General features: G+C 37.6%; 1 long non-coding RNA gene across 1 annotated transcript; it reads right to left on the reverse strand.

Moving 5' to 3' along the window:
* Window positions 1–6,164: 6,164 nt before the first annotated feature.
* On the reverse strand, window positions 6,165–15,995 carry LOC123392190. Its single transcript, XR_006606903.1, has 3 exons — window positions 15,863–15,995; window positions 6,487–6,499; window positions 6,165–6,450 (listed from the first exon to the last, which is right to left on the reverse strand). It is a non-coding gene; the product is annotated as an uncharacterized LOC123392190 (long non-coding RNA).
* Between the last annotated feature and the right edge of the window lie 56,094 nt (window positions 15,996–72,089).

The following is a 72,089-nucleotide window of genomic DNA, read 5'->3' on the forward strand; positions in this document are numbered from 1 at the left end:
AATACATGCAGAGTACTACAAAAAAAAAAAAAAAATATATATATATATATATATATATATATATATATATATATATATTTAGCCATGCTAAATCCAAAGTGTCTTCTAGATATGAAAGTGGAGACATATGATTTGGTTGGACAATTTGGTATATGATTTCAAAATGTTCAAAAGAAAAGTGCAGACTAGGAATATAAATTTGGTAGTCATCAGATTGAGTATCTAAAGCCAGAGAATGAAGGTAGATAAAGATGATGACCAAGGATTGAGCCCTGGAGTACTTCAATACTAATAGATCAAGTATAAGAGAAGAAGTGAGCAAAGGAGACTAAGAGGGAACAGTAGGGAGGTAAGAAAAAAAAACAATGAAAAAGTGGTTCTTAGAATATATGTAAAGAAATTCTATTGAGGAGGAAGAGCAATTATACAAATTCTGTGAATAGGTCAGGTAAGATGAACACTGAGTCCTGATCATTAGATTCAGCAATATGGTGGTCATTTATGACCTCCAACAAGAGCAGTTTTCATAGTGTAATGGGGATGGAATCCTGATATGAATTTAAGAAATAATTAGAAGAAAGGAATTGAAGACAGTAAGTGTAGACAAATATTTCTTAAAATTTGATCATTAATCATAAACCTGCAATAACCCTGGAAGGTTAAGTATATGTGTATGCCTTTTATAGATAAGAAAACTGAGGCTGAAAGAGAATAAAGATTTAACCCAAAGTGAAAAAGCTAGCAAAAAGAACTGGGACCTAAATACAGATGTCTAACTTAAAAGATAGAGTTCTTACTTGTTCCATTCATTCTTCAAACATATGGTGAGTGCTTACTATGTGTATACACTACATGATACATAGTACTGTTAAATGTTTATCTGAGAAATTATCTACACAGTGTTTCTCAGAATAGTGCAAAGATGACCTGCATCAAAATTAACCAGCAGGATCTTAAAAATTTAAATTCCTGAACTTTATCACAGATCCTCTGAATTAGAATCCCTGGAGGGTTCAGCATTCCAAGAGATTCTTAATCCCACCAAATTTTAAGAGTTGCTCATCTTGTGAGATATGTTTTTTTTTTCTCCTAAGAATAAATTTAAAATATGCATAATTTTAAAAATTTCTCCACCTTCTACCACCTTCTATATCTCATTTGCAGGAATGAAAATCCATTTGGTAATTCATCCCAAAAAATTTTTAATGATCTGTTTCACAACAATTTTTATAGCTAAGTAAATTTTGCTGGAATGATAAACACTTTCCTTCCTCAAACCTCTCAACATAGGTTTCCAGAACTTTGAATAATCTTACATATTGCATTTTTTCTTTAAGATGAGGTTTTACTTGATTGCAAGTTAATTAGGAAAAAAAAATTCTTTTTAAACCAAATTTCTGTGTTTAAGAAAGGATATGAACTTGGGTTTTCAACTCCAAAAGAGAAGATTCCATTGAGAAATATTTTTAATGAATGGAAAAATGCAACTATCCATTGTATATATCAGGTCATTCACTGCTTATGCTATTGATTGAGATAGTAGTTCCACAGCATTTTCAGAAAATCACCCTATTGTAAACCCTTGATCTCTCTTTTCTAAGAATTCAAGAACATTGGTTTGCTGCACCTATTCAGAGGATGCTTTATTTTGTGCCAGTTCTTCGCTTTCTATCCAGAAACAGCTGCTCCATCTCCTGTGACACAGGATGTAATAAAATGGAGTAAATGGAGTAGAGTATTTTGATAGATTAATCACTGTGGGGTGTGCAGCATTCACAGCACTCATGGTGAAAGTGAAGAGATTATACCAGAATGGCATCTGTTTTCTTCTATGTAAATTGCTAGACTTTGAATCTGCTGTTATTTAGCAGATGTGTAGATTTAATTATTAGGATTGCATAACCACTGGGGAAAGCACAGAATTTTATTGATAGCTCTCCACCTACGGTAATTGCAGAATAAGTAATCTGCCTTTGTCTCCTTTGTGGAATAACACTAAAAAAGTTAAACCTATAGGGAATGTGCTCTTTCTTATTCTTAAGATGTATATGAACTACTTGTGTGAATACATATGTATGAATAAAATTCCAGCAAATGGGTATAACTATTTAATAATTTGTTTACTCACAGACTGCAACTTAAGGCCCACTTTCAGTAAAATCCTTCAGAGATGCTTATTGGCCCATCATCTGCAAGGCTGAAGATCTTTTTCTGGATTCCTAGGATTTTTAGGGTTATCTACAGTTCAGGTTAAAGAAATTTTGGAGACAATTTGCTCTCATCCATTCATTTGGTACTTGAGGCAACTAAGAAGGAAAGAAATACAGTATCTACTAACAATTTTCATCCCAGTTTACAGAGCAGAGTTTGTTAGGAAAGGGACTCAAATCTGTTGGCAAGGCTCTCTACAGAATACCCTGAGGCTTAGCCTTCTCAACCTCTGTGGTTTTATCTTCCTGTTGTAATAGAAATAATTTGAAGATAAGGTTGGAGAAGGTCATCGAGAGGCTATGACCTTTGATTGATCACCATTATATATATGATCTAGGCCATCAGAAGCTCCTCATCCCATCTCCTGTCCTTACAATATACCTTTCACTCACTTTCTCACAGTGGGAGCTCTTTTCCAGGATACAGCCTTGAAAGAGCAATATGTTCTTGAAACTACCTGGATTGTACATGTCAATGAATACAGTTAAGACCTCAGTGTCAAATTTTAAGTTTCCAACAGATGGTTGCAGAGATCTACTTGTCATGTGGGCACTCTAGACTGTCTTTTAAATTCCCTTGCTTATTAAATCTGCAATTTACCAATCTGGAATGGTCTGCTTCTTTCTTCAGTCTCTCATTGCCTTTCATGTCAGGGGCCAGTTCAAATTTCACCAGGTAACAAAACAATGAGCAAATGGAAGATATTCGGCAAAGCTTTAGAGAAATTGTTGCTCTGGATATCAAAAGAACACAAAACTCAAGATTCTATAGCTACAGAATCTGGTCCCATGTTTGCCATTATGTGATTTGTGGCCTTGGCCACATCTGTTTCTCCATTTATACAATCATTGGTTAATCTGAGAAACCACCACTCTGCATCACTGGGATTAAAATCCATTCCAGGGACTCTTCTACTATATAATGCTCTTTCTTCTTTTCCCCAAATGCTCTTGAACCTAATATATCAAGCAAAGATGTTAAATAATTAACTTCACTTGTCCAGAAAGGATGGCTCTTCATGATCAACTCTTTCACAATGTCTATGTTGATCCATTTGAACAACTCTAGACTTAATCACTAGATTAAACTCTAGATTTAATCACAGCTAAGAATTAAGTTTATGTAAGATCTGCCTCTCCTCCTTTTTAAAATGGTGTTTAAGGGCGCCTGGGTGGCTCAGTGGGTTAAGCCTCTGCCTTCAGCTCAGGTCATGATCTCAGGGTTCTGGGATCGAGTCCCACATTGGGCTCTCTGCTCAGCGGGGAACCTGCTTCCTCCTCTCTCTCTCTCCGCCTGCCTCTCTACCTATTTGTGATCTCTGTCTGTCAAATAAATAAAATTAAAAAATAAAATAAAATAAAATAAAATAAAATGGTATTTAATATTTACAGAATATCAGGCATATATAATGCTAGCCAAAACAGGCAAAGGCATGTCTTTAAAAAAAAATCAAGCACATTAGATCAAAAGTAATAGTTATTCAAAAGATTTGTCCAAAATAAAGAAACCATCTGAATATTTCAAAACCATCCAGATAATTAGTTGAAATTTTCCATTTTGATTCAGATATTTTAGTATTATGTGGATGGCTAAAGCATAAATATGGAATCTTTCTGACAAATTGGTTGTGGGGTACCCACTATATGGCACTGAACAGAGTTCACAGAGAGTGGCCCACAGTCATGAATTCTACAGATGCCACAGTGCATATTCTCCCTCCCATTCCACCATTACCATAACTGGACCAGGAATCCAGGAGAACTATGCCTTGCCTAGAAACTATGATTTTCCATCTTTCCCACCTTCAGGGTGATAAGCCTTCAGGAAACCTCAAACCCAACCTTGAGTACTCCTTAGTTGATGCCCCATTACCTGAGCTCTTATTCACATGGATCTGTATATCTCCTTAATCTGACTGAAGGTTCTACCACTCACTGACCTCTCTGACCATCTACTATACTCTCTAAGTCCCTCCACCTGTCACTGACAAAACCCCCTTTTATCTTTAACTTCTACAAACATTCCCTTCAATCCTAACAAAAATCCGCTGTCCTCTAAGGATACTTCTTTGCATGTAGCCAACTCAAGTGCCATCTTTTCTCTCCCACACCACTTGTTTCACTGGGTCTAGAGGTGGTGAGGCTGTCTATTCTCCATTGCCGCTCAAGCACTGTTGTCTTGGCCACCTCTATAAAACACTTTAGTTATTGTGAATTTTAAGCTATTAAACCATGCATTCATTGTATTTCCTTGTTACATTCTACCCACATCTCTAACTCATTCCCCTTGTTTCTTAAATAATTTAGCAACTGCTCACTTGTTCTTCTAAAGAAATATTCTTGTCAAAAAATTTTAGTAACTTTTGCTCCTTTTTTTAATACCATCATGCTCAGGATGAATTTTCAAAATATTTAACAAGTATGGAACAGGGACCAATCAGGACTAAAAAAAGTGGTAGGCTACACCTGTGTATACTAACTCTCAGTCCCCCTCAGTTTTCAAATCTACTTCTTATTGCTTATTTTATGTGTCCCCTTACCAGAGAGGCCTTCTCCAATTAGTCCATATAAATTAACCACAGCTTCCCACAAATCACCATTTTTTAATTGTTTACCTTTTCCAAAGCACAGGTGCCATGTAATATATTTGTGAGTTTACTAATGTATCCTCTTTCTCTCTTTTTAAAAATTATTTATTTATTTGAGAGACAGAGCACAATGAGCAAGGGGAAGAGCAGAAAGAGAGGGACAAGCAGACTCTCCATTGAGCATGGAACAGGACACAGGGCTTGATCCCAGGACCTGGAGATCATGACCTGGCCAAAGTCAGACACTTAACAAACTGAGGTACCCAGTCACCCCAAATAATGTATCATCTTTCTCTTCTAACTAGAATATAAGCTACATGAGAACATGGACTTTTTTCCCTGCACAGTTGTTATCCCAGTGCCTAGAGGACAGCCTGACACAATTGATTTTCAATAAATCTTCATTGAAAAATAATTTTTCACATGTTGTGATGAACACTGGGTGTTATACGCAACTAATGAATTGTTGAACACTACAACAAAACTTATGATGAACTATATGCTGGCTAACTGAACATAATAAAAAAGAAAAAGAATTTTGAACCCATATAGGAGCTTTAGTGGTGAAACTACCAGACTTCTACTTTGTCCCATTTAGCCTTTGAATGTGAATTATTTCCTCATTATTTGAAATATTTTTATATGAATCAGAAAATAACACAATTCCATTTTGGAAAAGAATAAATTTAATGCAAGTATGCCAATATGCCCCCCAAATTCTTAACAACTACCAGTATCCAGGTCTATCTCTACTTAATAAAATAGAGACACATTAAATCTCATGGAATAAAGTGGCTCATGAAACATCAGAGGTGATATCTTAGGTCATCATATAGACAAACTTGTAGAAATAACATCATTTCAACCTAGGATGGTAGGAATATATAAATGAAAAATGGGATTCAGTCAGTGAAAGCAACACTAAATTTCTACCTCTGCCATGCTTAAATTTCCTGTCTTCCAGAAAATAGCTTTAGGGGAAGCACAATTCATTTATTCATTTGGGGATTTGCCATATAAAATAGAATATATGGAGTGAATTGCAGTAAGGGGGCACATTATTCTAAAATTTTCTAATAAGCGAGCCAAGTTTGCCAGGTTCCAAATTAGCATTTAGTCATTTGTCCTATGAGAAAAATGCAAAATTATTTATTTATACCTCTTACAACTTTGTTTGGTTAAAGCTGTATCTGCATAATAGGCAGTGTGCTAGAAGAGGAAGGAAATATGCTTATGGCATCTGCCATAAAAAGAAGCTATTAAAATGACATTATTACTGATTTCTTGGGTGTTGAAAATAAGTACTCCATGAAAACACCATTCCACAACAACAGACTAAACTGGAGACTTTTATTAATAGAACCCACACAGTTATTATTCCCTGAACCAGAAGACAGTTTACATCTGACAAAAGAGTTTTCATCTCTATGGCCCCAAACAGTGGCCATGCTTGATGTAAAAGCTGAGAGCACAGTCTAGCAGAGATGAGGGAGCAAGAACTTTACCATAATCTTTCAACACGTTTTCATTAAAAGGAGAAAACTAGGGCACCTAGGTAGCTCAGTGAGTTAAAGCCTCTGTCTTCGGCTCAGGTCATGATCTCAGGGTCTTGGAATCAAGCCCTGCATCAGGCTTTCTGCTCAGCAGGGAGCCTGCTTCCCTCTCTCTCTGCTTGCCTCTCTGCCTACTTGTGATCTCTGTCTGTCAAATAAGTAAATAAAATCTTTTTAAAAAAACAAATAAAAAGGAGAAAAATAAAAAACAAATTCCAAACTGATGGCAAAGTTTGGAATTATTTTTTTTGTAATAGATTCATATTCAACAAGTCAATTTTAACTTTAAAAGGGTACCAGTAACTTATTCCAATAAAAGAGATTAGATAAAAAATATGATCCATAAGAAACACCTTAAAAACATTTTTATAAATTGTCATTTATAATTTTTGCCAAATTTTGCTCTATGCACTATTTTCTTCATGATGTTTTATTATTATCTTCTGGGTCTTGGAGAGCCAAATCTCTCCTCAAGTCAGAGCCTTCATTAGGTCACCTTTTTTCAGTGCTGAACTAGTTACTAGCAAATGCAATAAGGTTTCCCCTCTAAGATCAACTAGGCAGACCTCTGGAGATGGAAGAGAGTCCACTTCTCCCAAAACACATGGCTTTGTGTATCCAGGATAAATATCTGGAAAAAAATTAAGTATCCACGGGAAATAGAAATGGACAAAAAGCTATTCTCACTATAGTAACCAATTCTAAAGAACCAAAGTCAAAATTTGAAAACTGTTTTCAAGCACATCTCTTATGATGTACACTATTGCCACATGACGACAAAATAAGGAACTTTTTTTCAAAGTATTCAAACCATCATCTAGTCAAACTTACAGAGAGACTTAAGTTTCTCCTCACCTCCTACAGTTACATCAGGAAAGTCAAGTTGGTATAGTTGGACTTGGCATCAAACAAATTATATTGAATCCCAGCTCTGACACTTACTCTCTGTATAACCTTGGTCAAGCCACTTAATTTCTGTAAGTTTATACAGTTATCAGGTACAAAATGCTCAAGATATTGTCAACTGCCAAGAGTAGTCTGAAGCTTGAAGGAGATAAAGTAAATATAGGATTATAAACTATTCTTCACTACATTATCTAGTTTTAGTTTGAGCATAATAATCGCTCAATAAATATTATTGAATATGTGATTTAAAATGTATATACATATTGAATATGTAAGTCAAGAAAAGAGAGAAGATAGTGGGAAACCCTAAACCAAGTACTAGTAGCATGATGAGCTTGGAGATTTTAATAGCATGAGGCCCCCTTTACTTTTAATATATACTGTATTAAAGCAGCTCCATAATTAATAACAATATTTATTAAACCTTCTCCATCAGCCAGATAGAGTGTTCATACAGTATCATATTTAACCCTCCCAAGAAACATATTTACAAAAGAAACAGAGTCATAGAGACATTGAATTGCTTTTGGAGGCATCAAACCAGTTAAACCACATAGGCTGGGGTCTGAGTTTAAGTCTGCTGAGGAAGCCACACTCTAAACTACTACTGCTCACTATCTTATTCTGTGTCTCTAAAATATGGGTTGTTGTATCATCACTAGGGTTTCAGAATCTGGCTGTCCTTGTGCAAACAGGTTCCAAGTTACTTCATTAACAAGAAGTACATAAGTATGCAAATAGTTGCTAGAAGCCTGTATTGATCTCTTTTCAGAAACAATTGGTGAGCAAAGGGTAGCAAAAACAAATGTTAAGGCTTACACTGCTGAGAATGTCCTATTGCTAGCTAACTAACAGGAAGGATGCTCCAAGATAGTTGAGTTCCCGGGGAGCTCAAATTTCCTCTTTGGTCCTGATAACATACATCCCAAAGAGGTGCACAAAAAGAAATTTCCCAGTGTTTCTAAAATATTTTTCTTATCACACAGGATTAAAATCTGGAAGTGCTCTTAGAGACCTCTCTCCCTTAGCCTACATGCCTTAGCAGTGATAATGTCCTGTTCTTCCTTCATAATCTATTTCCAATCCATACTTGCCTTCTGGTTTCCCCACAACATCTACAGGAACCCCTTCCTGACCTCATGCTTACTTCACAGTATCATGACAAGGGTGTCACTGAATGTCCCAGCTGATATGTCTCCAATCCACTGTGTGCAACAGTTGCCTCCCTCTCTTGTATAACAGGTGCAGGAATGTATCTCCACCATATCCTTATAAGATGAGGTGCTCTTTTTTGGGTTTGTGAGTTTCTTGGGGCATGAAACGTGAGCATTTGTTGTATGAGCCTGAGCAAAACTTCACAGCTCTAGGCAGGCTGCTGTGTGGCACCACAACCTAAGGATGGTGGTCTTCTGCAAGGAGACTAAAGAGTAGCAGACAAGCCTGAGTGCTGGTGCTCTGGGTGATATCCCTGCTAATGATTCAGAAACCTGAGCTTCCTTGGCACATGAACAATGGCCCTAGAAGAGGTCTTCAAGGTTCATTCGCCTGTCACCAAAGGAACAAAGCTTCCATGAATTTGCTTTCCCAGGTCCTACCACCTTTCTAGTTCATCATCATCTTCCCTACATCTTCTTTTATCTTCATTTACAAATAGACCTAGCCTCATCTTTTTCTTTGATCAGATCTCAGTGGCCCATGAAAATTATTTAAAAAAAAAAAATCAAAACTAGGATCATTAGAAACCAAAGACTTGGAGATTAGTTAGTAGGATAATAGGAGGACCCAAGGCATGCCTCATCCTTTGAATACAGCTAGATAACTATCAAATCATTCTGAATACCCAAGAAATCAACCTGAGGACTGACAGAACAAACTGAAGGTAAGAAGTGTAGAGACATGGTTTGAAGGAGAAACTGATCACAGATGTTATGGATGGGAGGGAGCCCTGGTCACAGAGAAGGGGAGAGAGAGAGGACTGCACAAGGAAATGCACAATGAGAGCACTTTCCCAAAGCCACTGGCTGGGAAAATGAGACTGATTTTTGTGAGATTTTGCAGTCAGCTGGGCTCAAACACTGGAGTTTTAGAAGTCTGAGACTTGGCAAGGATACAGCCCTGAAGGCACTGCCCTACTCCTGGAAAGAAGGCAGGCAAGCAACTGAGGAGCCAAAGGCACTAGCTGAGGGTCACTTAAGGTGCACAAGGAGAGACTTTTCCCTCCTCTGGGAGTGCGTATATGAGATATGACCTTCACAGAGTCACCTCTCAGGGGACAAAGGAGCCAGCAGGCACCATTTCCCTTCCCTGTCACACAGCATATATGCAGAGACACCTGCAGAGGACCCCTAAATCAGAAACTGGCTGTTTAGCCTACTTTGCTCCAAATCCCATTTCCCTGCACTCTGGGACATCTGCCTTCTCAAATCTTCGTCTGTCCCAATGTGGCAAGACCCTCCCCCAGGGAACGACTGCAGTTTCTTGCCACACTAGACCCCTAAAGTTTGGAATATTAAAAGTCAACTGTGAGATTAAAAGTCACGAGGGTTGCCGGGGGGAGGGGGTTTGGGAGAAGGGGGTGGGATTATGGACATTGGGGAGGGTATGTGATTTGGTGAGTGCTGTGAAGTGTGTAAACCTGGTGATTCACAGACCTGTACCCCTGGGGATAAAAATATATGTTTATAAAAAATAAAAAAAAAAAAAAAAAAAAAAAAAAAAAAAAAGTCAACTGGCTTCTCTGGGATAGAGCCCAAAGTGCAGTGTGCTCCTCCAGGCAGCCAAGCAACCCAGTGGCAGACAGCATGAAAACAACAATCTAAAAAATGCCCAGAATGCACAAGGGAAAATTATTTGCTCTCCTGGGAGTGTGAAGCAGCAAGCGCTGAGAGCAACAAATACTGAGTCCCCTCTCAGGGGACACAGGAGTTGGCTGGTGCCATTTCCCAGCTCCCACCCTTCAACATAAACCAATTTCAGTAAATAGCACAGCACCAACATTGGATGCCTAACTTAATTATACCAAGTCCTGCCACCCTGTGCTGTGCCGATACTGACTTTTTTTCCCCCCCAAAAAAAGTATGCCTATGGAACATTGAAGCAGGAACCTTCCCCAGAAGACCAACAGAACCTTCTGCACACACCACATCTACCAACCACAAAGCTCTACAAGGTTTCAGTTCTAGCAGAAGTAGCATCAGGTTTCATTTAATAAGCATACCAGAGTAGGACTGGTTAAAACTCACCACACACTAGCCAAAGTCCAAACACTTTAGGCAAGTAGAACCTCTGTAGATGATTAACCTAAGTGCACACCAGAGACATTTCTTGAAGTGCCAGGCCCTGGACACTATGTAACTTTTTCTTCATAAAGCCATTACTAATCTATAACAGGAGACATAACAGGCTTATCTAACACAGAGAAGACACCTAGACAAAATGCCAAGATGGAAGAATTCATCCCAAAAGAAAGAACAAGAAAGGTCATGGCCAGAGATCTAAACAAAACAGATACAAGTAATATGCCTGATGCAAAATTTAAAATAACAATTATAAGGATACTTACTGGGTTTGAAAAAAGCATGAAGGACATCAGTGAGACCCTTACCACAAAGATAAAGAGCTAAAAAACAATCAGGCAGAAACGAAAAATGTAATATCTGAGATTTGAAACTGACTATATGTAATGATGACAAGGATGGAAGGAATAAGTGTTATAGAAGATAAAATTATGGAAAATAAGGAAGCTGAGCAAAAGAGAGAAAGAAAAATTATGGATCACGAGAGTAGACTTGGGGAACTCAGTGACTGCATCAAACGTAAAAACGTTCATTCCAAAGGATTCACAGAAAAGAGAAAGAAAAAGAGGGCAGAAGGTTTATTTGAGGAAATAATAGCTGAAAACCTCCTTAATCTGGGGAAGGAAATAGACATTCAAATCCAGGAAGCATGAAGACTTCCCACCAAAATCAACAAAAATAACTTAACACCAAGACATATTATAGTTAAATTTGCAAAATATAGTGAAAAAGAAAAAATCCTGAAAACAGCAATACAAAAGAAGTCCCTAACATAAGAGGGAAGACCTATAAGGTTAGCAGCAGATATCTCCACAAAAATTTGGCAAGCCAAAGGGAGTAGCATGATATAGTCAACATACTGAATGGGAAGAATCTTCAGCCAAAAATACTTCTCTACCTAGCAAGACTATCAGTCAGAACAGAAGCAAAGATTGTTTCCTAGACAACTAGGAACTCTTAGTGGTTAGAGTTTATAACCACTAAACCAGCCCTATGAGATATATTAAAGGGGGCTCTTTGAGTGGGAAGGAAAGACCAAAAGTGACAAAGACTAGAAAGAAATGAAGAAAATCTCCAGAAATGCCAAAACAAGTAATAAAATGGCATTAAATTCATGCCTATCAATAATTACACTGAATGGACTAAATGGACTAAAAGCTCCAATAAAAAGACACAAGGTGCTAGAATGGATAAAAACAAGATCCATCTATACACTGTCTATAAGAAACTCATTTTATACTTAAAGACAACAGCAGATTGAAAGTGAGGGGATTTAGAAATATTTGTGATGCAAATAGAGGTCAAAATAAAAAGCTGAATTAGCAATATTTATACCAGACAAGCTAAATTTTAAACCAAAGAGATTTAAGAGATGAAGAAGAGCACTACATCATAATAAAGGAGACTATCCAACAAAAAAAATCTAACAATTGCAAATATTTATGCCCCCAACTTGGGAGCACCCAAATACATAAAACAGTTAATAGTAAATAAAGGAACTCATTGATAATAATAATACAATAATAGCTGAGGACTTTAACACCCCACTTCCAGCACTGGACACACCATCTAAGCAGAAAATCAACAAGGAAACAATGACTTTAAATGACACACCAGACCAGATGGACTTAACAAGTATATTCAGAATATTTCAATCTAATGCAGCAGAATATACGTTCTTTAAAGTGCAAAAGGGACCTTCTATAGATCACATACTAGGTCACAAATCAGGCTTCAACAAGTACAAAAAGATTGAGATTATACCATGCATCTTTTCTGACCACAACACTATGAAACTTGAAGTCAACCACAAGAAAAAATGTGAGAGACTACAAATACTCTAAGATGAAAGAACATGCTATTAAATAATGAATGGGATACCAGAAAATGAAAGTATGAAAAAAAAAATACATGGAAACAAATGAAAATGAAAACACAAAAGTCTAAAACCTCTGGGATGTAGCAAAAGCAGTTCTAAGAGGGACGTATAGGCCTACTCAACAGGCAAGAAAAACCTCAAATAATCTCTCCTTACACGTATGGTAGCTAGGAAAAAAAAAAAGAACAAATGAAGCCAGAAAACCAGCAGAAGAAAGGAAATAATAAAGATTACAGAAATAGATGACACAGAAACTAAAAAAACAGTAGAATAGATCAATGAAGTCAGGAGGTGGTTCTTTGAAAAAATTAATAAAACTGATAAACACCTAGCCAGACTTATCAAAAAGAGAAGAGAAAGGACACAAATAAGTAAAATCATAAATGAAAGAGGAGAAATAACAACCAGCATCACAAAGTGCATATAATTATAAGAGAATATTGTGAAAAATTATATGTCAACAAACTGTGCAATCTGGAAGAAATAAACAAATTCCTAGAAACATACTCTACCAAAATTGGAACAGGAAGAAATAGAAAATTTGAACAAATTGGTAACCAGCAGATGAAATTAATTAATAATAAAAAATCTCCCAACAAACAAAAGTCCAAGACCAGATGGTTTCCTAGGGGAATTCCACCATTTAAAGAAGAGTTCAGACTTACTGTTCTCAAACTATTCTGAAAAATAGGAATGAAAGGAAAACCTCCAAACTCATTCTATGAGGCCAATATTACCCTGATTCCAAAACTGAAAACTCCACTAAGAGAAAAGGACTATAGGATAATATCCCTGATCAACATGGATGCAAATATTCTCCACAAAATAACTAGAAATTGAATCATTCCCCACAATCAAGTGGGACTTACTCTTGGGCTGCAAGTTTGGTTCAATATTCACAAATCAATCAACATGATACACCATATTAATAAAAGAAATGATAAGAACCCTATGATCCTCTCAATAGGTGGAGAGAAAGCATTTGACAAAGTATAGCATCCATTCTTGATAAAAACACTCAACAAAGCGGGGATAGAGGGAACATACTTCAATATCATAAAGGCCATTTAGAAAAAAAGCCTACAGCTAATATCACCCTCAATGGGGAAATCAGAGATATTTTCCTTCACAGTCAGGAACAATATAGGGATGTCCACTCTCACCACTGTTACTTAGCATAGTACTGGAAGTCCTAGCCACCACAATCAGGCAACAAAAAGAAATAAAAGGCATCCAAATTGGTAAGGAAGTCAAACTTTCACTATTGCAGATGACATGTTACTATAAAGAAAATCCTAAAGACTCAAAGACTCCTCTAAAAAGACTATTAGAACTGATAAATGAATTCAATAAAATCACAGGATACAAAATCAACATGCAAAAATCTGTTGCATTTCTATATATCAATAAGGAAGCAGCAGAAAGAGAAATCAAGGAATTGATCCCATTTATGGTTGCACCAAAACCCATAAGAAATCTAGGAATAAACATAATCAAAGAGGTAAGAACTCTGTATTCTTAAAACTATAAAACATTTATAAAAGATATTAAAGATGACACAGAGAAATGGAAAAACATTCCATGATCATGAGCTGGCCAAACAGATATTGTTAAAAATGTCTATACTATCCAAAACAATCTACACATTTAATGTAATCCCTATCATAATACCAAGAGCATTTTTCACAGAGCTAAAACAATGCAATGCTAAATTTTGAATGGCACCACAAAAGACCCCAAATAGGAAAAAGAGGATCAAAGCTGTAGGCATCACCATTTTTCCAAGTCATATTCCAAAGTTGTAGTCATCAAGACAGTATAATACTGGCACAAAAACAGACACATAGACCAATAGAAAAGAAAACCCAGAGGGGCGCCTGGGTGGCTCAGTGGGTTAAGCCGCTGCCTTCAGCTCCTGGAATGGAGTCCCGCATCAGGCTCTCTGCTCAGCGGGGAGCCTGCTTCTCTCCCTCTCTCTCTCTCTCTCTCTGCCTGCCTCTGTCTCCTCGCGATCTCTCTCTGTCAAATAAATAAATAAATCTTAAAAAAATAAAACAACCCAGAAATGAACCCATAATTATATGGATTATATAGTCAATTAATCTTCAAAAAAGCAGCAAGAACTATTCAATGGAATAAAGATAGTATTTTCAGCAATTGATGTTAGGAAAACTGGACAGAAACACACAGTTGAATGAAACTGGACCACCATACACAAAAATATATTCAAAGTAGACGAAAGACCTAAATGTGAGACAGGAAACCATTAAAATGGTTTTTAGAGGACAACACAGGCAGTAATATCTTTGATACTGGCCAAAGCAACATCTTAAGAGATATGTTTCTTGAGGCAAGGGAAACAAAAGCAAAAATAAAGTAATGTGACCTCATCAAAATATAATGCTTTGGCACAATGAAAGAAACAGTCAATAAAACTAAAAAGCAATGGACAGAATGGGAGAAGATATTTGCAAATGACATATCTGATAAAGGTTTAGTATCCAAAATCTATAAAGAACTTAGAAAACATTCAAAAAAAACAATAAAACAAAACTAGTTAGGAAATGGGAAGAAGATATGAATGAACATTTTTCCAAGGAAGACATACAGATGGCTAACAGATACATGAAAAGATGCTCAACATCACTCATCTTCAGGGAAATACAAATCAAAACTACAATGAGATATTACCTCACACCTGTCAGAATGGCTAAAATCAACAACACAGGAAACAATAGGTGTTGTCAAGGCTGTGGAGGAAGGGCAACTCTCTTGCACCGTTGATGGGAATGCAAATTGGTTCAGCCACTGTGGAAAACAGTATGAAGTTTCCTCAAAAAGTTAAAAGTAGAACTACCCAGCAATTGTGCTACTAGTTATTTACCCAAATGATACAAAAATACTAATTTTGAATTAATATTTGAATTAAGGATCCATTCACCCTGATGTTTCTAACAGCATTATTAACAATAGCCAAATTATGGAAAGAGCCCAAATGTCTATCAACTGAAGAATGGATAGTTGTGAAGTATTTACATGATGAAATATTACTTGGTCATAAAAAATAATGAACTCTTGCCAATTGCAACATGGATGGAGCTAGAAAGTATTGTGCTAAGTGAAATAAGTCAAAGACAAATATCATGCGATTTCACTCATATATGGAATTTAAGAAACAAAACAAATGAATATATAAGAAAGGGGGGTAACCAAGAAACAGTATCTTAACTATAGAGAACAAACTGGGGGTTAGTGGAGAGGAGTTGGATAGGGGGTGGGTTAAGGTGGGCACTAATAGCGATGAACAGTGTGGGTCATATGTAAATGATGAATCACTAAATTTTACAACTAAAACTAATATACCATATGTTAACCAATTGGAATTTAAATAAAAGTTTGGGGAAAAAAAAGAAACCCAAACTTTTCTTACCTTTTCTTCGAGGACAGAGTGGACTTAATTTTCAAAAGTTCCTTGGAAGAGAAAAGATATTTTCATTCCATTATTTTGAAAGATTTAGTTTTCATTCTTTTCCCAATGGTTTGGAAGCCTCTGTCCTTCTAATGTAGGAGAAAAAAGGAAAATGATCCAATAGTTTAGTTTCCCTATTGAAATAGACTGATAATGATTCACTTCCCATTATACTGCATTTGTGGTGCTCTTCTATCTTATCCGCTTCATATATTCCCATTTCAATCTATTCCACTGAATAATAACTTTTATAAACAGGTTTTGGTCTTTATCTAATTAAACTTTCTCCTCCTTAAACCTCACAGTTTTTTGTTTTGTTTTGTTTTGTCTTGTTTGTTTGTTTTTTGTTTTTACTTCAGTGACGATACACCTGTCCTGGAAGTCTACTGGTATCTCTAGGCTGCTATTTTTGTCTACTGGTATCTCTAGGCTGCTATTTTTCAGTATCCTTTACAGGCAATTTTTTCCTCTATCTTTTAAATAGTATAGTCTTTCTGGATTCCATTCTACTCCCACTTCTCTTTTAACTCTACAACCTTCCCCTGGGTAATCTTATCTATTGTTTTGATAACACCCTAATGTGTACCTGCAGGCCAGTCTTTTCCTGAGCCATTGATGCACTTATCCAACTACGTGCAAGAAAAATGCACCATAAAAATCTAAAATTCAATTGTGTCCAAACCTAAAGTCAGTGTTTCTTCATTAAACTACTCTCCTATCTCCAGAAATAGCACAGTCAACTCAGTTGCTCAAGGCTCTATCCTGGACATAGTACTTATCCCTTCACCTTCTCCAAGCCTTCAAATTCCAATCAAACACCAATCAATTCTCTCCATGCCACCCTTGCCAAATTTAGGTCCCCCTTTCCTCTTCTCTGGGATATTACTGTAGTCTCCCCATCTATCTCCCTGCCTCCCATCTAAATCATCTTCCAGGAGGACAAGTAGTGATCTTTCTAAAATGCATATCTAATCTGTCATTCTCCTGCTTAAAGGAATGAATTCCCCCTTTTGCTCCCACCACTACTCTCAGGACTCAGGTCCCAAACTTACAAAACCCTTCACAATCTGGCCCCAGCCTACCACTTTATAGGGCCACAGTTAGCTCAAATGATACTTCAGTGCAGATTAGAAAAGACATCAGTTTCTCAGAGCAGATTCAGCTTCATGTCTGAGTGAAAGTCTTGGAAAGGAGTGTTGGCTATATTTTTACATTCACCCACACCTGATGTTTTTGTACAGAGCCCAGAGACCATAATCTCATGTGGTGGCCTGGTCATTCAGTCTCCTAGATCTGTTCCCCCAATTTGCTACCTTTTCCTCTGCATTTTTGTGCATGATGTCCCTGTTAATATCCCTGCCCCACATATGCCATTCCTCCTTTACCTAAATCCTCCTCTTCAATTCATAATCCACTTTCTCTAGGATGTCCTCCCTATCTTCCTCTGTGACTTTCACTGTCACAGACCATATCACAATGTGTTATTGTGAACTATAGGACTTATTCTTACTAAATTAGAAATTCTGGGAGGGCAAGGGCTATGTCTGTCTCACTAAGCCATCTATTCCCAGTTCTAAGCAGTTGCCTGGCACCTAAAAGATGATAAATATTAGATGTATCTAAATCACATGTTCTGAAACTGCTCTAAAAACTAATCCCAACTGTATTCTTTTTCACTCTGACTTTAAATTATAAACCAGAAAGACCTTAAATAGAGATTGTGGCTAAATCGAAACAACAGTAATGGAAAACCAGATCACTCAGAAGGATGAAATCACAGTAAAAGAAAAGAAAATCATAAGGGTGGTAAAGTTGACAAGAATACATGCTATTGGTTAAATGTCTAAGGTTCTTACTGCCAAGACCTATATCTCTATTTTTTCTCATTTCTTTCCTGAAAGTTAACATTTAGTTTCTTCTCACAGTTTTGCCTTGAAACCAAATGCTGCTTGTTTATATAATTTTAAATGTGATAGTTGATATGATCAAACTGGACTATATTTTGCTCTTTCTGAAGCATGTTGAGAATTGACTCAATATCTGTATGTCTTGTCTACTTAGAAAACAGATATGATGCTAAATGTCTTTAAAAAAAAAATGTGTATGTGTTCTTCCTGGGCTTTTTGGTTCCCTTAGGCCAGGCTGAGTTCATTTGTAATGGAGATTTTGTACAGATTTTGCAAGCTTTACTAATGCCCCTGCAAGAAAAATAACCTTGGGACATTCAGGTTGAGAAGTGGTTGCTACAAATTTTGTCATTGTTTCCTCAGAGTTTGTTTAAGAAAGCAGGAACAAGAGCAGTGAACTCCATAGTTAGAATTATTTTTCTAGGAAAATTCGATATAGAAGTGATAGTGGCACTATCACCATAGGATAGGTTGTGGGTGTTTTAAATTAAATATAAGACACAAAAGGCAACTGAGAGTTTTATCATGAAAAAGTTGTAGACTCACAAAAATTAACTCAAAAATGGGTTTAAAACTTCAACATATGACCTAAAACCATGAAACTCTTAGAAGGAAACATAGAGGGAGAATCCATAACTTGGATTATAGTAATAATTTTTGGTATGACATCTAACGTACAAGCATTAAAATAAAAATAAATAATTAAAAAAAAAACCAACCAAGGAGGGCTACATCACACTAAAGGTCCTATACAGAAAAAAAAAAAAATCAACAAAATGAAAAAATAACTACAGAATCAGAATATTTGTATACCATATATCTGATAAGGGGTTAATATCTTAAATACACAAAGAACTCATACACTTAATAGCAAAAAAAAAAAAATGATAATCCAATTTTAAAATGGGCAAAAGACATGAGTAGAGAGTCTTCCAAAAAAAAAAAAAAAGATACATAAATGGCCAATAGATACATGAAAAGATACTCAATAGCTCTCATTCTTATAGACATGCAAGTTAAAACCACAATGATACATCACCTCGACCTGATAGACTTGCCATCATCAAAAAGTTGAGAGATAACAGTGCTGGTGAGAATGTGGACAAAGAAGAAGTCTTGTGCATTGTTGGTGGGAAAGCAAACTGGTAAAGCCAGTGTGGAAGACAGTATGGAGGATCCTCAAAAAATTAAAATAGAATCACCAAATGATCTAGAAATTCCACTTCTGGGAATCTATCCAAAAGAAACAAAACCAAAAGATATCTGCACCCTGATGTTCATAGCAGAATTATTTACAGTAGCCAAGATATGGCAATAATCTAAGCATTCAGTAATGGATGAATGGATAAAGTTGTGGTATATAAACACAGTATAATGTTATTCAGCCACTAAACAAACAAAAAAAAAAAGGAAACCCTGGAATTTATGACAACATGGATGACATTTAAAGGAATAATGTTAAGTAAAAAAAAAAAAAAAGTAAGACAGAGAAAGACAAATACCAGATGACCTCACTTACGTGTGGAATATTAAAAAAAAAATACAGAAAAATAAAACAGATTTGTAATCAGAGGTAGATTGGAGAAGGGGAATTGGAGGAAGGCAATTAAAAGATACAACTTTGCAGTTATAAGACAAGTACTAGAGATATAATATACAACATGATGACTATAGTTAACACTGGTATATGACACATATGAAAGTTGTTATGAAAGTAAAACCTAGGAGTTCTTATTACAAGGAAAAATTTTGTTTTTTTATTGGATCTGTGTGAGATGATAGATTCTAGCTAAACTGATTGCAGCAATAGTTTCACAATATATATAAGTCAAACCATTATGATCTATACCTTATATTTATACAGTGATACATGTCAATTATATCTCAATAAAACTGGAAAAAAGAAAGAGTGATGGCCCTTCATTTATACATTCACTAAAACACCATTTACTGATTATTTAGTATGTATCAGGCAGTATGCTTGATGCTTCAGGGATTAGTAGTGAACATAGTGAAAGGTCCCTGACCTAATAGATGTTTATACTCTAATAGACAAGAAATCAGTCCCATTGTTGATGTGATATTTCTTGTGATCAGATTGCTTATTCATGTCCTACAATGTAGAAAGAGGATACTAGAAGATCATATCTCTGAGATCCTTATTCTCTATTCTTTTCATCCTCTTGTAATCCTATTTCACTGGCACACGTTCTAATTGTTGACTCTAATTCGGCCCTTCTGGGTTGGGATGGGCAGGTATTTTTTTCATTAGAACTCAAGTCTGGTGTTGGAATCTTACAGGGTTTGGGACTTGACAAAGTGGCTTCTTGTCTCATGAGCCAATGGTGCAAAGATAAGATGTTAACTACCTCTTGGGGTCAGGAGAGCCAGAATTCTCATCCAATGTCTCCCAATCCTCATCCCTCAGCTCCATCAGTGAATTCCCTGTGGCCTGTGGTCCAGGGAAGACTGGGTTTGGGGAAGCCTATGCAATTCTATTAAAGGACTTCAATATAGCCCAAAGCCTTAACCACATAAAATCACTGCAAGTCTGTGTGCTGCATATCTCAGGAGCAAAATGTACCCAGTCCCAGAACATAGGAGTAGAGTTAAGGAGGAAGAGAATAAACATCTTCATTTCTCAGAACTTCTGCAGATTCTTAAATCTTCAACTATGTGGACTAGACACTCATTTTGGAAAAATTGTGCTATTAAAAATTATACTGTGAATTATAAATCTATGAATTAACAAATTATTATCTCTCAGAAATTAGAATTGCTTCCTGTTCTACCACTAAGTGATTACAGTATTATCAGACATTTACCTGTGCTCATTTTCTTTTTATATAGTAAGGAGATTGGAGCATAAGACCACTAGAATCTGTTTTAAGACTCCACAGAGTGATTCTCTAAAACTCTTCAGAAATGTAGAACCCTATAGCTGGTGATAATACCTTTAGAATCTGATCCCAAACTTCTTTACTGGCTGTGTCTTCTGAATTCTCTGAGTGACCCTCTACTGCAGCTAAACTGGCAGGTGGTAACTCTCTTCACAGGATTTGCACACCTATTTACCTTCTTGGAATTATTTTCCCTCCCCTATTTCTTTGGAGTACTCACTGTCAGGAAAGGCAGTCCTCCATAGGCCCTGAGAGTCCATGCACTTTATTGCTGAGTGTGCCAAACTTCAAGGACAATGCAATTTACCACATGCATAGCATCCATCTGGGCTCATTGCCTCTCCCCATGGGACTTGAAGGCAGGGGAACAGGATGCTTTTTTTTTGTACTGTGAGATTTAAACTGTCTTGCTCTTATCTATTGTCTAATCATTTGTGAAGTGATGGTACGTTTACTTCTTACCATCTTCTATAATGTTGGAGTTTTTCCTTTACATGCACACACATAAAGAAGAATGGAAAATGTCTCGACCACAAATACCCAAAGATCCAATGGTTTTTCCATTGTCCTATGGACATCTATGTGTTAAAGTTAAATAGCTGCACTACAAGGATGTCAGGGAAAATGGGGAAGGTTACCATGGCTACAGTTCTAATCCTAGCTTTGAAAGTGCAGTACATTTATTACAACCTTGTCATAAAGTTGATTAGGTGCAGGGAAAATAACTATAGAAAACCAAACTTACAAATAAGTTAAGTACAAATTGGGACCCAGTTTGTTCATTTTCAGTAAGAAACATGACTGTTATGTTCATCTGAAATGTGTCTATTGGTATGACAAAGCATCCTTTCAGCACAGGCAGATCTATTTGAGAAACTAAGTTATCATCACATGGTTCCTTGGTGAGCATGGAATCAGAGCCAAGGGAGTTGGTTGAGTGAGTCCAATATATACAGGTAGAATCAGAGTAGGAGTACTTATGAACCCTTCTCACTTTATAGACTTACCCATCACAGAAAAGGACAAATGAAGTTCTTGATGTAGGGCAACATTCTCTAGAGAGCACTTTTCTTTTGTTTATGTTTCACTGCGGGCATCCATCTACTTCCACACGGGTGCTTCCTCTTTACTGAACCTTTAGAAATTAGACCATAAACTTCATGTAATGGAGGTACAGACTTGATATTTATCATCTTTTTTTTAAAGATTGTATTTATTTGAGAGAGAAGGTGCATGAGTAGGGGGCAAAGGCAAAGGCAAAGGGAGAGAGAGAAGCAGACTCCCTGCTGAGTAGGAGTTCGATGGAGGGCTAGATCCCAGGACCTTGAGATCATTACCTGAGCCGGACGCAGACATGTAGCCAACTGAGCCACCCAGGTGTACCTGATATTTGTTGTCTTAGGCGTTTCAGGAGTTTCCCAGTTGGAATCTGAAACTGATCCCCATAAAGCAGAGAGCAAGGAGAGATGCAGGCAAGCTAACCAAGATTAGTAGGTGTCACGTTTAATAAGCAATGCTCTTGAGCAGTCACAAAATGGATCTCCACACCCATTAGTAAATCTTAAAGGTTTCTGTAGATACTTTAATAAGGTTCAGTCTTGTGTAGTCCAGGAGATCTCAATATCATCTTACTCTCTCCCAGCTGCATCCTTGAAAATAGACTCCTTTTTCCTTTATCTAATCTCTCACTATATAAATTTTCATTCCAATCAGAGCCATGAAAGGGGAGGAAGGATATAGGAGAGTTACTGAGGTAATGTATCACAATTTAAGAAATTACAATCATTTTTAAAGTATGTACCAACTTTTAAATCTCCTGGATTCTATGAAATCTAACCAGAGACTTAGGATCAAGCATAAGAAACCTACCAACTAGAATCTTTTAGGGCAAGATGCAGAAGGTAGGGGAATATTTGGGAGAATATTTCCTGATGCTTACCTCTAGATACCAGAATTAATCATTATACCTTTATCTCTCAGTTTCCAGAAGTACTTTCTGTGTCCTCTGCCCTAACTTTTATTAATAAATAACTTAGCACTTTCTGTCTTATGAGAATTACCTTTTTAAACTTTTTATTTTATTTTATTTTTTAATGAGGAGAAATAAGGCCAACACTGTTAAGGGGAAGAGGCTAAATAGATGTGAGAGTTCAGGGCATAGGAAGTGCTACCTGGAACACATAAGCAAAGCCCACAGGAAGGCTGACAGTTTGTTGTCTCTTGAGCCCAGGACAGACAAGGTGTCAGAAGGCAAGTGATACTAGAAACGACTGATGAGGGAGATTAAAAAACCAGAGAACTAGGACCTCTGCCACAGGGTTTCCACCAGTGTGTCTCCCCTAAGAAATATAGTCATTGGAGGGAAACTAAGTCCCAACATTCTCCTGATTCCACTAAGTTCGAATTGTCCCTTCATTAAAACAGGAGGTGTGGAGAATCGTTTAAAAAAAAAAAATGTGGGCGCCTGGGTGGCTCAGTGGGTTAAAGCCTCTGCCTTCGGCTCAGGTCATGATTCTGGGGTCCTGGGATGGAGCCCCGCATCGGGCTCTCTGCTCAGCAGGGAGCCTGCTTCCTCCTCTCTCTCTGCCTGCCTCTCTGCCTACTTGTGATCTCTGTCTGTCAAATAAATAAATAAACAAAATCTTAAAAAAAAAAAAATGTGCAGGAACCACCAACCAAAGCAATGCTGGTGCCACAAAAGCAGCCTGCACACACACAGGCCTCAGCATCCTAGCCACAGACAACTTAATTGCCTTTTCAATGTCTAAGAATGATCTTCCTGAGGCCTGAGACCGGTGTTACTCAAATCTGCATCCTTCACTTTACAGAGAAGGTTTTATTGCCAAATACACTCCATCTAAATAGGTCTATCTTCTCCAGCGCCGCTCCACCCCTTGCTCCACATCCTTCTTGCTCCCCATACTCACCTTCTATTCATTAGCACATGCCACAACTTAAAAATACATATTCCTCTATTTCTTTTTTTACTGTCTGTCTTCCTGATAAGCTTGAAAGCTCTGTCTGTACAAGACTGTATTTATTTACCATGCTTACTCAGTATCAAGGACAATACCAGGCAAAAATAACACAGACTTCATAAAGACTTGTGGAATAAATGAATGAATGTTGATTACCTGATGGAATGGTAAAAAGTGCTGCAGCTGACCATTGTGTTAGCCCTTCAATTCAAGATAGGAATTTATCTTCAAAAGCCATGTCTGAGCTTAGCACTGGGAACAAAGAAAGGCTGGAGTACTCCTGTTTTCCTGATGCTGGAAAGATAACTGGGATATTGAGATAGTTAGGATTTAGTGATTAGAAATGGAATAGAAGAAATGATGGAAAAAGAGCTTTCACAATATTTCTCTTTCATTTAATTTTTATCTCAGAATGTTTTAGAGTTTTCCTTGTGTATCCTGTTTTCAGTTCTTCATTTAAAATGCATAATTTACACAGCTTCAAAAGAATAATTGGCAACATATGAATATGCATGTGCATATTTATGATATTGCATCTATCAGCACAATATTACTTTTCCTCCTGGCTTTAAAATGCATACCTTCACACTTTAGAATAATGAGTCTACATGAATTGGTGTCAAACAGTGCTACCATTCTTTATTAGTTTTCCTTTCATAGTCCTTTATTCCAAGAACAAAGACCATTTTCTTTAAAGGTTTTTTTTTTTTTAATAGAATGATTCCCCGGGTAATACAAAAAAAGAAGAAAGTGTCTGCTTCTGAATGGGACTACATATACTATGTTAAATCTTTTGGGGCAATACTGCCAGCAGTAAAACAATACCTTTAATATATCCATTCAAGTCCACAAGTCTGTGAGTTTTTCAGATTGACCTGTCAACCACTCTGAAACTTTTAACACTACAAATGAAAGCTAGTCCTCCTGTATCATCATGCCAGTCCTCTGGGTCTCCATTACACTAAATTCATTTGCAATGTTTTTCTGTTTACTTCTGTTTATCATCTCACTCTCATCTGACTCTATCCTTTCTGTTTTCAATATACCCAGGCCGCCCCTCCCAGAATTAATGTGGATTAAGAATGTATATGCTTAATATAGATGGTTTACTAATCCTTACAGCAACCCAATGAAGTAGTACTATATCAGTTAGAGGTCTTAGGTTGTCAGCAATAGAAAACAGCTCTGACTAAATTAAGCAATAGGAAGTTTAGGAGAAGTATACCGAAGTTCTCAGCTTCAACGGAAAGGGCCAAAAACGATTTCTGTTCAACAATGAACAGAAGCAACTCGAGTCCATGCCAGGTCCTCTCAGCCCTGGCAGTGGTGGAAGCAGTGGAGGTGGCTGCAGTGGCAGCAGCAGGCGCCAGCCCCAGGGGGTCCTGACTCTATGGTCAAATAATTTTTGACAAAGCAGGAAAAAATATCCAATGGAAAAAAGACAGTCTCTTCAATAGATGGTGCTGGGAAAATTGGAAGAATGAAATTGGACCATTCTCTTACACCATACAAAAAGATAAACTCGAAATGGATGAAAGACCTCAATGTGAGACACGGACCCATCAAAATCCTAGAGAAGAACAGAGACAGTAATCTCTTTAACATCAGCCACAGAAACTGTTTTCAAGACACCTCTTCAAAGGCAATGGAAACAAAAGTGAAAATGAACTTTTAGGACATCATCAAGATAAGGAAACAGTCAACAAAACAACAAGGTAACTTAAAGAATGGGAAAAGATATTTACAAATGACACTACAGACAAAGGGCTGATATCCAAGATGTATAAAGAGCTTCTCAAACTCAACACCCGAAAAATAATCAAGTCAAAAATGGGCAGAAGACATGAGCAGACACTTCTTCAAAGAAGACATACAAATGACTAACAGACACATGAAAAAGTATTAATCATCATTAGCCATCAGGGAAATTCAAATCAAAACTACACTGAGATACTACTTTACACCAATTAGAATGGCAAAAATTGACAAGGCAAGAAACAACAAATGTTAGAGAAGTTGTGGAGAGAAGGGAACACTCTTACATTGTTAGTGGGAATGCAGATTGGTACAGCCACTTTGGAAAACAGTGTGGAGGTTCTTCAAAATATTAAAAATAGAGCTACCCTATGACCCAGCAAACCATGAGAGTCTATGGACTCCAGGAAACAAATCAAGAGTTTTCGAAGTGGAGGAAGAGGGGGTCAATGAGCCTGGTGATGGGTATTAAGGAGGGCATGGATTTAATGGAGCACTGAGTGTTATATTTAAATAACAAATCATGGAACACTACATCAAAAACTAATGATGTACTGTATGATGACTAACATAACACAATTTAAAAAAAAACAGAAGCAATGATATCTCTAGAGAGCTAGGAATCAGAAACTATAGCAATAATTCGTAGTCAGAACACTGCTACCAAAATAAATGAATAAATATGCATATTTATTGACATGTTGTTAACTATGTACTAAATGTCATTATTTTACATAACACATTCACATATCACAATTTGTAATAAATATTGATTTCTCTGTGTTTGTATCTCTTTAAAGTTAAAAATCTCTACAAAGGCAAAAACAATGTGTGTTTTATTCACCGATGTATACATAACACCAGGCACAGTACTTAGCACTGGATGAAATAGGTACTATTATTCTCATTATATACATGAGGAAACTGAGGCATAGTCAGGCTAAATATATCCCAAAGCCACACAGCTGGTGAGAGAGTCGAGATTCAAATATAGATGACCTATCTCTAAAATGCTCTTAACCACGATAATACAGATTCCATCCATTTTAGTCTTTTTATACTTGTGGACAAGATTAGACTTCCACGGACACCTGGGGGGCTCAGTTGGTTAAGTGTCTGCCTTTGGCTGAGGCATGATCCCAAAATGCTGGGGTCAAGCCCCACCTCTGGCTCCCTGCTCACCAAGGGAGTCTGCTCCTCCCACTCCTCCTGCTCATTCCTTGATTGTGCGCTCTTGTTTGCTCACTCTCAATAAATAAATAAAGTCTTTTTAAAAATTCACAAAGCAGAAAAGAATGTCCAATAGAAAAAAAAAGCCTCTTCAATAAATGGTGTTGGGAAAATTGGACAGCCACATGCAGAAAAGTGGAACTGGACCATTGCCTTACACCATACACAAAAATGACTCAAAATGGATGAAGGACCTCAATGTTAAAAAGGAATCCATCAAAATCCTTGAGGAGAACACAGGCAGCAACCTCTTTGACCTCAGCCACAGCAACTTCTTCCTAGGAACATCGTCAAAGGCAAGGGAAGCAAGGGCAAAAATGAACTATTGGGATTTCATCAAGATCAAAAGCTCTTGCACACACAGCAAAGGAAACAGTTAGCAAAGCCAAAAGAAAACTGACAGAATGGGAGAAGATATTTGCAAACAACATATCAGATAAAGGGCTAGTACCCAAAATCTATAAAGAGCTTAGCAAACTCAACACCCAAAGAACGAATAATCCAATCAAGAAATGGGCAGAGGACATGAACAGACATTGCTGCAAAGAAGACATCCAGATGGCCAACAGACACATGAAAAAGTGCTCCACATCACTCAGCATCGGGGAAATACAAATCAAAACCACAATGAGATACCACTTCACGCCAGTCAGAATGGCTAAAATTAACAAGTCAGGAAATGACAGATGCTGGCGAGGATGCGGAGAAAGGGGAACCCTCCTACACTGTTGGTGGGAATGCAAGCTGGTGCAGCCACTCTGGAAAACAGCATGAAGGATCCTCAAAAAGTGAAAATAGAGCTACCCCATGACCCAGAAATTTCACTACTGGGTATTTACCCTAAAGATACAAATGTAGTGATCTGACAGGGCACATGCACCCGAATGTTTATAGCAGCAATGTCCACAATAGCCAAACTGTGGAAAGAACCTAGATGTCCATCAACAGAGGAATGGATAAAGAGGTGGTATATATATATATACAATGGAATACTATGCAGCCATCAAAAGAAATAAATTGCCATTTGCGACTATGTGGATGGAACTAGAGGGTATTATGCTTAGCGAAATAAGTCAATTGGAGAAAGACCACTATCATATGATTTCCCTGATATGAGGAAGTGGAGATGCAACGTGGGGGGTTGGGGGTTAGAAAAAGAATAAATGAAACAAGATGGGATCAGGGGGGAGACAAACCATAAGAGACTCTTAATGTCACAAAATAAACTTGTTAGGGTACAGAGTCGACCATCCCTCAATTAGATAGAGAACACTCTCGATAATGCAAGTCACATACGAGGTTTATTTCCAGCAAGCTGGGGTCCAAGTATCTGCCTGGCACACCAGGTTTCAACAAGGACCCCGAGCACTCAAAGCCAAGGGTTTATATAGCATTTTTAAGGCACTTTTTCATAGCTACATACGTATCTTGCACCCCAGTTTGACAGTTTAACTTTAACTTTGTTTAACTTTTTGCCATCCCAGCATCACCCTGGTGGTTAAATGAGATTTAGATTTATAAGAAATTTAACTTTATTTACATTTCCTTGTGCCTCAGTCTCCTTCGGTTTTATGGTGGGGAGGGTGACCTTAGGCCTTGAGGAACTGAGTCATTTGTCTCTGGAAATTGGGCCATTGAAAAGACAGCCTTTTTGTTGTAAATCACCAGGACATTTGCAAACCAAGGGAGACTCCTGTCTTGCAGGATTGTGATCTCTGTTAACTGTTTCTTGTGATCACTTGAGATTGTGATCTCAAGTTAACTATTTGTTTTATTTAACATCTGGTCCCTGTGGTGCCATCACATAACCACCCTGATGGTATATGGTGGGTTTTAGGTAGTTTCTCTTATCTCAAGTCACCTATGCAGTGTGGGCTGGTTAGGGATGCTCAGTAAAATGGCTTCCCGGCCTTGAAGATGGCCATTCTTATGCTAACCCACTCTTACAAACTGAGGATGGCCTGGGAGAGGGGGCTAGGGAGAGGGTGGTGGGGTTATGGACATTGGGGAGGGTATGTGCTATGGTGAGTGCTGTGAAGTGTGTAGACCTGGCAATTCATAGACCTGAACCCTTGGAGCTAATAACACATTATATGTTTAAATTTTTTTTTTTAATTATAAAAAAATTCGACTTCCAAAGGACCCATCCAATTGATATTCATTGGATCACATATATGCCCATCAGCAAAGGAAGAGTGGGCCCATGATTACCAAGCCACTAAACTCAGCTCACTGAGGAAGCAATAATTCCTCCAGAGGAAATGAGGGTATTGCAAAGAAGATAAAAATGGGGAAAAAATGAACAAAAAACATCTCACAATGACCTTCAGGAAACTATTTTCTTCCCCACTTTAAAGATGAGGAAACTGAGGGATGATTATTCTAAAGCTTTATTTTTATAGTGAGTAAACTGACTATATGGGCTAAATGGTATCCCCCAAAATACATATGTACCTAGAATTTGTGAATGTGAATTTATTTGGAAATGAGTTATTTGCAGATGCAATCAAAGTAGGATGAGGTCATGTTGAATTAGGACAGGCTCTAATCAATGACTGGTGTTCTTATAAGAAGGAAGAAATTTGGATTCAGAAATTTGGATTCTGCCATGTGATGACAGAGGCAATGATTAGAGTGATATTTACAAGCTAAGGAATGCCAAAGATTGCTGGCAACCACCAGAAGCTAAGTAAAGATAAGGACAGATCCTCTTTAGAGCCTTCAGGGAGAGACAAGTTCGGCCCATATTTTGGACGGACTTTGGCCTTCAGAATTGTGAGAGAATAAGTTTCTCTTGTTTTAAGCCACCTCGTTGGTGGTATTTTATTATGGCGTCTCTTGGAATCCCCTCACTCCACCTGCAGTCCTCACCTACCAAGTTCTCCCCTGGATTCCCTAAAAATCCCTCACTCCTACCAACTGCAACATCATTTTGAGACTTTTTCCTCCCATAATCTTTACTGCCAATCACCTTCTGGCAAATTAAACCCAAGAAGTATTTCATTCCCCAAGGCCTACTCAACTTTGAGTTAATAAGATAAACTGGTATGGTAACTCAGAAATAGTTAAAGCACAGTAATAAAACATTTCCATTTAAAACAGCTTCGTGAAGACACTGGCACCATGATCATAGAGGATGAAGAAGTTGGCTACCTAAAACTTTGCATCCTTTGGCTCATACTCATGTGTCTAATGAACTATGTTTCCTTTTTCTAAAAGTATTGACATTTGGCCTCTCACACACTTTGAATCACAACTCCTTCTTTTAAAAATAATCTCTTCAGATGCCTGGGTGGCTCAGTTAGTTAGGCATTGGACTCTTGATTTACATGCAGGTCATGATCTCAGGATTATGAGATCAAGCCCTGCATCAAGCACTGTGTGGAGCCCTGCATCAGCTCTCCACAGCAATGGGCATGGAGCACGCTTCAGATTCTCTCTCTCTTCTCCTTTTCTTCTGCCCCCACCCTGTGCACCCTCACTCTCTCTCCCCCACCACCGTCTAAAAAAAAGAAAGAACAAAAAAACTAAGAACAACAAAAATAACAGAACAAAAACAAAAACAAACAAAATAAAACTAAACAAAACCCCTAATGTCTGGGATTGACTCAGGGTGGGGACAGGGAATTTAACTTTCTGAAACTAGCTACTTCGGTTTATCTTCTTTTTTATAACCTGTGACTTCTATCATGCTCAGCCAAAAAAAAAAAAAAAAAAAAAAAAAAAAATCTGTTTTCTGTTCCTGTTTTATCACCAGGAAATTATTGATCTTCAAATAAGCAGAAAACTCATCTTACAAGTAGGATGTTATTTAGTATTTAGCAAAGAAGAAGGAAATGGGAATGGTTGTTGTTTCAACCAACTAGTAATATCATAGAACTGCTTGAGGAGCTAATTTCACAAATGCTCCTCATCTCTAACCTAGGCTTGAGTTATGAAACTGTTAGAAAATTTGCCTTGATATCTAAACACCCAATGAAAAAGCATATTTATGTTTTTCTTTTCATTCAGCAGAGAGCTTCATCACTATATGTCTGTTATAGGCTGAACTGTGTCCCCTTATGTTATAGACTAAATGTTTGTGTCCTCCTAAAATTCATATGTTGAAGCCCTAACTCCCAGTGTGGCTCTATCTGCAGATGGAACCTCTAAGGAAGTAATTAAGGTTAAATGAGACCATAAGGGATGATCCTTAATGTGACAGGATTAGTGTCCTTGTAAGAAGAGACACAGAGAGTACCCTCACTCTCTTCTCTATCTACCCCTCCCCCAACAAGTGCCCCAACAAGTGAGAAGGTGGCCATTTACACGCCAGGAGGAAAGCTCTCACTACTAACCTTCCTGAGAGGCACCTTGATCTTGGGCTTCCCAGCCCCCAGAACTATGAGAAATAAATGTTCAAGTAAACCAGTCTATGGTATTTGTTACAATATCTCTGGAAAACTATCACAGTGCCCTCCTCAGTTTTCTTGGGCTCCTTTTTCTATCTCAGGTAAGAGGGACAGGTTTGAAACAAGGACATCTGAGCTAAAACCCAAGCTCAAACACTTTGAACATTTCTCTCTGACCACCTTCTCAAGACGTTGTTCTTGTGGGAACACCTCATTGCCGCGAAATCCTCCTTTCACCTTCTGCCAGCAATACGCTTCTGCTCCTGTCTTAGTCAGTTGGGCTGCGGTACCACATTACTGAGTGGCTTAGAAACAAGAGAAAATTGTTCCAGAAATTTCCTTCGGAGGCTGGAAGTTTGAGATCAGAATATACCAGTATGGTCAGGTTCTGATGAGAGTCCTCTCCCGGGCTGCAGACTGCTGACTTCTCATCATACCCTCAGATGGTAGGAAGAGAACAAGGGAGTTCTTGGGATCCTTTTTTACATAAGGTTCCTAACCTCATTCATGAGGGCTCCATCCTCATGACCTAATTGGCTCCCAAACGCTTCACCTCCCAACACCATCAAACTGGGGTTAGGATTTCAATATATGAATTTTGTGGGTACACAAGCACTCAATCCATTGCAGTGCCCTACTGTGACTTACCTCTTTACCTCCTTCTCAGCTTGCTATTCTTCTATGCATTTCTGAATCTACTTGTCTCCCTACAAACTCTCAGGGTCTATTATTTCAGCAATAAATGCACTGTAATCACAGTTTCCCCCTACTCTTCCTTGACATTCTCTCTACTCTCTATTTCAGTTGTTCCTAAACTCCAGTTGCCCTGCATGCCCCACTTACCAGGGTGCTGCTTAAAACTGCAGATTGCCAGTTCCAATCCAGATCTCCTAATCCACTAATAGAAGCTTACTGGGGGTAGGGTCCTGGAATTTGGATTTTTCTAAAGATTCTCAGGTTATTCTAATGCCAGGTAATTTGGGAGTTATTAGCAATGACAATTCCCTAACCAGAATGACCCTAATGTTTATTTTCCCTCCTTCTTAGGTGTGAAGCATTTCAAAAGAGCCTTACAATGTCACATTGATTAGATCTATGCTTCAAACCACTTGGTGAAATTTGGGTCTTCTGACTCCTCAATACATTTTCAGTATAGTTTATTGACTTCACTTTAAATTTTCTCAGTCACTTAAATAATCCCTATTCTAAGCTGGATCTTATTCTTACACTACTTCCCTTACTCAAAGCAGAAGGCATTCTTGCCATGTTACTAAGAAATATAGGCCAGCAGCTTTCAACCGTGGTTGAATATTCAACTCACCTTGGGAGTGTTTAAAAACACTGGGGTCTGAGTTCCATCCCTGAGAGGTTGTGATTTAATTGGGCTAACACGGAATCTACATATCGGTATTTTTTTAAAACTCCCCAAGTGATTCTAATGTGCAGCCACTAAACTAGGCCATTTGACACCAATTACCTCAACTTCCAACAGCTCCTCCTCCCACAGTCTACGCACATACACACATACACACTCATACTCACAGCCCTCAATATTTTTTCTAAACTGATACTTTCTTCTTTTCACAGAAGAACTGCCTATTCATTTTCAAGACTCCTTCAGGAATCACTTCATACCCCCCCCCTCACTTTTCTATCTTCAGTCTCACTCATGTATGTGTGTACATATGTGTGTGTGTGTGTGTGTGTGTGTGTGTATTTAAGCAATTTCTCCACTGGCTTCAAACATATATGAATCTCCTCTATCTAATAAAAGTTCTGCTACCACCAACAATGCAACAATGACTGCAACATCACATTTTCTTCACCCATTCAAAGTCAAATTCCTCTAATAAGATCACTTATGCCCATTTTCTCCACTATTTTCTTTTAAATATTTTATTTATTTATTTGACAGAGAGAGCAAGAGAGCACAAGCAGGCAGAACAGCAGAGGGAGAGGGAGAAGCAGCCTGCCCACTGAGCAGGGAGCCCCATGCGGGGGCTGAATCCAAGCACCCTGGGATCATGATCTGAGCAGAAGGCAGTTGCTTAACCACCTGAGCCACCCAGGTGCCCCACATTTTCTCCACTCTTATTCTGGGTCCTCTAACCTCCAACTTCAGTTACTTCCCCTCTCATTCCAACCTAAATACAACCACAGATTAATTTTCTAACTATAAATTAAATATTCCCAAGAATACCTATAACTTTCATTCAGCTGCAAACATTTATTAGGCAGAGTGCAGGACACTGGAGATAAAGATATACAAAGTAAAGGATACAAAGATTGTATTCTCAAAGAACTCAGAGTGGTAAGAAAATTTGTACTTTGGTGACCATAAAATTAATTCTACTTGAAAACTAAAGTTTTTAGGGGTGCCTGGGTGGCTCAGTTGGTTAAGCAACGACCTCCAGCTCAGGTCATGATCCTAGAGTCTCAGGATCAAGTCCGACATCAGGCTTCGTGCTCAGAGGGGGGCCTACTTCTCCCTCTTACCTCTCCTCTCCCATGCTCTTTCTCTCTCTCTCTCACATTCTCTAATAAATATATAAAACCTTTAAAAAAAAAAAAGAAAGAAAACTAAAGTTTTTAGTCTTTAGGCATTTGAGACCAATATAGGATTCATCCTCCAACTTGATGATAACAAAGCACTTACTATAATAATCAGCAGGACAATTAGAACAGGCATTTGAATCTAAAACTGATTCCAAAGTCTTCCGACTTAGTAAAAGAAAAGAAAGAAATTAGCAATAGTTCTAAGGCTCCTTTCCAGGTTACCCTGGAGGACAGTGAGGCAAAAGACACCCCACAAAATCAAGTTTGCTTTGAGAGAAAAAAAAAAAGATTAAACCCTTAGAACATGTGAAAAGGGAGGGATGAACCAAGAATCTGCAGAAATGGAAAGGCCCAGGGCCTAGGTTAGCAGGAGGCCTAGTTAGAGTTTCTTAAAAATTAGAAAGTACATTTATGTACCTGAAGAATCTTTCTGGTTACCCAGTAACAAGTGGGTTCTTTCCCAGTGCTAAATAATTGAAGATTGATGAGCAGTTTCATTACATTATTTTGTGTGCGTTCTGGATGGAATTATAACTAAACACTTAAAATCTTTTTACTTATCATTTACACTTTGAAGGAAAAATTCATATGTTGCAAGGACCATGAAACAAAGGGGAGAAAAACAACTCTACAGACCAGAAGTTACTTTCAATACCTATTTAATGGCTCCATATTTCAATTTTGTTCTATCTTCTCAAATACATTTTATGGGGCTCTGCTGTTATGTGTGAATGATGCTATAACTTCAGACAAGGAAATACGTATCTTATTATGTCTTATTTTACATAATTGAACCATCTACAATAGCACTGTTTCAGAAATAAAGACAAATGATTTAACTTTTTAATTAAGCTTTAAAACCCTAATTAAATGCCTAAATTGCAAAGAACCATTTCAGTCCAAATTGTCTTTAGATTGCTGTGTGTGGATTTTCCTATTGCTTGGCAACTAACGGAAAAAGTAGCAAAGACCTATAAATCAAATTCACACTTTGTAATTGGTACCATTAATGCATCCTTCATTATCTAGAAAAACAAGAACAGAGAACATATAACGCTTCAGGTAAAACACAAACTCACTCATATTGGCTGCAAGTGACTTTTCTTAGACTTGAAAATTTGGGAGTATATTGGGCAACATGTACTCATGTAAGTGGGGCTTGAAACATTTATTAGGACATGAGCAAATGGCTGCTTGTGTTTACCTGGGCCCAGGAGGTTTTATTGTGTCTGAAGGTGTTGTTTTTAAAAGATGGAATTTTGAGAACAGAATTAGTTGAGAAAAATAATGAACATACATATTTGTTGAATATTATATACCAGACATTTTATAATTCTTTACATAATTCTCACATTTAACAGCATATTATTACTGTGGGATAGAGAATATTTTTTTGTCTCTTTGAGAAAATGGAAGCTTTGAGAGATTGGATAACCTATTAAAGGTAATTCAACTAGAAAGTGACAGACCAGAGATTCAGAGTCAGATTCTCAAAGCTAACTGTGCATTAAAACATCACTAGCTGTTCCATCCCTAGGTATTTCCTCAAGTAAATAAAAACTTGCATTCACACAAAATCCCATGCACAAATGCTGATAGCACTTTTATCCATAATCACAAAACTGCAAAAAGTCTTTCAACCTATGAATAAACTGTGATGTATCCATACAGTAGAATACAACACAGCAATAAAAAAGAATGAACTACGAAGATGTTGCTGCAGCTGAGGTCGAAGAGGTTGCTGCCTGTGTACACAATGGAATACTATGCAGCCATCAAAAGAAATGAAATCTTGCCATTTGCGACATCATGGATGGAACTAGAGCGTATCATGCTTAGCGAAATAAGTCAAGCGGAAAAAGACAGCTATCTTATGATCTCCCTGATATGAGGAAGTGGTGATGCAACATGGGGGCTTAAGTGGGTAGGAGAAGAATCAATGAAACAAGATGGGATTGGGAGGGAGACAAACCATAAGTGACTCTTAATCTCACAAAACAAACTGAGGGTTGCTGGGGGGAGGGGGTTTGGGAGAAGGGGGTGGGATTATGGACATTGGGGAGGGTATGTGCTTTGGTGAGTGCTGTGAAGTGTGTAAACCTGGTGATTTACAGACCTGTACCCCTGGGGATAAAAAATATATGTTTATAAATTAGAGATGACTCAAAGTTAATTCCAAAATAATGTTACTTATTTCTTTCTCTTTTTTTTTTCCTTTTTTTTTCTCTTACTTGCCTACCAAAAACAAGTTTCAGTGGAAAAGAAAAAATAAAAAAAGGTATATCTAGCACCCATAACCCAAGAAATCTGGATCTAATGTGCATGTTAGTAACCACTATGCTAGACAAAGTTATCCCTTTCATAAGAACTAACAGATAGGATCTAAATCTGCAACATTGCATAAATAATAGCTAGCTATTTTATTATTTAATAATAACAGCACAACCAGTGAAAGGCCTTCCAGTACTTTTTAAAAATTCTCATTTTTTAAAATCTAGATTATATGTGTTTTGCAAAAAAAAAAAAAAAAAATGATATGTAAGTATAGTGGGATGGCACATGAGGATTCCTATCTAGGTATGTGTATGTGCATGTGTGATGTGTATGTGTTTGGTATGTGAGATATGTAAGCTTATATGGTATGTGGGGTGTGTGTGTGTGTATTATTTATGGAGTAGGTATATAGGTATGAGTGGGTGGTTGTTAAGGTAAGAATCATTATATCTATTTTAAAAATAGGAAATACCAATTTTTCTATTTCAATTATGCTCTCCTTTAACTCCTGGACAACTTTCCTGAACAAAACTATGACTAAAATTTGAAACAAAGAAAATAGTTCTAAGATAACAATTTAGAAACTTTAAAAAAAAAAACACAAAGACAGAAACTGATGGCTAAAATAAACTGAAAGAGGAAATATAAATAAAAACCGGACATTTTCCAATCATACTAAGAAAACAGATTTTAAATTAACAGCTGAAGAATATAGATTGTTCTCCCTGAAGAGACTACTCAAACTTTGCTGTGTATAAGAATCATCAAAAAAAGTCTGTCTGTAGTGTATGCTGTGGTGTGTTGCCCAGATTCCACCTTCTGGAGAGACGCACTCATTCTTCCAGCTGCTAGGAGTATTGGCTGCAGATAACTCACAGCTGAGTCTCTCTCCAGGAGTTTCCCTCAGCCAAAGGGAGTTGGCTGACTCAAGGTTATATCTTTGGATCCTAGCAAATGACCGTAAATTAATGCAAACACAAAAAGTGGTAGTTTCAACAGAACTGATTTGCCAAATGTGGTATTTCTGCTTCAACAGATCTGCATAGCCCCTTGGACCTTGGACATTGTATGTTGCCCTTGATCTGGCCAATGTCATCTTTTCCATTCCCATCCAAAAGAGGGAACAGAAGTACCCATGTGAGATGAACAACAAAATACATTTACAGTGGTGCCCAAAGTCATGTTAACTCTTCTAGTCTCTGCCATAATATAGTTCAAATGGTTCTGGATCATTTGAACATTCCATTGAACATTTAAGTGGTATATTACATTCATGAGATCATAGTAATCAGACCAGATGAGCAAAAATTGTCATTGGTAAGCAGCATGCACTCCAAGATAAGAAAGATAAACTCTATGAAGATTTAGGGGCCCACATCTTTGAAATTCAGGGGGATGAAGAGATCCATGTCATCTGGGGCATGCTGGCACATTGTCTCAAAAACCAAGGAAAACTTATTATACCTCAGAACTCCCATCACCAAGCATGAAACTCAATCATCTGTCAGGCCCTTGCATGTTCTAGATACAAGATATTCCACACTTAGAAATGCTATTCTAATCCATTGTCCAAGTGTTCCAGAGGCATATAGCTTTGAAGAGGGCTCAGAGCAAGAAACTGTTCTGCATCAAGTCCAGGCTGTCATGAAAATAGTTATGCTACTTTTGCCACAATTCTTGGCAGAGCCTAAGGGATGAGATGCTTCTATCATGGGAAAAGATGCTTTGTGAAGATTATGGCAATATCCAATCTCAATATAGATCTTCCAAGGATCTGGTGCAAAAACTTCAGCATCTTTCCATACCAGACAGCATTTGTGAGGTATGTTGCTGAATTCTAACAAAAATGTAATCTCTGACCTTGAAAAATGTAAAGACCACACTCCTAGATCTGCCCGTCATTGGTTCCATACAGTCAGATATACCAAGTCATAACTAGACATAATAGCAATACATCATAAGGGAGAACAATAAGTCCAGGGAGGATACTTAGCATGGGTAAGGCCAGAAGTGGAAGTAAGTGCAAAAGCAGTAGCCCAGAACTTCATGTCATTCATCACTGTTGTATTTGTGACTCTCTAATAGCTCATACCTATGATTATGGGGGTAAGGTGGGAAAGGTGCTTTTATTACTAGCTGATGAATGAAAAAACTGAACATAGTTCACAAATAGGTCTGCTCACTATGTGTGGGCAAACTGAAGGTGGATGCCTGGTGCATTATAGTTCCACTAAGGAGGGACCTGAAAGATAGCAGGGAGGAAAATCCTCTCGATGGGTACAAATCTGGGTATGTACCTAGTCACCCACTTTGTTGCAATACAAGTGGTAAGAATATATATGAACTTATGGGCAGTGGTGAATGGCTTGACTAGTTGGTCGGGGGATCAAAGGAGAAGGATTTGAGGATCAGAGATAGCAGGTATAGGAAATAGCTTTTGGAAGAAAATAGAAGAATGGACACAAAAATGTAATAGTAACTGTATTTCATTGTAATGCCTACTGAAGGTCAACCACTTTAAAAAAGACAATGATCAAATAGACCAAATGACCAGTTCGACCAGTTAACATCAGAGAGATTCTCTCATCAGTTACCCCACTGCCATTGTTAGAGATGGAAACTATGAGCCCAGCAGCACAATCTCCCCTCAATAAGGCTAAACTAGATATAACCACCGAATGTCCAACCTGTGAGAAGCAGAGACCAACACTGAGGCCCTGATACAGCACAATACCCTACAAGGATCAGCCAGCTGCTTGACAGCAAGTTGATTACATTGAATCCTTTCCTCCTATCCTACCAGGAGTACTTCAGCCAGCACCACCATCTTCAGGCATTTAGGGTATTCGAACCACCAAAACGTTTCGCTACAACGTATTGTCTCAGATTAAGGGGCACACTTTAAAGCAAAGATGTGTAGCAATTGGCACATGATGTCTAAGAACCAGTCCTCTGGTTCTTTCACTTATCACACTACTCAATAGCTTTCAGTATGAGATAGAAGAAGGAACTTCTGAAGTCGCAGCCATAATTATCCCTCAGGAAAGGTAGGGCTGCTATTACACAGTGGAAGCAAGGAAGAATCATTTGGCAGCTAAGTGATCCATCAGGGCATCAACTTGTGCTTCACTTCCTAATTTTGCTAATAAGTGGACAAATACAGCAATCACAGCCTGAAAAGAATATAGTGATCAGAGATTCAGACTTCTCAGGGATGACAGTCTGAGTCATTCCACCATGTAATCCCTCTAATCCAATAGAGATGCTAGCCAAGGTGTTGGTAATCTAGAATAGAAGGTGGAGGAGGGAGATAATCAGTCTTTGGTACAGACTCAAGTGCAGTTTCAGTAGCTGAGGCTATAATTCATCTAACCTTCCTCTTATGAATTTCCCCAGAAAACAGACCAACCAGAATCCTGGGGAAAGTTTTGCCAAATGGAAGAAAAATACCAGATGACACAAATATATCTGACCAGTGCAAGGGATAGACTATAGTGGTGCTGTGAACTAAGGCACTCATGCCTCCAGAAGCCAGGAGTACTGGCTACTGATGTGGATGATTACCATTGTTCTTAGCTACAGGAAATTGCCTCACCCAAAGTTGCTCTCCCTCTCCAGCCTATATTCAATAATTGTTCAGTGCAAAAATACAAAGATCTGCTCCCTTTGTCGCAGCTCCTGGTAAATCTAAAAGGCCCTATCTCGAAACTTCCCCATAGGATTGCCTGAGGTTTCTGTTACTATACCCAGTTCTGCACCCCTCACTCCCTTACAAGTGCTATCCCCCAAAAATTATCAAATACAAAACTTTGTTTCAGTGTCTTTTTGCTGGGGAATCTGGCCTAAGACATTCACAACTGCAAATTTCTGGTCAAACCTCTAAAACTAGGAGCAAGAAATCTATAATTTAAATAAACACCCCAGGGATTCTGATGCATTTGGGCCAAGAACTATACCTTAAGAAGCCGCATTCAGAAAGCCTAAGCCTATGGACTAGCTACAAACTAGTATTGCAAAAGGAAAATTTCTGGCACCCTTTTACCAGAATTTAAGAGGCTTCCTCCATACCCTTACGTTCAACCTCCAGAAGACATGTGCAGTGAAGTCGCAGCTTAATACCCAAATTAAGCCCATCAATTTCCTAGAAGAATGTGGCCTACTTGAGCATCCGACTAATCCCATATCTCCTCTGACTTCTAGAACTCCTGTTTCTTCTGACCCCATGATAAAGCCACCTTCTTCTATGGAGGAACTCCAGTGTCAAATTTGTACATTATTATTATTATTGGCCTTTCCTATATTCATTCACAAGTTAATGTGATTAGAGCTTAATGTAAGCCAACTAAATCCAAAATATAAAAACAGAGTTATGATTATATATCCCCACCGTTTATTTTTCCAATTCACTTTCCTCAGAACATCTGTCTCCATTTCCAGCTTACATGATAATTACTGCCATTTGCCTTTCCTAGTAATACTACCAAGGAGCCAAACTATCAGATTCTCCTGATCTTAATTTGGGTCTATGAATATTATGATCTTTTCTTAGGAGTCATTCTCGGAGTAACTGTTCTTTCCATGCCTCCTTCCTAGGACTCTGATCTTATATCTTTTTTCAAAATTGAAATAATCTCCATTCATTCTCACAGATCTTAGGAGCTCAATTTATTCTTGCCCTCCTGAGCAAAGAGGTAGAGAAAAATGAGATCCATCTTTAATTTCTGGATCCAGAGTTTCTTCAGAACTGTATCTTCCTTAGATGTCATCCATCATGACAGATTTGACTATTTAAGCAGAATATGAGTAATTATGGGTGAGTTGTTAGTAATTCCTTAAATATTAATTCTAGTCCAGGAAGAGTAATAAGGTGGAAGCTTGAGGGGCTCATTCTGTTAAGCCTCTGCCTTCAGCTCAGGTCATGATCCCAGGGTTCTGGGATCAAATCCCACATCAGGCTCCCTGATCAGCAAGAAGCCTGCTTCTCCCACTGCCTGCTTCTCCCCCTGCTTGTTCTCACTTGCTCTGTCTCTCTCTAACAAATAAATAAAATCTTTCTTTAAAAAGTGTAATAAAGGGCTCCTGGGTGGCACAGTGGATTAAGCCGCTGCCTTCGGCTCAGGTCATGATCTCAGGGTCCTGAGATCAAGCCCCACATCTGGCTCTCTGCTCAGCAGGGAGCCTGCTTCCTCCTCTCTCTCTCTCTCTGCCTACTTGTGATCTCTCTCTCTGTCAAATAAATAAATAAAATATTTTTTAAAAAAAGTGTAATAAGGAGAAAAGAAAAAGTTACCCCAAAAAGTTACACAGAATTCTCATTCAAGTCATTTTTCAAAGGGAAGATCACTCTGGATTGGCTGCATCATTTTTTATAATTTTATTTACTTATTACTCAGTTTTCCAATCTCTTGCTTACTTTTTTCTAAAAGATTTTATTTATTTATTTATTTATTTGACAGAGAGAGATCACAAGTGGCCAGAGAGGCAGGCAGAGAGAGAGAGGGGGAAGCGGGTTCCTTGCCCAGCAGAGAGCCCAATGTGGGGCTCGATCCCAGGACCCTGGGATCATGACCTGAGGCGAAGGCAGAGTCTTTAACCCGCTGAGCCACCCAGGTGCCCCAATCTTTTATTTTATGACCAGATTAATATACCTCAGGCTGATCTAATCATCTCTTGTTTTCTCTGGCTATAGTCTTTGTACAAACAGCATAGTGATTAAAAGTACAGGTTAAGCAGCTGCCTTCGACTCAGGTCATGATCCCAGCGTCCTGGGATGGAGTCCCGCATAGGGCTCCTTGCTCACTGGGGAGCCTGCTTCTCCCTCTGTTTCTGTCTGCCCTGTGCCTGTGCTCGCTCGCTCTCCCTCTCTCTCTCTGACAAATAAATAAAATTAAAAAAAAAAAGTACAGGCTTTGCACACAAACAAAACTCAAATCCCAAATTATCATATGGTTTCACTTATTTGTGGAGCATAACAAATAGCATGGAGGACATGGGGAGTTAGAGAGGAGAAGGGAGTTGGGGGAAATTGGAAGGAGAGGTGAACCATGAGAGACTATAAACTCTAAAAAACAATCTGAGGGGTTTGAATTGGCAGGTGGGTGGGAGGTTGGGGGAGCCAGGTGGTGGGTATTAGAGAGGGCACGGATTGCATGGAGCACTGGGTGTGGTGAAAAAATAATGAATACTGTTATGCTGAAAATAAATAAAAAATAAATTAAAAAAAAATCCCAAATGTGCTGCTTTAGGCAAGTTAATTAGTCTTATTTCCTCTTTCTAAAATGGAAATATTAATGCCCATTTCATGGAGTTATCATGAAAACCTAACAAAGTAATGCATACAATGTGTGTACTACCAACACTAGTATATGGGTGTTTTAATAAATAATAGCTATTATCATTGCTACCTTTTCAGCATTGTCCTCAAGAGAACATACTGTCAAAATTTTATTAAGGAACAAATGAAAATCACCTGTAAAGAAGCTGGGACGGATCCGTGCAATCATTTTTTTAAATTTTATCAAAAGCACCGACTTTAGTCTACAGGGAGGGTACAGCTTGACAAAAACGTCCCAGGTCCAGTTCTTTTTTATTTTTAATAGTTCTATCTTGGCAGTGCATTTCTGTCTCCATTTTACATTCTTAAAGGATTTTAAAACTGCTGTCATCAAACATATGCCTTCATCTTTTCATACATTTTGGCTCTTAGTTTCATTGAGAAGAATAAAAGCTTTTAATTACTCATTTAAAAGTGTATTTAAGGTAAGATGTATTTAATAAGAAACCACCTGAATCAGAGTGTCCACATACATGTTGTTGTTATTTTTCCCAGGAAGCCTTCAACTATTTTGCCAATTGGAAATTAACACAAATTCAACCAAGAAAATCTAAGACATGATTTATCTAGACATCAAGAACACATTTGATTCAGTACCACCCCAAACAGAACCTGCAAGACCAGCAACTCTATTTGGTCATAAACTACTTCAGTGAATAACACACTCTAATGAAGGATGAAGATGAATTATCTTGGTTAGTGGTAATGCTTCAGAATGGAGAGCAGAAATAAGTACCACTACAAATGACTATTAGGCTTACTTTATTTTTCCCACTTTAAGGGACTGGAGAAAATAAATATTTAATGAAAGAAGAAAATGGGGCACTATAAAACCAGCTAGCAGAAGCTAGCAAAGCTTTATTGAGAAAAAGTATTGGGTTCTAAAATCAAATCCAACCCAAAGCAATTCACACACTGAGAACTGGGGCCCAGTGTCTTCAGTATCTTTGCAGATTTTATAACCACTAAGGCAAAGTTCTATAACATTCATTAAATCATAGACACTGAAGTTGTAAGAATCATCTGGTCTGGTATTTCTAAACTTTAATCATTCTACAACTTTTGTCACATCCTACATATAATAAATATTCTCATTTACTTAATATTTTACTAACATCAGACCTTTATTTTTGTTTTTAAAAGTTTATATTCAAGGGGCACCTAGGTGGCTCAGTCAATTAAACATCTAACTCTTAATTTCAGCTCAGATCACGATCTCAGTTGTGGGATCAAGCCCCACATTGGGTTACATGCCTGTTTAAGATTCTCTCTTCCTCTCCCTCTTTTTCTCCCTCTTCCCCTCCTCCCCATGCTCATTCACGTTTTCTCTCACTCTCTCAAAAATAAGTAAATAAACAAACAAATAAATGAATGAATACATAATTTTTTTAAATCGGCACTTTTTTAGCTATGTTCAAGAGAAAATCTACATTTTTGCTTTGAATATAATATAACATAACATTTTGTTAAAGTACTAGCTATTTTGACCTAATACACATAAATCTAATACACATTAGGTGTGTCCTAATACACATCTAACATTTAAGATTTCCTCATTCACAATCCACCTAAAATTATCTTCTCTACCACAAATGATACTCATAGTAGACATTGGAAAACATGGGTCTAGTTCAACCTTCTATACATGAAACTATATCAGACACACATTTTTATATACCTCCCCAGGATCCGTCAGAGACATCTGTCTCCAAGACCCTCAGCTGCTCTGTGTACCTCAGCAATCACCACTTGTGTCCAAAGGATTCTTCCAGTTGACAGCAACAAGCCACATGCTCAGGAGTCCTCCCTGCTTCTCACTTTTGGCCACCTAAAAGCAACGTGGTTGACCAACACCAACAACACACATGGAGTTACAGGCTGTTTTCCACCACTTCCAGATTTAGACAGACATCACACACAGGTATGGGATTTGACACACAGCAGCTTTTAGAGGTGCTGGATGATAAGTTAGAAGTGCAGGGGATTTTATTCACAGTGCAAATTTGACCTATAATTCCTCTATTTATTTTGCTCCCACAAACGAATTTAGGCACAATTTCTCTTTAACCCCATCCTGAAAATTCCCTTACACAAAAAAAGACTTACTATGAAGCACCCAACTGTGTCTCTTTGAGGTCTCTTGTGACATGAAGCCTGATTTCTCAGTGCTTCACAGCCCTCCTTGCCTCACCAGCCCTTTTCCTCCCCCTCTCAGCCTTAGTTTGGCATCTCCCAAAAAAGCATTAACACTTTAACTCTTTCCCTAAGATCTGTTTTCTAGATTAAGAACAGATTTTTTTCAAATGCCCTTTCAGTCCTTCCTAGTACATCATTCAATCTCACCTGACAAACTCTAATGACATACAAATTATTGACACACAAGTGAGCCTTTCTGATTTCACACAGCTCTTATTAGTAGAATATTCCTATAGTGAAGTGTAGTCTATTACAATCTCATTGAGCCTTTTCTCTAAGTCCAGTGCATGTGGGCACTGACAAGGGAGAAAAAGAAGAATTTGCTGTGGTACAAATCATGCTAAAAAGACTCAATAAGTTTATATAAAATCATTAAAGAATAATATTTGGCTAGTACCAATCTGTAACAGCTTGTCCCAGGGTGCCTAGAAAATGAGAAAAATAAAGTTTAGAGAGCTTTTTATAAAATTAACTTTATCCATTTGTAGAACTCTTTTATTCTGATATTAGGCCCTTTCTGCCTTTTTCTACTTAGAAACTTTTTCTTTTATTAAACGATGATGACAATAGATAAAAAGAAACTTTTTCTTTTATTAAACGATGATGACAATAGATAAAAATACGCTAAATGTTCCTTCTTGACTATATACAAAATGACAATTTCATAATAGTCCCCACATTCAGGAACTATTATCATTAAATTTAGTGATCTTAATGACTGAATGGACAACTAAGTTGATAAACTTAAAGCTAAAGAGAGATGAAAGTTGAGATACCAGATCAATCCAACAGGATATCTTATTATTAATATTAATATCCATGACTAAGAGATTAGGCTACATGGTCTTGTCTATGTTCTAGAAACTCTTTGTTGATATTTTCCCATCTAGATCCTTAAATACTTACCAGGATGAGAAATATTTGATCATAAGTTACAGCTTTATGAGTAAACTTTCATCCTTCATTGCTACTTATACTGGCATCTCAGCTTTCTTTTCAGGTTCATTTAACACTTGTACCATGTGAGACAACTGTCTTATCACACTGTCAATAGTAAATTTGCTATCAACCTGGTAATCATTTTCATTAACACACAAAATTTTTATTGAATTTCTCCAAGAAATGATTGATAAGCTGTGTCTGTTTTGACATGTCATGCTAATGATGAAGGGAAACAGTAAAGAAAAAAAATTTAATGGTGCATTCTAAATGATGGAAATGTGGCTCCAGGGCAATGGGAAGTTATTACTGGAAATACCTTCTTCAGTTTAGACTCAGACTACAGAGCCAGGTCAGAACTTCATCCAAAACAGAGTCTTCTGATGCCAAACACCAATGTAGTTTCTGAGACTGATGATTTTAGTGACTTTATCTAAAAGTACAACAACTATAGGGAGAGTAACCCCAAAAAGCAACATATGCATGCCCAAAGAGACAGTTTAACTGCACCCATCTAATAACGCTGTCATAATAAATAATGATAACAATAATGTATAGAGCTCTTATTATGTGCCAGGCCATGTGATAAGTGCTTTACATGCATTATATCACTCCATCCAATTGTATATTGTCTATCTTCCTCACAACAATTTAAGTTCCAAACCACAAGGACCTGGCTTACCTTGTTCAGCATTTTCTAGTCTCCTACAATAGCACCTGACACATAGGATATTCTCATTAATATCCATTCATAAATGAATGAATGTATGCATGAATGAATGACTATCTTCTTTCTTTGAACTTGGTACTTGGGATCTTCAGATAAAACTTGAGAATTCTAAAGAGAAATCTGGAAAACACTGAAGAAGCTGAAAACAGAGATAGGTTATGAACTATGTTTTTTAAAAGCCTATAAAGCTGTCACAGTTTTCCTTCAACTGTAAGATCTGAATCAATAGTGAATTTACATTTCAAAATAATGAAAAATATTTTATTGCTGTTTATCATATGCTCCTATATGAGTCCAAGGACAGATTTAAACAAAGATAATCAATGGCCTAAGGAGAAACCAGGTTTATGTAACAACAGTGGACAAAGAACTGCATTTAAATGTGCAAAGTTTTCCTAAAGTTGATTGAAGAAGCAGCTCATGTGACCTAATTTTAAGATTTTATTTATTTATTTATTTATTTCACAGAGAGACAGAGAGAGAAAGAGCACACAAGTCAGGGTAGCAGCAGAGGGAGAGGGAGAAGCAGGCTCTCCACTGAACAGGGAGACCAATGTAGGGCTCAATTCCAGGACACTGGAATCATGATCTGAGTCAAAGGTAGCTGCTTAAACAAGTGAGCCACTAAGGTGCCCCTCATGTGCCCTAATTCTTGTGAAAAGTTGCTCAATATCTGTGTGTCAGCCTATCTTCCTAGATGAGAAGTTGCTGTGGCTGAGGTTGAAGAGGTTGCTGCTCGTGTTCTCCTCAAGGATTTTCACAGATTCTTTTCTCACATTGAGGTCTTTCATCCATTTGGTGTGTATTTATGTGTGTGGTGTAAGGAAATGGCGCAGTTTCATTCTTCTGCACATGGCTGTCTGATTTTCCCAACACCATTTGCTGAAGAGACTGTCTTTTTTTCAATTGGACATTCTTTCCTGCTTTGTCAAAGATTAGTTGACCATAGAGTTGAAGGTCTATTTCTGGGCTTTCTATTCTGTCCCACTGATCTATGTGCCTGTTTTTGTACCAATAACATACTGTCTTGATGATGATAGCTATGTAATAGAGTTTGAAGTCTGGAATTGTGATGCCACCAACTTTGGCTTTCCTTTTCAACATCCCTATGGGTATTTGGGGTTTTTTCTGGTTCCATATAAATTTTAGGATTATTTGTTCCATTTCTTTGAAAAAAAAAATGGATGGTCTTTTGATAGGGATTGCATTAAACATATAGATTGTTCTTCCAATCCAGGAGCATGGAACATTTTTCAATTTCTTTGTGTCTTCCTCAATTTCTTTCATGAGTACTTTCTAATTTTCTGAGTATAGATTCTTCGCCTCTTTGGTTAGGTTTATTCCTAGGTATCTTATGGTTTGAGTTGCAACTGCAAATGGGATGGACTCCTTAATTTCTCTTTCTTCTGTCTTGTTGTCAGTGTAAAGAAATGCAACTGATTCCTGTGCATTGACTTTATATCCCTATCAAAGTAACATACTCTACCTCAGCCAAACAATCATAACTGCAACTCTGACCAACATCTTGACTGCCATCTCATGAAGGAGTTAGACCCAGAACCACTTAGCTAAATTCTTCTGATTTCTTCCTTTAAGTAAAAAGGGATTTCTTTTCAGTCCTGGGGAAATCTTTTCTTTTAAGTTTTTATTTATTTATTTTTAAAAGTTTTATTTCTTTTTTGAGACAGAGAGAGAGAGAGAGTGCTCATAAGCACTGAGAGGGGCAGAGGGAGTGGGAAAAGCAGACTCCTCACTGAATGGGAACCCTGATGTGGAGCTTGATCTCAGGATTTTGAGATCATGACCTGAACAAAAGGTAGATGCTTAACAGACTGAACCACCCATGCACCCCCAGAGTGGGCTTTCTAACATAAAAAGTCAGATTGTACCATATTCACTAGCCTGTCTGAAGTGGTTCAGAATCCCTTGTTTCCTTTGAATAATTAATCCAAAAATGAAACCCTTCATGATCTGGTCTCTGCCTCTCCAGCCATTATTAGCCCCAGGGGTATTAGCCCCAGGGTCTGTGAATCATCAGGCTTACATACTTCCCATCACTCACCATAGCACATACCTTCCCCAATGTCCATAACCCAACCGCCCTCTCCCTACCCCTCCATCCGCGCCCCCCCAGCAAACCTCAGTTTGTTTTGTTGTCTGAAAATATGCAGGGAATGATCCCAAATTTTTTGGTACCACTTGAGAACTGATTTGTGACCCAGGATGTGATCTATTCTGGAGAATGTTCCATGTGCACTAAAGAAGAATGTTTATTCTGTTTGCTTTGGGATGAATTGTTCTGAATATATCTGTGATGTCCATCTGGTCCACTGTGTCATTTCAGAGCTTTATTTCCTTGTTGATCTTTTGCCTCGATGATCTGTCCAGTTCAGTGAGGTGGGGAGTTGTTAAAGTCCCCTACTATTATTATATTATTGTTGATGTGTTCCTTTGATTTGTTACTAATTGATTTATGTAGTTGGCTGCTCCCATGTTAGGGGCATAGATATTTAAAATTGTCAGAACTTTGTGTTGGATAGATCCTTTAAGTATGATATAGCGTCCTTCCTCATCTCTTATTATAGTTTTTGGCCTAAAATCTAATTTGTCTGATATAAGGATTGCCACCCCAGCTTTCTTTCAATGTCCATTAGCATGGTAAATTGTCTTCCACCCCCTCACTTTAGATCTGGAGGTGTCTTCGCTTCTAAAATGAGTTTCTTGTAGGCAATATATTGATGGGTTTTGTTTTTATATCCATTCTGATACCCTGTGTCTTTTGACTGGGACATTTAACCCATTAACATTCAGGGTAACTATTGAGAGATATGAATTTAGTGCCATTGTATTGCTTGTAAGGTGACTATTACTGTATATTGTCTCTGTTTCTTTCTGATCTACTACTTTCAGGGTCTCTCTTTGCTTAGAGGACCTCTTTCAATATTCCTTGTAGAACTGGTTTGGTGTTTACAAACTCTTTTAGTTTTTTTTTTGCCCTGGAAGCTTTTTATCTCTCCTCCTATTTTCAATGATAACCTAGCTGGGTATAGTATTATTGGCTGCATGTTTTTCTCGTTTAGTGCTCTGAATATATCATACCAGTTCTTTCTGGCCTGCCAGGTCTCTGTGGATAAGTCTGCTTCCAATCTAATATTTTTACTATTGTATGTTACAGACTTCTTGTCCTGGGTTGCTTTCAGGATTTCCTCTTTGTCACTGAGATGTGTAAGTTTTACTATTAGATGACAGGGTGTGGACCCATTCTTATTGATTTTAGGGGGGTTCTCAGCACCTCCTGGATTTTTTCCTTGTTCCCTTTGCCATATGAGGGAAATTCTCTATAATAATTCACTCCAATCTACCTTCTTCCCCCTCTCTCTTTCTTCTTCTTCTGGAATCTCAATTATTCTAATATTGTTTCATCTTATGGTATCATTTACCTCTTGAATTCTCCGCCTCATGGTCCAGTAGTTGTCTCTCTTTTGCTTAGCTTCTTTATTCTCCATCATTTGGTCTTCTATATCACTAATTCTCTCTTCTGCCTCATTTATCCTAGCAGTAAGAGCCTCAGTTTTTTATTGCACCTCATTAATATTTTTTTTTTATTTCATATTGGTTAGATTTTAGTTCTTTTATTTATCCAGAAAGGGCTTTTATTTCTCCGGACAACATTTCTCTAATATCTTCCATGCCTTTTTTGAGCGCAGCTAGCACCTTGATGATCATCATTCTGAACTCTAGATCTTACATATTACCAACGTCTGTATTGATCAGGTCCCTAGCCTTTGGTACTGCCTCTTCTTTTATTTTTTTTATTATTTTTTTTTTATGGTGAGTTTTTCCACCTTGTCATCTTATCCAGAAAAGAATATATGAATGAGAGAATAAAATACTAGAACAATGGCAAAGACCCCAGAAAAATTTGAATTAACCAAACCAGAAGAGACCCCAAATCATGGGGAGAAGAAAGAGGGTAAAAAGAAGTTCAAAAATAAATTTAAAAAAAAAGAAAAAGAAAATATACATATTAGACTGGTGACTACAACAGAGCCACCCACTCAATTTTGGGTGTATTTTGGTCTCTTAGAAGAAACTACCTCCCAAAATTTTAAAGAAAGAAAAATATATCTACACAAAAATAAAGGTAAACATGATGAAGGAATAATATAACTGTAAAGATGAAAATTTTAAAAAAATTCCTTAAAAGGACTTGATAAGCTAAGTTGGTTGGGAAAAGAAAGAAAAAGAAAGTGAAGAGAATTTGCTCAGGCTGGAGACTAGAACAAACCCTGTGCTAGATTTAGTGTATATTTTTACCTATTAGAAGAAGTTGTATCCCAAATTTTTTTAGAAGAAAAACCTATGCATATACAAAAGATAAAGGTAGATACAATGAAGGATAAAATATGACTATAATAATAAGGCTTCAAAGAAATTTTTTAAGAAGGTATTGTTAAGATAAACTAGTTTAAAAACACTAAAAAAAGAAAGAGTAAAAGTTAAAAAAATAGAATAAGAAAAAATCAAATTAAAAAGATTTAATTAACTTTGCAAGACTAAATAATCATGAGGATAAAGCCACGAGTTCCATACCTTGCTTTCCCCTTCTCTGGAATTCTGCTGTTCTCCTTGATCAGCGAGCTTGGTCTTGGCTGGATTTCTTGATGATATTCTTGGGGAGGGGCCTGTTATAGTGGTTCTCAAGTGTTTTTAGCCAAGGTTAAATTGCACCACCCTTGCCTGGGGCCAGGCTAAGTAATCTGCTCTGGTTCATTCTCAGAGCTTTTGTTCCCTGAGTACTTTCCATAGAACTCTGGAGGATGGGAATGAAAATGGTGGCCTCCCACTTTCTGGCCTGGAGGGGCTTAGAGCTCAAGTCCCCAGTCTTCAGTGAGCCCTCAGAGAAAAGTGCTCAATCACTCCCATCTCCCTGGTCTCTGGCTGTGCTCTGAGCTCACTTGGCCTGTGAATGAGTGTTTCTGTTTCCAGCAACAGCCCCATTTGGAGTCATCAAGCTCAGTAGATTCATGCCCCTCTTCAGGGGATGGTCTCCCTGGATCTGCCACTTGTGGAGTCCCTGCTCAAAGAGCAGTGGTCTGACCGTGCCACAGATGACAGTTTGATGTAATCCCAAACTGAGAGCTCTCTTCAGTTCTGTCTCTGTAGCTCTGTTCTGTCTACTCTAATACCTGCAAGCTCTGATACACTCAGATATCCCCAATCCTTCTGTAACCCTGCAGGACCTGAGACCATGCTGTCCCCATGAGGGCTCCACCCCTGCTTAGCCTCTGGAATGATGTTCCTCAGTGGAGCAGACTTCCAAAAGTTCTGATTTTGTGCTTGTTGCTCTGCCACTTGCCAGGAGCCAGCCCCTTCCCCCATGGTCTATCTTCCCATTGCTTCAGATTCACTTCTCCGCAGGTCCTACCTTTCAGAAATTGGTCAATTTTCTGTTTCTAGAATTGCTGCTCTTCTTCTCTTTGATCTCCTATTGGATTTGTAGGTGTTCAGAATGGTTTGATAACTATATAGCTGATGGCCTGCTACCTGAAGTCATCTCATCCTGCTACTCCTCTGCCATCTTGACTCTTCTCTGAGAGAGAGAATCTCAAGTAGGCTCCATGCTCAACACAGAGCCCCAACTCAGAGCTCAACCTCAAAACCCTATGATCATGACCTGAGCCAAAAATCAAGAGTCAATACTTCACCAACTGAGCAACCCAAATGCCCCCAGATTTACTTTTCTCTGAGATCATTCCTGAACTTCCCCCATTTGTGATTGGGAGCCTCTTTTCTGAGTACCAATACCATGAAAACCACACCATTGGAATTATTGCTTTGCTAATCTTTTCCCAGTAGTTCCTGAGCTCCTTGAGACCAGGAATTCTCTTTTATTTCTTATCTCCAGGATCTGACACAGTGCTCTACAAATAGTTAATGTTCTATAAACCACTCTTGATTTACTGTGTAATTATACAATTTATACTATTATAATAAGGCTGTTTTCTACATTACATATCTAGCACACTGGATATATATCAAGCAAATTAAAATAACAACAATAAGTTTTGCTAATCAGGGCACCTGGGTGGCTCAGTTGGTTAAGCATCTGCCTTTGGCTTAGGTCATGATCTCAGGTTCCTAGGGTCCAGCCCCACCATAGGCTCCCTGTTCAGCAGGTAACCTGTTTCTCCCTCTCCCTCTGTGTCTCTTCCTGCTTGTGCTCTCTCTCTTTCTATGCAAAAAGAAAAAATAAAATCTTTTTAAAAAATGATAAGTTTTGCTGATCAATTCTAAACTCACTAAGTTTTTTAAAATTTTTTCTAAAACCATTGTTTTCATATTTGCTTAAATATCTGGAATTCTTAATTTGTCTTTGATCTCAGTAACAGTTTCTATTTCTTGGCATTCCTGGAAAAAGAAAAAAAAACAATAAATAAAGCACATATAATTTATATGTTATACTCTACCTTAGTAGAATCTTGCCCTTTTTGGAGGCATCTGATTGAAGATTAAATGAGAATAGGCATTTAAAGTTACAGTGGGGGTACCTGAGTGGCTCAGTTGGTTAAGTGTCTGCCTTGGGCTCAGGGAATGATCTCAGGATCTTAGGATGGAGCCCCACCTTAGGATCCTTATTCAGCAGGGAGTTGGTTTCTCCCTTTCCTTTTGTCCCTACCCTCTGCTCCTGCTCTCTCTCTGACACTCAGGATCTCTCTCCCTCAAATAAATATATAAAATCTTTAAAAAAAAAATAAACTAATGGGAAGTCAGTGGTCTGAAGACATTCTCATGACTATCCTTGATTGCACAGAACTTTTTTAATGGCACTACATAACACTTTTTATTCTTTTCATTTATTTATTTATTTAAGAGAAAGATTGTGAGTGGGGGTTGGGGGGAGGGGCAGAGGGAGAGGAAGAAGAGAGTCTTAAGCTGTGCTCAGCATAGTGTACTACCTCATTACCCTGAGATCTGACCTGAGCCAAAAATCAAGATCCAGACACTCAAATGACTAAGCCACCCAGGCACCCCTACAGAACACTGTTTAAATGGCATTGTGCCATTGACATTGTGTGTATATTTTACTAGATGCAATACTGTGTGATTAGAGAATTATAGAATGATCACTATTTGGTTATTTATTTTAGGTAATGTATTAATAAACAAAACAAAGAATTTCAAATAAAGGTCTTGCAACATTATCTAAATGACATTTAATTTAACTTAAAAATTAATTTGATCTATTTTTACACTTTTTTAATCCTTTTTTTTTCTTTTAAGCCCTTAAATTCATTATCCTTGGAATAGCTGTCAGATATTCCTAACTAAAGTTATCTCTAAGTATAATGCAGGTAAATTTTTCAACTTATGATATAATAAAAGTAGTATGGTTTGTATGATGCATATTCCAGTTCCCTTTTAAGTATACACAGCAAATATTCAGCATTATTTTGGGGGTCAGAAAGCATCTGCCATTAGACAGAGGCTGACACCTGTGTATAATTATCTAGCATGATTAATGAAAAAGGAGATCAAAGTTTCATGCAATTTTAATTTTATGCTCTGGGCCTGATGTGCAAAGGATTTGTACTAGGTAATAAAGGAATATAGGTTCATTCTAATAAGCATGACAAATGAATTTTTTTAAATGAGTCTGACTCATTAGCTAACCTGTGTGACCTTTAGTGCCCTGGAAGATTTGGGGTAAAATCTTAATGTCTAATTACTAGTTGTGTGATGATATTTCAACAAATTAACTCCTTTATGAAAGGCACTCATAGAACTATTCATGCTGAGGTATGACAAAAACCAAAATGCTTGTAAAGAAAAGAATCTTGACTTCAAAAGCTAAATCATATTAACAGCAATTTTCCATGAGGCTATATTTTCAACATCTACTTTGGGCCTCTGTAGACACTTTGACAAGAAGGACATTTTGGCAGACTTAACAAACCAAGGAAAGAATATGTGTTCTAGCCCTGACACAGTGCTACTGAAATAAAAACACAGACAACACTGGATGCTGCGTTCAGCTACAAATTGCATTTTTGAGATGCTGATTCAACTTGATCTCAATGTCCATATTATAACAAGCTGGCCTGGTGCCTCTAGAGAATAGTATGGACATTCAGTATCTTAAAATAGGATGAAGTTCATGTTCTCTTTTAAATGTTTCAACACATGACGCAATGTGAAGGAGAAAATTGAAAAAATAAATACAATGTGAAATTCTAAATCATAGAATGTGAGCAAATATGAAACAAATTCTGAAATTTTTTAAGAATGACTAGTTGGCACTTTTTTAAAATAAATTCCCTTTTTTTTTTTTTAAGGAAACTCATTTTTAAAATCTTTTTCAAGTGAAATCATGATGGAAGCAGGGACTCAGTGATCAATAAGATTGTCAACATGTTCCAGATCACACTTGACCAGAGCCATTGTTTTTTAGTTTCATTTTGCAGCAAACATGCCTTGGGCACTTACACTGTGCTAAGTGCTAAAGAAGAAATGTATGAACACGGGCTTCATCTTCAAGGAGTTCAAAAACCGGTCAGGGAAAAGGAAGAGCAAACAAGTATAATGCAGTACAGTCATGCATAAGTGCTATGGGAAAAGAACCAGCTAAGTGCTGTGAGAATCCAAGAACACAAAGGAATTAACAATTAATTCCCAGGCTTAGCATTGAGAATATGAATTCATTCATTCATTTATGAAACTGTGTTAAGTATCAGTGAGCCACTGATTAGGCACTGACTGTGTACAGGTCAATAAAATATAATTCATAACTTTAAAGGTCTCACAGCTTCATTTCCATTATATCAGTGAATATTTTTGCTTGGCCTTAAAAAATATGATGAGACAATCAAGAGTACAGGTCATGGAGTTCACAATCTGTAAGGGTACACTAACAAGTAAAAGAACAGTCATAATACTATGAGATAATAATGAGAGCTAACACTTGGGGCACACCTGGGTGGCTCAGTCAGTTAAGCACCTGACTCGATTTCAGCACAGGTCATGATCTCAGGATCATCTGATTGATCCCTGAGTCAGACTCATGCTGGGCATAGAGCCTGCTTAAGATTCTCTTTCCCTCTCTCTTTACCACCTGCTTACACTCTCTCTCTCAATAATAGTAATAATAATAATAACAATAATAAAACAGCTAACTAACATTTATTTTGTGCTTAAATAAATTAGCCATTTAATATTCAATAATGAAGATCTGAGATAGGCACTATTTAGTCTCATTTTAGAAAGCGAAAAACAAGGAGAGAGGACATGCAACCTATTCACAATCAAATATTTAGGAAGTGGCAAGAGCAAAACTTGAACCCAAACAATGTGGTGACAGGCCTCTGCTCTAGCCACAATGTCACAGCACTTCTTCAAGTTCTATGGTGGGGAAGTACTGGGTGCTATGATACAGAGAGATATCTAATCTAGAAGTGGGTAGGATGCTAAAGAATACCTGTAAGAGGTAACATCCACACTGAAACTTGTTAATAACAGTGACAAATGCTTTTCAAGAGACAAGAACAGGAAACAAGTACACAGACACTACTGAATTTGAGCCAAGACTATAAAGGATGAGTAGAATTTGGGTAAACAGGAAAAAAGAAGAGCATTCCAAACTGAAAGCATATTATAGGCAAATGCAGAAAAACTGGCTTGACTAGTTTTGTTTTGTTTTGTTTTGTTTCCATTTGGTGAAGTTCTTATACTTGCTATCAAATTGCAAAATAACTGAAATTGATTGTCCAGTGTAAAAAAATTCCTGTGAGGTAAGATATTCCTAAAAAAAGTTGAAGCTTATGTAAATGAACTGTTTGATTTTTGAACACCTTAATTAGCCCATCAGGATTCCAAAATCTACTTAGGACTATCAATTGTAACATTTTTCTACTGCAGAAGGCTCTAAACCACAAAAAGTGAACTCAAAATATTTGTTTTCCAGATGTAAACATATAACAATAACTAATATTTATTAAGCAATCACTGTGTGTCTGGCTTATACTTTATCATTTAATTGTGTGGTTTAAATGACATATGTACTATCATTTTCCACTTTTTATGAATGAGGAAACTAAAACTTAGAAAGATTAGATAACTTGCCAAAGTCACGGAATTGAAAGAGCTGGAATGGAGACAAGGTCAGATATTAAACCCTGCTCTTAATCATTATGTTATATGTAGCTAAGTTCCACAAATCATTTACCAAAATTTTAAGTTGACACTGATGAATAGAAACTGCCTTATTTATTCTTTTCTTTTCTTTTTTCAATAGTGTAGAGAGGAAAGAGAAAAGGGTTGATTTGAGTCCCAGCACCCCAACTTTTTGCACTGTGACCTTGAACAGTCATACCACATCTCTGAGCCTCAGTAGTTCAACTCTAAATTGAAGATATTTGACTACATGATGTTCTGAAATCCCTTCAAGCCACAAAGATCTATGATTTGGGGTTTTTCTTAAAATTCATAAAAATCACTAGCTATTTCCACATTTTTTAAAAAATAATTTTAGAAATAGAAAGGATATGTTGAAATCTTAAAAAATTGAAATTTAGGAAGCTTTTTTGTAAATACAGGCTAAAAGCATCTGAGAGGTTGACATAACATTTCCAATATGTTGAATTATTTGCTGCATCTATGTGAGGTTGAACATCTACCATATTTTTAACTCATAATTCTGAGGGCTAGTGACACAGTTCATTTCCTCATTTCAAAAAGATTGATTTCATCTCTGAGAAAAGGTACACATGAGCAGGAAAAAAATAAATGTTTATGGGAACTGGGAGCATCCGTTCTCATTCTACTAAACCATCTACTTATGTTCCACTTAAGCCTTGCTTACTAAATTCAGGGTTGCTCAGTCCTTAGTCTAGGATACCATGTGTTTATGAAAAGAAACAAGCTGTCTCTTTCGATCCAAGAGCCAAATGTTCAGATTCTTCATGTGTCAATTTGAATTTTAATGCTCATGATCTTAAAGCACTTGGTTGGTGTCCACTCAGGGCTATGCCTCCAACAACTCTCAGTACACAGGAGTCTACAGGCATAGGAACAGCCAAATTAGCCAGAAAAGTGGCTCCCAGAAGGTGACTCTTAAGCTCAAGAATCACTTCAAGGTCTACTTGCCACCAGCCTCTTTAAACCTGATTTCTCATCAGGATTCTGTTTCACAAACTACAATCCCCCTTTCAGTTGGTTTCATAAACTGAAAATCAGATCAAGCCCTTTCCTGAGATGCAGCTTTTAACTGCTGCTTCGACACCAGGAACTGTAAGCTAGAGTGATCACCTGCTCAATTGTGCCCCAAGTAGGCTTTCAAGAAAGAAGTAGAAAGAAAGCAGATGCAAAATGAAGTATGACCAGAAAAATAAATCAAGGCCATTTCTTTCAAAATACGTGGAACAAAATGTAATAACCTGACACTTAGGAGTTGCTTTCCCAAACATAAGCTTGTCAGATTAACAGAATTAGAGATTCAGAACAAGGGCTTTTAGCCCATTTTTAAATGAGAATGTTGACACTCAAAGGAGTGGCATAAGGTCCTGTTTTGTGGAGGCTATTTTATTTCTGTGGCTACAGACCAAGGTCTCAGGCAAAGCTATAAGCAATACAACCAACAGGATTTAAGATCTCCTATCCTAAATTTCATATCAAAATTGATGCAACTTCATTCTTATCTTAAGGGTCATTTAATCTTGTTAACTTAATAAATATCTCTCAGCTACCTACTTCCCCATCCTTAAAGAAAATACAGCCCAAGTCTAGCTTTTAGTCTACCTCATTTATACTTGGAAATTAGTGAAAGCTCAGTGATGATGAATACCTACGCCTCTACTAGCCCAAAAGTTAACTTTGTATAAATTGGTATAAACACCGTTTTTCAAGACACTTTGTGATACCTGTCATTTTATCATAATAATGATCCAAATGTGATGACCATAATGTAAATGGTGCCCCCCTGTTTACACATATTGATATATTTAATCCTCAAAATAGTCCAATGATAAAAGCAATTATTATGAATGAGGAAACTAAGGTACACATAGAGCTTAAGTAACAAGGACTATGTCACTGACTCCAATTGCTTTGTAATCTATATATACAGTTATTCATTTAAAAAAAAGAACCATTTAAGTGGGGCTGCTTGGTCATCTATTTATAGGGAATAAGTAATGGAAAAAACAGAACTCATCTGTAACTTATCAATATTATATTTTTGTCAACATTCATCACACTGGGAAACTATCTAAACTAAGAAAATCTATTTCAACGAGCTTATATGAGTGGACTATAAGTTAATTTCTTTTAATGATAATTTCAGGTGACACATTTCAAAATAATCTATTTTCACTAAAAATGTCTCCCTTGATATATGAATTCATTCAAGCATTGTGAGAAAGTATTTTTTTTAATTTTCATTATTGTTATAAGTTACAGATTGGTCCAATTAAACTTTTTATAATAGTTCTACACCAAAAACCAGATGCCCCCTTAACATAGATGACTCAATACAGAGATAAGTCTTATTTTGTTTAAAAAATTTAGAAAGATTTTGATACATTTTAGGTCTTTTTTAAAAACTTGTTTTTAAATTTAGAAGGCAAGACAAGGCAATACAATTTTTGAAGTTTCTGCTCTGAACAAGGCAGTGCTCCCTTAGAACTACTGTAGTGGTACCAGTTAGTTTATAAGATTACAAAGCAATTTCTACAGATATTCCTCAAATTTTAAGCTTTTCTCTTCCCTGTACCTCTGTTTGCTTGGAAAGATTGCCACTTTGGAAATCTCTTTCTTACAAAACCCAGTTTCAAAGACAGCACACATGTACCTAAGAACTGATTTTAACTTAAGGTGCTCATAATATATCATTCATTCTAGGAAATTATAATAGGAAAGAAGAATCTCCTGTATGTATTTACTTAAAAATATACATAAATATGTTGCAATACTATTCTAAGTATCAAATGGTCAGAAATAGTAAATTTAGAATAATCATCTGACACAATTTTTGCCTTTAAGCAACTAAAGTATCCTTCTATTTTATAAAAATGGAGGATTTGAGGCAAGATGGTAGAGTAGGAGACTTAAATATCATTGGGTGCCAGGAATTCAGCTAGTTATCAAACAATTCTGAACACCTACAAACTTAACAGGATATCAAAGAGAAGAAGAGCAGCAATTCTCAGAACAGAAAATCAACCACTTTATGGAAGGTGGGATGTGCAGAGAAGTGAATCTGAGGCAATATATGGGAAAATAGACCATGAGGGGAGGGGATTGCTGGCTCCCACCACCAGTAGAACAGTGGAGCACAAAATCGGAACTTTTAAAAATCTGCTCCACTAAGGGATGTCACTTCAGAGGCAAAGCAGGAAGTTAAGCCCTTGAGGGGAGAGTGTGGTCTCAGGACCTGTGGAGTCACAGAAAGACCAGCGATGTCTGAATATGGCAAAGCTCACAGGTGTCTGAGTGAGGAAACCAGCTGCAAAGACAGCTAAGGAGGGGGTTTTCAGCTCTGGGTTACCTTAAACCATGTTCCAAGACACAGTTGGGCCACTGCTCTTTGACTTGGGACCCCACAGATGGCAGATCCTGGGAGACCCCCCTCCTTCCTCCTCTGGGAAGAGTGACATAGGAGTCCACTTCAAGAATCTGCTGGGTTTGGAGATTCTAAATGGGTCCATGTGCCAGAGATAGAAATGCCCAATCACAGGATGTCGCGCTCTCCCTGCCTGCAGAGATGCCGCAACACCAACACACACACAGGTCGAGGCACAAGCTCTTGTTTATTCCCTGGTCGATCTTTCTCCTCCCTCTGCGGGGAAGTTCCCTTGCCTTATATAGAGCATAACAGCCAATCACAGAGGTGTTCATGTGAACAGGAGGTATACAGCCAATCACAGAGGTGTTCACGTGAACAGGAGGTATCTGGGGCTCATAGGCAGTGGTGGCATACGGTGTTCATGTGACGAGCACGAGGTCACGTGTGGCCAGGGCGGATGTTTTTCAGGCTGTCCGTGCTGCTCACGCTATGTAGCAGGTGCCATCTTAGGGGCACGACGGGTGCCATCTGAGGGGTGCGACCCCAACAACAGGAGGAGTGAACTCAGAGTACAGCCAGAGACTAGGGAGACAGGAGTGATTGGCTGCTTTTTTCTGAGGGCACAATGAGTAGTGAGGCTGTGAGATATTGGCTCTTCTGGGCTGATATTGGGAGGCCACCATCCTCATTCTCCTCCTCCAAAGCTGTATGGAAAGTGTGCAGGGAACAAAAGCTATGGAGAGTGAACCTGAGCAGTTTCACATTCCAAATCAGGCCACTTACCCTGGCCCCTAGCAAGGACAGTGCAATTCCACCTCTGGCAAAGACATTTGAGAATCAATACAACAGGCCCTTCCCCCTGAAGATCAACAAAACATCCAGCCAAGACCAAGCTCACTGATCAATGAGAACTGAAAAACTTCAGAGCTACAGTAATACAGCTCAGAATTCGTTTGTTTCTTTTTCTTTTTCCCATTAAATTTTTTTTAATTTTATTTTTTTCTTATTCTATTTTTTAAACTTTTCCTCTTTCTTATTTTAACACTTTTTAAAATATTTTATCAATACCTTTTTAAAAATCTTTTTAAAATTTTCATTGTTATAGTCATATTCTACCCTTTCACTGTATTTGATCTTATTTTTTTGTATACATATAAGTTTTTCTTTCTTTAAAATTTTGGGATACAGTTTCTTCTATTAGATCAAAATAAACCTTAGTTTTGGTTTTGTTCTAGTCTCTAGCCCAATCACATTCTTTTCTCTTTCTTTTTTCAAACAACTTCTTATTTTATCAACTCGTTTATTAGAATATCTTTTAATTTCCATCTTTACAGTCATCTTCCATCCCTTCATCATGTTTACCCTTATTTTTGTATATATATATATATATATAAGTTTTCCTTTTTTTTTTTTTTTTTACAATTTTGAGAGATAGTTTCTTCTAACAACAAAATCAAGTGTGTGGTGATGTTCTAATCACTAGTTTAAAATATATATTTTTTTCTTTTTTTTCTCCCTTTTTCTCCCCCCAGATTTGAGTCTCTTCTGATTTGGTTAGCATATATTTTTCTCAGGTCACTGTTACCTTTTTAGTATTTTGTTCTATCATTCATCTATTCCTCTTTGGACAAAATGACAAAGTGGGAAAAACTCACTGCAAAAAAAAAAAAAAAGAACAAGAGGCAGTACTGATGGCTAGGGACCTAATCAATATGGACATTAGTAATATGTCAGAACTAGAGCTCAGAATGGTGATTATCTATGTGCTAGCTGGATTCAAAAAAACAAGGAAGATACTATAGAATCCCTTTCTGGAGAAATAAAAGAAATAAAATCTAAAGAAGTTGAAAGCAAAAAAGCTATTAATGAGTACAATAAAAAATAGAGGCTTTTACTTCTAGGATAAATGAGGCAGAGGATAGAATTAGTGATGTGGAAGACCAAATGATGGAGAATAAAGAAGCTGAGAAAAAGAGAGAGCAAGAACTAAGGGACCACAAGAGGAAAATTCAAGAGATTAGTGATACCATAAAATAAAACAATATTAGAATAATTGGGATCCTAGAAGAAGAAGAAAGAGAGGGGCAGAAGTTATATTGGAACAAATTATAACAGAGAATTTCCCTGATTTGGCAAAGGGAACAAACATCAAAATCCAGGAGGCCCAGAGAACCACTCTCAAAATCAATAAAAATAGGTCCACAACCCATCAATCTTATAGAAAAACTTACGTCTCAGTGACAAAGAGAAAATCCTGGAAGCAGCATGGGACAAAATGTCTGTAACACACAATGGTAGAAATATTAGATTGGCAGCAACATATCCACAGAGACCTGGAAGGCCAGAAATACTGGCATAATATATTCAGAGCACTAAATGAGAAAAGTATGCAGCCAGGAATACAATAGTTAGCTAAGCTGTCATTGAAAATAGAAAGAGAGATAAAAAGCTTCCGGGGGGGGGGGAACTAAAAGAATTTGCAAACACCAAACACCAAACAAGCCCTACAGGAAGTATTGAAAGGGGTCCTCTAAGCAGAGAGAGAGCCTAAAAGTAACAGACCAGAGAGGAACAAAGACAATATACAGTAATAGTCACCTTATAGGCAATACAATGACACTAAATTCAAATCTTTCAGTAGTTACCCTGAATGTAAATGAGCTAAGTGCCCCAATCAGAAGACACAGGGTATCAGAATGGATTAAAAAACACAAAAACAAAATAAGACCCATCAATATGCTGTCTACAAGAAACACATTATAGACCCAAAGACACCTCCAAATGTAAAGTGAGGGGGGTGGAAAACAATTTAACATGATAATGGACATCAAAATAAAGCTGGGATGTCAGTCTTTGTATCTGATAAATTAGATTTTAAGCCAAAGACTATAATAAAAAATGAGGAAGGACACTATATCATACTTAAATGGTCTGTCCAACAAGAAGATCTACCAATTTTAAATATCTATGCCCTTAACATGGGAGCAGCCAGTTATATAAACCAATTAAAAACAAAATGAAAGAAACACATCAACAATGATACAATAGTAGGGGACTTTAACACCTCTCTGACTGAAATGGGCAAATCATCTAATTAAAAAACCAACAAGGAAATAAAGGCTTTAAATGGACCTAATGGACATCACAGATATATTCAGAACATTCTATCCCAAAGCAACAGAATACACATTCTTCTCAAATGCACATGGAACATTCTCCAGAATAAATCACACCCTTGGTCACAAATCAGGTCTCAAGCAGTACCAAAATATTGGGATCATTCCCTGCATATTTTCAGACCACAGTGCTTTGAACTCACCCACAAGAAGAAAGTTGGAAAGAACTCAAATACATGGAGGCTAAAGAACATACTACTAAAGAATGAATGGGTCAACCAGGACATTAAAGAAGAATTTTAAAAATTCATGGAAACAAATAATAATGAAAACATAACTGTTCAAAATCTTTGGGACACAGCAAAGGCAGCCCTGAGAGGAAAGTATATAGTGATACAAGCCTTTCTCAAGACACAAGAAAGGTGTCAAGTACACAACCTAACCTACACTTAAAGGAGCTGGAGAAAGAACAGCAAAGAAAATCTAAACCCAGCAGGAGAAGAGAAACAATAAAGATCAGAACAGAAATCAATGAAATAGAAACCAAAACACAGTAGAACAGATCAACGAAACTAGGACCTGGTTCTTTCAAAGAATTAATAAGAATGATAAACCTCTGGCCAGATTTATCAAAAAGAAAAGAGAAAGGACCCAAATTAATAAAACCATGAATGAAAGAGGGGAGATCACAACCAACACCAAAGAAATACAACTATAAGAACATATTATGAGCAACTATATGCCAGCAAATTTGACAATATGAAAGAAATGAATGCATTCCTAGAGACACATAAACTATCAAAACTGAACCAGGAAGAAATAGAAAACCTGAACAGACCCAAAGAAATAGAAAACCTCCCAGACCCTAACCAGTAAGGGGATTGAAGCAGTCATCAAAAATCTCCCAACAAACAAGAGTCCAGGCCAGATGGCTTCCCAGGGGAATTCTACCAAACACTTAAAGAAGAATTAATACCTATTCTCCTGAAACTGTTCCAAAAAATAGAAATGGGAGGAAAATATCCAAACTCATTTTATGAGGCCAGCATTACCTTAATCCCCAAACCATACAAAGACCCCATCCAAAAGAATTACAGACCAATATCCTTGATGAACACAGATGTAAAAATTCTCACCAAAATACTAGCCAATAAGATCCAACAGTACATTAAAAGGATTATTCAGCATGACCACGTGGGATTTATTCCAGGGCTGCAAGGTTGGTTCAACATCTGTAAATCAATCAATGTGATAAAATACATCAATAAAAGAAAGAACAAGAACCATATGATACTCTTAATAGGTGCTGAAAAAGCATTTGACAAAGTACAACATCTTTTCTTGATTAGAAATCCTCACAGTTTTGAGATAGAGGGTATAAACCCCCATACCATCAAAGCCAGGTATGAATAATCCACAGCAAATATCATCCTCAATGGGGAAAATCTGAGAGCTTTTCCCCTAAGGTCAGGAACATGGCAGGAATGTCTACTATCACCACTGCTATTCAACACAATACTAGAAGTCCCAGCTTCAGCAAACAGACAACAAGAAGAAATAAAAGGCATTTGAATCAGCAACAAAGAAGTCAAACTCTCACTCTTTGCAGATGTTAAGATGCCTGATGTGGAAAACCCAAAATACTCCACCCCAAAATTGCTAGAATTCCTACAGGAATTCAGTAAAGCATCAGGATATAAAATCAATGCACAGAAATCAGTTGCATTTCTATACACCAACAGAAAATCAGAAGAAAGAGAAATTAAGGAGTCAATCCCATTTACAATTGCACCCAAAACCATACCATACCTGGAAATAAACCTAACAACAGAGGCAAAGAATCTGTACTCAGAAAACTATAAAGTTCTCATGAAATAAATTGAGAAAGAAACAAAGAAATGGAAAAACATTCCATGTTCATGGATTGGAAGACAAATATTTTGAAAAATTCTATGCTACCTAAACCAATCTACAAATTTAATGCAATCCCTATCAAAATAACATCTTTTTTTTCCCAAAAGAAATAGAACAAATAATTCTACAATTTATATGGAACCAGAAGAGACCCCAAATAGCCAGAGGAACATATCCAAAGTTGGCGACGTCACAATTCCAGACTTCAAGCCCTATTACAAAGCTGTAATCATCAAGACAGTATGGTACTGGCACAAAAACAAACACATAGATCAGTGGAACAGAATAGAGAGTCCAGAATCCATCAACTAATCTTTGACAAAGCAGGAATCCAATGGAAAAATGACAGTCTCTTCAACAAATGGTGTTGGGAAAATCAGTCAGTCATGTGAAGAAGAATGAAACCGTGCCATTTCCTTACATCGCACACAAAAAGAAACTTAATATGTATGGAAGACTTCAATGTGACACAGGAATCTCTCAAAATCCCTGAGAATACAGGCAGCAACCTCTTCAACCTCAGCCACAGCAACTTCTTCCTAGAAACGTTGCCAAAGGCAAGGGAACCAAGGGCAAAAATGAACTATTGGGACTTCATCAAGATCAAAAGCTTTTGCACAGCAAAGAAAATAGTCAACAAAACCAAAAGACAGCCGACAGAATGGGAGAAGATATTTCCAAATGACAAATCACATAAAGGGCTAATATCCAAAATCTATAAAGAATTTATCAAAGTCAACACCCAAAGAACAAATAATCCAATTAAGAAATCGGCAGAAGACAGAAACAGACATTGCTGCAAAGAAGACATCCAAATGGCCGACAGACACATGAGAAAGTGCTCAACATCACTTAGCATCAGGGAAATACAAATTAAAACCACCATGAGATAACACCTCACACCAGATTGGCTAAAATTAACAAGTTAGGAAACGACAGATGTTGGCAAGGATGCAGAGAAAGGGGAACCCTCCTACACTGTTAGAGAGAATGCAAGCTGGTTCAGCCACTCTGGAAAATAGTAAGGAGGTTCCTCAAAAAGTTGAAAATAGAGCTAACCTATGACCCAGCAATCGCACTACTGGGTATTTACTCTAAAGGTACAAATGTAGTGATCTGAAAGGGCACATGGAAAGGAATGTTTGTAGCAGCAATGTCCATAATAGCCAAATTATGGTAAGAATCTAGATGTCTATCAACAGATGAGTGGATAAAGAAGATGTGGTATGTATATACAATGGAATACTATACAAACATCAAAAGAATGAAATCTTGCCATTTGCAATGACATTGGTGGTACTAGAGGGTATTATACTAAGTGAATAAGTCAATCAGAGAAAGACAATTATCATATGATCTCTCTGGTATGAGGAATTTGAAAGGCAGGGAAGGGGGTGTTTTGGGGGGAAGGGATGGTGAAAATGAAATAAATGGGACCGGGGAAGGAGACAAACAATAAGAGTCTCTTAATCTTAGGAAACAAACTGAGGGTTGCTGGTAGGTGGGAGGAGAGGGATAGGGTTGCTGGGTTATGGACATTGGGGAGGGTGTGGGCTATGGTGAATGCTGAGATTGTGTAAGACTAGTGTTCACACACTTGTACCCCTGAAGCAAATACTTTACACGTTAATTTTTAAAAGTGGAGTTTTTGATGCTTTTTAAAAATGGATTCAATTGAATCTCAGGACATCTATTAGCTATTAAAAACCAAGATTTTAATTATTTAAGGGTAAATGAACCTCACTTTTGTTGACTTTATTGCTCTGTGGGGGAATATAAAGTTAAAATTTAAGATAAAACATTTTTCATGATTTATGAATTCACAAAAGCTACTTGATAGGCATAGATATTTGTTAGTGGGTTCACTAACTACTAGAATCATAAGAGGTCTATATCTGAAGACAGAGCTTCACAGCAGATTCAGCACTATGCACTTAAAACCTCAGTGGCAAGCACCTATGCTTGAACTCTTTGGGAGTTCTTAGTTACAGAAGAGATACATTAGCTCAGAGATGATTTCTTTAACCCACTGAGACACCCAGGCGCCCCCAGAGATGATTTCTTATAAGCTACTTGATTTCTCCTTACTGTCTGCCAACTCTACATCTCTGATACAGAAAGAGTCATATTAACCATCCTGAAACTCACCCTCCTCATGTACATACTGTGTGCAATGGAACCAAGGCTTTCAGCTTTAGGTCAGGCTTATTGTCTCACTCAGGCCTCTGGGTTCCAGCCCATGGTCCACATTCCTATCATTTGCTTTGATTTCTTGGAATAATCCTCAATCTCTGTTGCTGGATCTTCTGTGGGTTGACTATTTCTCATGTGGACCTTAACCTGGGACTCATCTTTGTGCAGACTAAATTAACATAGCTTCTTTCTGGCTATCTGCCCAGGGCAAATCTCTATCTTAAATTGGCATTCCAGAATCAAGGCCCTAGGACAAGTATCTATAAATGATCCCTAAGTGTGTTCCTAGATTTAGACTTCTAACACCTGACCTCCCAACACTGGTTTTCATAATCTGTCTGAGTCCCTGATTATGGTAACACAAAGAATGCTAGGCTTGTTTGGGATCTATCTGACCAGACAAATTTTCCAGGGAGTAGTCAGGAATTGATTGAGCTGAGGTCTCTGTCCACAAACACTTTTACAAGAAGAAAGGAGTGACAGCAGAACATTCTGGAACAGGGCAGACAGATACCTGGTGGAAGAATATTACTAAGGAAAACAGACTAAGTTACATATTCATAAGGCTGCAGTATAAAAAGAGAGAAAACCTCTATCCATGTGCTATTCCATTTTTAGTAGGAATGTATTTTTCTCCTTACTCTTTTTCTAGCCTGGAGATACTCTAAGGGTAAAGCCATTGTTTGGGCTTTTTGAGAGACTCCTTCTTCTTTTCTTTTCTTTTTTTTTTTTTTTTTTTTTTTTGCTTTAATATAATTTTTTATTTTTTATAAACATATATTTTTATCCCCAGGGGTACAGGTCTGTGAATCACCAGGTTTACACACTTCACAGCACTCACCAAAACACATTCCCTCCCTAATGTCCATAATCCCACCCCCTTCTCCCAAACCCCCTCCCCCCAGCAACCCTCAGTTTGTTTTGTGAGATTAAGAGTCACTTATGGTTTGTCTCCCTCCCAATCCCATCTTGTTTCATTGATTCTTCTCCTACCCACTTAAGCCCCCATGTTGCATCACCACTTCCTCATATCAGGGAGATCATATGATAGTTGTCTTTCTCTGCTTGACTTATTTCGCTAAGCATGATACGCTCTAGTTCCATCCATGTTGTCGCAAATGTCAAGATTTCATTTCTTTTAATGGCTGCATAGTATTCCATTGTGTATATATACCACATCTTCTTGATCCATTCATCTGTTGATGGACATCTAGGTTCTTTCCATAGTTTGGCTATTGTGGACATTGCTGCTATAAACATTCGAGTACACGTGCCCCTTTGGATCACTAGGTTTGTATCTTTAGGGTAAATGCCCAATAGTGCAATTGCTGGGTCATAGGGCAGTTCTATTTTCAACAGTTTGAGGAACCTCCATGCTGTTTTCCAGAGAGGTTGCACCAGCTTGCATTCCCACCAACAGTGTAGGAGGGTTCCCCTTTCTCCGCATCCTCGCCAGCATCTGTCATTTCCTGACTTGTTGATTTTAGCCATTCTGACTGGTGTGAGGTGATATCGCATTGTGGTTTTGATTTGTATTTCCCTGATGCCGAGTGATATGGAGCACTTTTTCATGTGTCTGTTGGCCATCTGGATGTCTTCTTTGCAGAAATGTCTGCTCATGTCCTCTGCCCATTTCTTGATTGGATTATTTGTTCTTTGGGTGTTGAGTTTGCTAAGTTCTTTATAGATTCTGGACACTAGTCCTTTATCTGATATGTCATTTGCAAATATCTTCTCCCATTCTGTCAGTTGTCTTTTGATTTTGTGAACTGTTTCCTTTGCTGTGCAAAAGCTTTTGATCTTGATGAAATCCCAATAGTTCATTTTTGCCCTTGCTTCCCTTGCCTTTTGCATTGTTCCTAGGAAGATGTTGCTGCGGCTGAGGTCAAAGAGGTTGCTGCCTGTGTTCTCCTCAAGGATTTTGATGGATTCCTTTCGCACATTGAGGTCCTTCATCCATTTTGAGTCTATTTTTGTGTGTGGTGTAAGGAAATGGTCCAATTTCATTTTTCTGTATGTGGCTGTCCAATTTTCCCAGCACCATTTATTGAAAGGCTGTCTTTTTTCCATTGGACATTCTTTCCTGCTTTGTCGAAGATTAGTTGACCATAGAGTTGAGAGTCTATTTCTGGGCTCTCTATTCTGTTCCATTGATCTATGGGTCTGTTTTTGTGCCAGTACCATGCTGTCTTGATGATGACAGCTTTGTAATAGAGCTTGAAGTCCGGGATTGTGATGCCACCAACGTTGGCTTTCTTTTTCAATATCCCTTTAGCTATTCGAGGTCTTTTCTGGTTCCATATAAATTTTAGAATTATTTGTTCCATTTCTTTGAAAAAGATGGATGGTACTTTCAGAGGAATTGCATTAAATGTGTAGATTGCTTTAGGTAGCATAGACATTTTCACAATATTTATTCTTCCAATCCAGGAGCATGGAACATTTTTCCATTTCTTTGTGTCTTCCTCAATTTCTTTCATGAGTACTTTATAGTTTTCTGAGTATAGATTCTGTGTCTCTTTGGTTAGGTTTATACCTAGGTATCTTATGGTTTTGGGTGCAATTGTAAATGGGATTGACTCCTTAATTTCTCTTTCTTCTGTCCTGCTGTTGGTGTAGAGAAATGCAACTGATTTCTGTGCATTGATTTTATATCCTGACACTTTACTGAATTCCTGTATAAGTTCTAGCAGTTTTGGAGTGGAGTCTTTTGGGTTTTCCACATAGAGTATCATATCATCTGCGAAGAGTGATAATTTGACTTCTTCTTTGCCGATTTGGATGCCTTTAATTTCCTTTTGTTGTCTGATTGCTGAGGCTAGGACCTCTAGTACTATGTTGAATAGCAGTGGTGATAATGGACATCCCTGCCATGTTCCTGACCTTAGTGGAAAAGCTTTCAGTTTTTCTCCATTGAGAATGATATTTGCGGTGGGTTTTTCATAGATGGCTTTGATGATATTGAGGTATGTGCCCTCTATCCCTACACTTTGAAGAGTTTTGATCAGGAAGGGATGCTGTACTTTGTCAAATGCTTTTTCAGCATCTATTGAGAGTATCATATGGTTCTTGTTCTTACTTTTATTGATGTGTTGTATCACATTGACTGATTTGCGGATGTTGAACCAACCTTGCAGCCCTGGAATAAATCCCACTTGGTCGTGGTGAATAATCCTTTTAATGTACTGTTGAATCCTATTGGCTAGTATTTTGTTGAGTATTTTCGCATCTGTGTTCATCAAGGATATTGGTCTATAGCTCTCTTTTTTGGTGGGATCCTTGTCTGGTTTGGGGATCAAGGTGATGCTGGCCTCATAAAATGAGTTTGGAAGTTTTCCTTCCATTTCTATTTTTTGGAACAGTTTTAGGAGAATAGGAATTAGTTCTTCTTTAAATGTTTGGTAGAATTCCCCTGGGAAGCCGTCTGGCCCTGGGCTTTTGTTTGTTTGGAGATTTTTAATGACTGTTTCAATCTCCTTACTGGTTATGGGTCTGTTCAGGCTTTCTATTTCTTCCTGGTTCAGTTGTGGTAGTTTATATGTTTCTAGGAATGCATCCATTTCTTCCAGATTGTCAAATTTATTGCCGTAGAGTTGCTCATAGTATGTTCTTATAATAGTTTGTATTTCTTTGGTGTTAGTTGTGATCTCTCCTCTTTCATTCATGATTTTATTTATTTGTGTCCTTTCTCTTTTCTTTTTGATAAGTCTGGCCAGGGGTTTATCAATTTTATTAATTCTTTCAAAGAACCAGCTCCTACTTTCGTTGATTTGTTCTATTGTTTTTTTGGTTTCTATTTCATTGATTTCTGCTCTGATCTTTATGATTTCTCTTCTCCTGCTAGGCTTAGAGTTTCTTTCTTGTTCTTTCTCCAGCTCCTTTAGGTGTAGGGTTAGATTGTGTACCTGAGACCTTTCTTGTTTCTTGAGAAAGGCTTGTACCGCTATATATTTTCCTCTCAGGACTGCCTTTGTTGTGTCCCACAGATTTTGAACCGTTGTATTTTCATTATCATTTGTTTCCATGATTTTTTTCAATTCTTCTTTAATTTCCCGGTCGACCCATTCATTCTTTAGAAGGATGCTGTTTAGTCTCCATGTATTTGGGTTCTTTTCAAACTTCCTTTTGTGGTTGAGTTCTAGCTTTAGAGCATTGTGGTCTGAAAATATGCAGGGAATGATCCCAATCATTTGATACCGGTTGAGTCCTGATTTAGGACCCAGGATGTGATCTATTCTGGAGAATGTTCCATGTGCACTAGAGAAGAATGTGTATTCTGTTGCTTTGGGATGAAATGTTCTGAATATATCTGTAATGTCCATCTGGTCCAGTGTGTCGTTTAAGGCCTTTATTTCCTTGCTGATCTTTTGCTTGGATGATCTGTCCATTTCAGTGAGGGGAGTGTTAAAGTCCCCTACTATTATTGTATTATTGTTGATGTGTTTCTTTGGTTTTGTTATTAATTGGTTTATATAGTTGGCTGCTCTCACGTTGGGGGCATAGATATTTAAAATTGTTAAATCTTCTTGTTGGACAGACCCTTTGAGTATGATATAGTGTCCTTCCTCATCTCTTATTAGAGTCTTTGGCTTAAAATCTAATTGATCTGATATAAGGATTGCCACTCCTGCTTTCTTCTGATATCCATTAGCATGGTAAATTCTTTTCCACCCCCTCACTTTAAATCTGGAGGTGTCTTCGGGTTTAAAATGAGTTTCTTGGAGGCAACATATAGATGGGTTTTGTTTTTTTATCCATTCTGATACCCTGTGTCTTTTGACAGGGGCATTTAGCCCATTAACATTCAGGGTAACTATTGAGAGATATGAATTTAGTGCCATTGTTTTGCCTGTAAGGTGACTGTTACTGTATATGGTCTCTGTTCCTTTCTGATCTACCACTTGTAGGCTCTCTCTTTGCTTAGAGGACCCCTTTCAAGATTTCCTGTAGAGCTGGTTTGGTGTTTGCAAATTCTTTCAGTTGTTGTTTGTCCTGAAAGCTTTTAATCTCTCCTTCTATTTTCAATGATAGCCTAGCTGGATATAGTATTCTTGGCTGCATGTTTTTCTCATTTAGTGCTCTGAAAATATCATGCCAGCTCTTTCTGGCCTGCCAGGTCTCTGTGGATAAGTCAGCTGCCAATCTAATATTTTTACCATTGTATGTTACAGACTTCTTTTCCCGGGCTGCTTTCAGGATTTTCTCTTTGTCTCTGAG

Source organism: Mustela putorius, unplaced genomic scaffold (genome assembly GCF_011764305.1).
Source record: "Mustela putorius furo isolate JIRA1106 unplaced genomic scaffold, ASM1176430v1.1 tig00000460_pilon_pilon_pilon, whole genome shotgun sequence".
NCBI classification, from domain to species: Eukaryota; Metazoa; Chordata; class Mammalia; order Carnivora; family Mustelidae; genus Mustela; species Mustela putorius.